The sequence below is a fragment of the Malania oleifera genome, chromosome 9 (genome assembly GCF_029873635.1).
Source record: "Malania oleifera isolate guangnan ecotype guangnan chromosome 9, ASM2987363v1, whole genome shotgun sequence".
Classification (NCBI taxonomy): Eukaryota; Viridiplantae; Streptophyta; class Magnoliopsida; order Santalales; family Ximeniaceae; genus Malania; species Malania oleifera.
In genome coordinates, this window is record NC_080425.1 from 40,885,737 (window position 1) to 40,957,825 (window position 72,089).

General features: G+C 35.5%; 1 protein-coding gene across 5 annotated transcripts; it reads left to right on the forward strand.

The window, feature by feature from the left end:
* Positions 1-20,918: 20,918 nt before the first annotated feature.
* On the forward strand, positions 20,919-54,504 carry LOC131164666 (probable magnesium transporter NIPA4). Of its 5 annotated transcripts, XM_058122023.1 has the most exons (10): positions 20,925-21,501; positions 22,453-22,509; positions 25,336-25,426; positions 25,502-25,662; positions 25,788-25,915; positions 26,005-26,142; positions 41,098-41,190; positions 52,811-52,916; positions 52,998-53,045; positions 53,128-53,584. In XM_058122023.1, exons 1-10 carry the CDS (start codon positions 21,336-21,338, stop codon positions 53,229-53,231), a joined length of 1,092 nt encoding a protein of 363 aa, XP_057978006.1. In that variant the 5' UTR covers positions 20,925-21,335; the 3' UTR covers positions 53,232-53,584. The 5 variants fall into 5 exon arrangements, with proteins under 5 accessions (XP_057978007.1, XP_057978010.1, XP_057978006.1 ...); XM_058122024.1 differs by lacking the exon at positions 52,998-53,045 and having other exon boundaries at positions 20,919-21,501; XM_058122025.1 differs by lacking the exon at positions 22,453-22,509 and having other exon boundaries at positions 20,932-21,501.
* The last annotated feature ends 17,585 nt before the right edge of the window (positions 54,505-72,089 follow it).

Below are 72,089 nucleotides of genomic sequence, written 5' to 3' on the forward strand. Positions count from 1 at the left end.
GTATCTAAGTTTGATTTAAGAGTACATTGAAGAAATCTTTAATTGTAATTTTATAAAAAATCAAAAAAATTAATTTTACTGTATTATATTTAAATTTAAGAAAAAACGAGAATAATATAGGGTATATATTTTTAGCCTTATTTATTATTTGCAAGCCAATTATTTACTTTCAAGCACTGTCCTACTATAATAATAATACTTTAATATTTGGAAGTGAAAATGCCCATATGTGGTGAAGCTTGGGAATCTTTCTTAATAAATGATTGCATAATAGCTTGGAATGTCTTCTTTATGAATGTGGTCAAGTCGAAGAAAAGAACAAGCCTGGTGTGGAATTTTAAAAGATGGCAATGGGCTTGGATTAAGGCTATATAAAATTGATTGAACCTGAATGCAAACTAATGCATATTTAAACAATTATTTACTTAAATCCAATATTTTTATAATCATCCGATTTGATTCAATTCCCTAGCCTATTGTTATGAATCTGAGAATTGACCATGAATCTTTCTCTAGTTTTATGGCTTCTCATTTAATCAACAATCAAATCTAATCCAAATCCAACAAATACGGTTTGTTCAACACAACTATTTAAAAAAAAAAGTATTATTATGGGCACACTTCAATTAGTTTAAATATATTATTTTGGAAACACGTTCACATATATTGATGATCCATAATTAATTTTTAAATTAGGTACATCAATAAATTAAAATTTCATATTCGTAATCTAACCAAATGTATAAATATAATAATATAATGATTTTCGAGGTTTATTTATTTTTGTTGTTATTATTTTATTTTCGCTTAAAATATTTACAAGAAGTAGCACCTTAAACCCTATTGAGTTTGGAGATTCTACACATACAAATAAATGTAAACAAATGGACTGTTATGAAATCTGACTTTGTCCAAAATTCCTTTGCATGTACAAGATGGATATGAATATGCATTTTTACATTGCATATTCAATTCTCATGAAAATATTCAAGTTTGATTTAGGAATATAAATTTTGACGAAATCTTTAATTTTAATTTTATATTAGTTTATAAGGAATTAAATACAATTTAAATGTTACTATATTATATTTAACTTCAAATAAAAATTCAAGTTCATCATTCAATTATTGTAGGTTTCTTCTTCCAAGATAGTTAAGGAAATTAACCAGCCTGACCAGGGTTGTTCGCTGTAGTATATATTAGAGTAGAGCTCCTTATACAAAAATGTACATAGGTGGCTCGAAGTAACTTAATAATAATAAATAAATAAATAAAGTCTTATGGGTTGGAATCATCGGCTGTAGCTCACTTACCCCCGAAGTAAGACCAGGGCATGAGACCACTTAGGCAACGTGGGGGGGGGGGGAGATTCGAAACTGTGACCTCATGGAGGCACGACCGGCCACCTACCACTAGGGCACCCACCTAAGTGGTGACCTAAGGATGAGATTAATTATAGTCAAAGTATTAATAAAGATGTAGAAACATGAACAGAACCTTGATTCCATGAATTTGCAATGCGCGTAGCTCACTCGATTTCAGCAGCACGCGTCGCTTTCTCTTGATTTTCGAGACACACATCGCTCTCCCTTGATTTTCGTAAAACGCGTCGCTTGTGGCACGCGTCGCTCTCTCTTGATTCTTGTTACACACATCGCTCTCTCTCGATTTTTACAAAATGCGTTGCATGCTTGATATCCGTGACACGCATCGCTCTCTCTTAATTCTCCTGGCACACATCACTCTCTCTCTCGATTTCCATGACACGCGGTCATTCACCTATAAAAGGGGCATGCCCTCCTCGAACTCTAAGTATGACAACCTTCTTCCATCTTGAAAAACTTCATTTTGGTTCGCAGATATTAGTTCTTCACAACTTTCGTCTTAGTAGTCTCATTGCTCACTTCATTTAACTAAAAGTGTTTTCAAATCACCCAACTCCCTAGTTTGTTGAAAGCAGCACTAGATCGTTAATTCAAAGGTGGAAACCCAGTGAGAAACAGCTGGGGATTCTAAAGGAGGCCCTCCGCAGCAGTAAAGGGGAACTCCCTTTTATGGAGCGGACTATCTTGCTTTCAGTACAACTCCGATTATATGGTCCGATCGAGCCGAAGAATGTACGCTTCTAGTTCGAAACCGTAGGCGTAGGCAAGGATTGGTTGAAGAGGCCACCACTTCAACTATTGTCCCACCAGTTATCCATCTTACCTCCTCTACCACTACCGCACCGAGCAGTGCTGCCACTACCCTATCAACAATATTCCATCTATGAAGCTTACAACTGTCATCACTTCAATAAGCCCTAACCCTTACAATGTCAACACCGCAGTCACCGCACTAAGGGCTTCTGATGATGCTGGTCTATCCCACCACTGTCAACAGCTCTAATACGTGTTAGGACTCGTGTATGGGCAACTGATGGCTCGTTATGAGCATCCCCACCAGAGGCAACAAGGGGAAGAGGGCAACTTTTCTTCCCTTGTCAAACAAACGCGCGTTCTCTCCCTTTTTTAGACCTAAGCCAACGACATTGCAAGAGTTCAACGCCTCTAAGAAAGAACCTAGGCAGATAGGAGTGACATCGCTAGCACTGCAATAGATGTTGACGTTGAGCTAAGGCACTAAGTTGGGCACACACATGAGGGAGAAGGGCCAAATTTATTTTATTTTATTTTATGTTTTTTTTAAAAAAATTTATTTGTAATTTATGAGATATGTATAAATAAGTATATATATATATATATATTAAAAAAATTTCCTTCAATCATTTTTCACATTTTATGAGTTCTTCCACTTCAACCCCTATTAGACCAACGATTCTCACTTCAGTCTCCCAGCTGCCAAATTGGTCCTATAATAAGACTTAATCAAATCTTTCAAACCAATAGCGCAAATACAATATTCATTTTAAATTAGCAAATTTCGAGAACAAAATTTTTATGAGGAGAGGAGAATGTAATGAGCCCAAAAATGTATATACGATCAAAGCATAATAATAATAATAATATAAAAATAAAAATGGTCATTAAGTTAATATTAATACGAAGATGTTTCTCTGTTAGAATCTTGATTTCATGATTGATGTCTAAGAAAGACCTTGTCTAAGCGAGTACTCAGAGACCATTGCGGTTTAGTCGCTTCCTAGAGGCTGGCCAGGTTAAAATAAAATTTCATAAGATAAAAAGAATAGACACAAAGGATGTAATGATTTCAAAAAAAGTTAATTAATTAAGTAAATTAATTAAAACCTAATTAAATGGGTGTATCGGCAAGCACTCTCATTTTTTTTTGTTTCCCCCAAATATATCCCCATCCTTATCCCATACCTCTCCTCCCAAGCTCATCTCATGTCCATTCATTTATTTTTAAAAAATTATAATTTCACTATTCTCCCCACACTTAAATAAATTTCATTTTCTTCCCTAAAATTTTCCTATAAATAGAAAGTTTTCAACATTCTTTTTTCACAAAAAAAAAAAAAATCCAAAGGAAGAGAAGGATTAGTGAGTGAAATAATTAGTGGTGGACGGAGAATTTTTGTTATACTTAAAATTCTCACTCACCGATTCTTTTCGATCTCATTTTCAGAGATATTCGTTGTGACCGTCTCACAAGGTTAAGTAAGAGTAAGTAGATTTTGATTATGTTAATTATTTTTCATAAAATTTTCTTGAATTTATTTTTATGCATATTTAATTATACCAGTTTTATCTTTAATATACTTGCATTTATTTTTGAGTTAAGAAATGTTCTAAACCCCTCAAGTATTTTACAGTATTAATTTATATTCAAGAAAATATTTTAAACACGAAAATCGTGTGACATGAGTTTATTTTTACATTGCATATGTCACAAAAATACAAGTAAAGATGATATGAGTTTATTTTTACATTGTGTATTTCACAAAAATATGAGTAAAAATAAAATATTTATAATCTTATTTTAATTGCATAAATTATATAATAAGATGTTTTCAAAACCCCTTATGGCTCAGGGGATATAGAAAATTACAAATGTTCGGTATCGTAACCTAAAGTTTAAACGAATCAGAATGCACCCACACTGTTTAAAGAGTGGTTATATATGGTAGTGAATTTCTCTTGAGTGCACACCTGATTCCGGACCAGTACTTTAATAGGGAAAATCTCACTTAATGATGATGTACGCTGACTTAGTTTGACCAGTCAGCCAGTTAAATCCAGTCTTCGAACCACACAACTTTGTCATAAAGGTAAACATGACTTACGGATAACATGCCTAAAGGTAGTTTTTACAGTATATGTATATACATATTTAATTATGTGTACAGAGCTATTGATGATTTGAAGGAAAAATATATGTTTATGTGAATAGAGTCATTTTTGTGCCTAAATGATAATCTGAAGGAAACGTATAAGAAAAAGTATATATATATATATATATATATATATATATATATATATAATATTAAGTATTATAGTTACATTTTTAAAATGAACAAGTTCAATTTAACAATTGCGGTGTATAGTTATAAAATTTCACTACTATAGTTGATGTTAAAAGTTTTATGCAATTTTTTTAAAATTTTCATTTATTTTAAATGCAGTCTTGAAGTTTCAATATTAAATGTTATTTTACGAAATTATATTATTGTGAAAACTCATTTTGACCACACACTAATAATAATCTTATTTACTTACTGAGCATCGTCTCACCCCAATCATTATTTTACATTTCAGATAATTATGAAGAGTGTACCAGAAATCTGTCGTAACAAGTGTATGAGCAGGAATAAAAATAGTAGAGTAAAATAAAAATTTAGCATAATATAATTTTAGAATATGTTTGCGTATTTTAGAATTTTAAGAATGTTAATTTTAATAGTCGAAATATATATATTGATATGAACCAACAAACTCCAATTGCACAGGATGATCTGCACATGCTAAGCGGACCCATCACAAGAGTTAGAGCCAAGAAGGTCAAGGAGGCTACGTAAGGACTAATTAAGAAGTTTCTTGAGCAAGAGTCAATTAGGGTCATGGACACTAAAGAAAAAAACTTTCTTGAGGACCCTAAGATGGTAAATTGTCTAAAGACATGTGAAGGTGGAACCTTAGGCCAATATGGGTTGTTTGGGGAATTTTTATTATTTTAATTAAAGTATAAGCTAAATAGTGGAACAATTGTGTCAATTAAGCATGACATGTGACTTGCACATGTTTCATTAAATGACATGGCACATGGCATGTGACTTGCATATGTTTCATTAAATGACATGACATGCTTAAAGTTATGTGGGGCTTTTTTATTGGTCAGATTAATGTCATAACCTATTTTTATTTGCCAAACTGATGTCATGGGTTTGTTTTATTTCTATAAGTAGCCAACTCTCTATTGTACTGAAAAAGGGATATTTTTGGCTGAAAACAATTTCAAGTGAGGTTTATTTCTCTTCAAGTACTTCATTAAACTTTCATCGAACTTATCAAAGGTGTTACCTTTATAGCGTTCATCCATTAATTTGACATTCTTGGTTTGTGGTTCACGTCAAGCAATAGGTCAAGGATCCACTACCATGTCGAATCTTATTTTGGGTTTTGGGTTTTGATAAATCTGATTTGAGGTCTCCAGACGTTCATTCTTGGGGTTCCGCATGATTTGGTATTAGAGTCTTGGTTCAAATCAGGTTCTATCTATCTTATTTTTCTTGTTTTCTTTCGAAAATTCTTTTATCTTATAATCATTTATCCTTATTTCATATTCTTCTATCATCCAATTTACCTATTTTGTTTTCTTGTTTTCGAAATTTTCCATCTCTTCTTTAATATCATCCATCATCAAGATTGAATCTTTTGTGGTTAGAAATTGCAAGAAACACAGCAAGGCCAATTAGAGCACCAAAAAAAAAAAAAAAAGCCATTTTGTCCATTCAAAAAAGAAAGAAAGAAAGAGAAAACGTAGTATTTTGCATTAAAAAAAAAAAAAAAAAGATGCAAAAGCTTGCAGGTTTGTGCAATTTGTGACCGCACTTAACTTGGATTTTCCTTTGGCTTTATCTTAGTCCATTCTAAAATCTATTTGATTTATTATTCGGATTTGTATTTAAATATATTCTTGGTCGAGTTGGTTATTTTGTTCCATTGAATTTCTTTTGATTTCGTTTGCGTTATTGTTTTCTTAACTTCTTTTTGTCTTTCCTTCATTATTTTGTGTCCTGATTTAGTTGTTCTATTGTTATTTTCATTGATATCTTGTTTCTAATTCATTGATTCAATTTTTGTGTTTGGTTGAACTATTGGTTTGTTTGGGATTAGTTCATTAAAGAACTAAAAGAGAAATCCTGAGTGGTAAGAGGCATGAGTGCTCGTATCATAGGGAAAAGGCAAAAAAAAAAAGTGTCAAAACACGAGCGTTGAGTGTCATTGTTTGTAGGTAAACACGTAAGGGAGTGAGTGAGGAATTTTTTTCTCTCTAATATCCTTTTTGCAGATTTGAAATCATGAGTAGAAAGGCGATTGGCGCTGAAACTTCCAACAAGGGTAGTGAGAATGAGAACCTTCCACAAGACTCATTCTTCACCTTGCAAGCCATTCAACAGCAGTTTGAAAGACTCAATATGGTTTTTAGGGAGTTTAGAGATAAATTGGATAGACAAGACGCTGCAATTGATAGACTGAGAAAAGGGCAATCCAATGAAAGGCGGTGAAGGCCACATACTCCTCTGATTGCTAAATTTGAACACGATATAGGTAGCAATGATGCAAGTGATGGCGAACATAATGGTATGGGTAGATTTGCTTATCGAGGTCCTAGGCAAGAGCAGCAACTCGGTGGAAGCCAAGGGGTGGAGATAACATCGATAGAAACATCGGAAGCATCAAAATGAAGATTCACCTTTTTCAAGGGAAAAATAACCTGGATGTATACCTCGAATGGGAGAGGAAGGTTGAGCTCATTTTTTAGTGTCATAACTACTCTGAAGAAAAGAATGTGAAATTGGCAGTTGTGGAGTTCACTAACTATGCACTGGTATGGTGGGATCAAATTCTTCTTAAAAGGCATAGAAACATGGAAAGGCCTATTGAGACGTGGGCTGAAATGAAGGCGGCAATGAGGAGGCGATTTGTACCAAACCACTACTACCGAGACTTACACCAACATCTTCAAAGCCTTACCCAAGGTACCAAAAGTGTGGAAGACTACCAAAAGGAGATGGAGATGACTATGATTCAGGCAAATATTGAGGAAGATAGAGAAGCTACAATTGCATGATTCTTACGTGGGTTTAACCAGGAAACTATTAACATAGTGGAGCTGTAGCACTATGTGGAGTTAGAGGAGATGGTGCATATGGCAATGAAAGTAAAGAGGCTATTCAAACACAAGGGTGGAAACAAGCATGCTACAAAAACTTCGGCTTCCCATTCCACATGAAAACCGAATTGGGGGAAATCAAACTAAGAATGGTGTAACACCCCGACCCGCCATATGGGCTTGGGGTGCTACTTTAGTGACATCTGTGTATTTGATACCGTATTCATTACATAAATGTAGCAGAAGAAAACAAAATAGTCTTCATAATCCATTACCAGAGTTCTATCTTACTAATATACATCAGAGTCTCTTGATGCTCATAATACAAACCGTGGTACAATACCAAAACTAATTCAGTCTATACACCCATATTACATACTTAGGGGCTTCAAACCCAACTTAAATACAGTAGAGTTCTTACTAACATTCACAAAAACTAACTAGCTATCACCCCACCTCGGAGTTCACTAAACTCGACCTCGAGATAGTCTTGAAAAGATAATTTGTATATTGGGGTGAGACACTTCTTAGTAAGGCAGATTAAGTTAACATCAGCATGTGGTCAACATGCATTTAGTGTTTATAGAAAACATCTACCCTTCATTTAACCGAAAATAGCTATTTTACATTGTACTCACTTTACTCAATTGAAAATACTCGTCTCGTTTCCATAATATGAACAGTTTAGTAAATAAATAACATCATTTACATAAATCTACAAACATGCATAAAATACATTCCCTGCGACTAAACACCATTTACTTCCCCCATAGTACGGGTTGTGCGGCTCGAAGGCTGGACTTAGTCCTAGGGGATCAACCAAGACTAAGTCAAATCATATGTCTGCTAATACACCTGCAGGCATCTGCAACCCAATTGCAGGTCTGATTACCTTACCACTTTCTGATCTGGACTTCCAAGGAAGGTACCACCTCTCCGTAGGCTAATCGGCTAAAATCACCCTTCACTTCTATCTATAGTGTGAATGCACATGGTCAATTATTGAATCTCTAGCAACGGTACCGTGCTCATAATACAACTGGTCCTCAGGGTTCCTAAAGCATATAATGCAATTGAAGTAATGAAAATTGTAGTTCAAACTTATTTCGTATAAAACCTGTTATATTATAAAACCCGGCGCTCGACCATTATATACAACTTGGCTCACAGCATCTAAACAAAATCCCGGCCCCTAACTGTCATATAAAACTCGGCTCACAGCCGCTAAACATATCTTAGCCCTCAGCCGTCATATAAAACTCGGCTCACAGTCGCTAAATAAATCCAAGCTCCCGGCCGTCATGTAAAACTCGACCTATAACCATCATATCAAATCCCTGTATTTTTCACAAACAGTTCCAGTATTTCGTAAATATTCACAAACTTGGTTATACCATAACTCCCAAAATAACATTCACCCACCACGCTATTTCAGTATTTAAACGTAGTCCATAAATAATCAACAAATACCTTATAATATATTTAATTGTTAAACAACCATTCACTGTCCATATTATTCAAAATACCATATCATATATCCTAGGTTTGAAAAGTCCATTTTGAACGGTTGGTTTTCGAAATAATAATTGAAAATATAAATATACATATATACGAAGCAATCTGATCGGTTCAACTTTAATAAAATTCTGACTTAACTTAATCCCCTTACCTATTTAGTGAGAGAGTTTCTACAATGCTCTTAAAGCCCACCCTACGGTGATACAAAGCCCAAAATACTGAAAACACATTTCCCCAATTTAATCAACTCAAATTGCAGATTAGCAACCATTAAACATCCCTAGGCCTATGCACCCCATTTAACTAGTTATATGCTAGGCAGATAGCCCATTTCTACCCTTACCTCAACTTTGGGGTGATGCTTGGAAAGACCTAGTTCAAAAATCTACTCCGCTAGACTTGTAGAGAAACACCCATAGATCATCGTGGTAACTTCTGATCGTCGATTCGGGTGATGAACGACAAAGAATCGTAGAGAGAAGGGGTGGGGGCAAATTCCTAGAAAGAGAGAGAGATATATTTTTTTGATTTCTTAATCAAGAAGTAATTCCAAAGCTATTTATAGGTCATTGACCCGGTCGCATTAGTCGATGAAATGGAGCCTTTGTTGACAAGTTTCAAAAGGATGTTCGTCGATGAAAGGAAGGTTTCGTTGACAAACCTGAAGCCTAAAATTTCCTATCATTTGGGATCTCTTCATCGATGACGCCTGAACTTCGTCAACGAACCACAGAAGGGTATTAGTCGATGAAAATAGGGGATTCGTCGATGAACCCCACTGCTTTGTCCTTTTTAAATTTCCCTTTCTTCCTTTCTTATTCATTTCTTTTATTTTCTGGGTTCGGGTTTCTACAATCTCCCCTCCTTATAAAAATTTCGTCCTCGAAATTTACTAATTGTTACCATTCACATCCTTAACTCACAATCCATCTCTACCGAAGAGTCGGTAGCCACCCACATAGTGGCCCTATCCCAAGTTTATTAAATACCCTCACTTATGGTGGAGGAATACCGTGGTTACACACAATGTCTCGGAAGATTACAATATCATACAAAACTCTTTTAGAGACTATCCATATACAAAATCATAAACAACTAACAAACTAAACAAACCTATCTTACCTAACCTACAAATAAAACTAACACTTACCTATGTTGCCTACTAATCTGTTGGGGGTTAGACCTTTCTGAAAAGTTATGGGTATTTCTGACATATTTTTGTTTCTAACTCCCAAGAAGCCTCCTCTACTACATGTTTCTACCACAGCACTTTCACCAACGGTATGTCTTTAGTACGCAGTTCTTGTATTTTCCGATCTAAAATCTGAATTGGTACCTCCTCGTATACCAGAGCATCCCCGATCTCTAAAGGCTCATAACTTATCACGTGTGAAAGATCTAGCATGTACTTTCTCAACACTGATACGTGGAAAACATTATGAACTCTAGACAACACTGGGGTAACACTACTTGATAGGCAACTGGACCTATCCTTTCTAGGGTCTCGAATGGTCCAATGTACCTAGGACTCAACTTACCTTTCTTCCCAAACCTCATCACCCCTTTCATCGAAGCAATCCTCACAAATATCATATCATCGATCTCGAACTCTAGCTCCCATCGGCAAGTATCCACATAACTCTTTTGCCGACTCTATATTGCTTTAATCCTCCCCTTGATAAGCTCGATCTTTGCAAAGGTCTGCTGAACTAATTTCGGCCCCAAAATCTGCCGCTCACCTACCTCATCCCAGTACAATAGATATTGGCACCGACGACCATACAAAGCCTCATATCGTGCCATCTCGATCTGGCCTGATAACTGTTATTATATGCAAAATCAACGAGCGGTAGATACCAGATCCAACTATCCCCAAGATCCAGCACACATGCCCGCAGCATATCCTCTAGGATCTGAATGGTCCTCTCAGACTGCCCATCCTTCTGCAGGTGAAATCCAATACTGAAAGTGAGTTGAGATCCCAAGGCGTCCTGCAAACTCTTTCAGAATCGAGAAGTGAACTGTGGATCTCGATAAAAAATAATAGAAACTGAGATGCCATGGAGTCGTACAATTTCATGTACATAAAGCTCTGCCAGCCTATTCATAGAGTAACTGACTTTGATCTGGACGAAGTGTGTAGTCTTCATCAGTCAATCAAAATAATAACCCAGATAGCATTCTGTCCATGCACCGCCAAAGGCAACCCTGATACAAAGTCCATCGAGATATATTATCACTTCCACTTAGGGATGTCAAGTGGCTGAAGTGGTCCCGCTGGCCTTTGGTGCTCTACTTTACCTGCTGACATGTCATGCACTATTCCACGAATCGGGCAATCTCTCTCTTCATGTTACTCCACCATAATGATTCTCGCAAATCTTTATACATCTTCGTACTTCCAGGATGAACAATATAGAGAGAGTGATGAGTCTCCTCCAGAATTGTCTTTTTAATCCCCGCGTCGTTAGGCACACACAATCTGGCTTGAAATCTGAGAACTCCATCCTCTGAAACATTGAAGTCTGGTTGATGCTAACTCCAAACTTTCTCTACAATTTCCATTAACTTTACTTCTTTCCTCTGAGTGCCTTTAATTTTCTCCTGTAAAGTTGGCTGAATAATCAGATTGGCCATGATCGCCTATGGATCCCCATCCACTATCTCTACATCCAACCTCTCAAGGTCCATCCTGATCTGATGTTGTACAACAACTGCTAAAACTAATGCACCCACCGACTTACAACTCAAAGCATCAGCTACCACATTAGCCTTTCCTAGGTGGTAACTAATGGTACAGTCATAGGCCTTAATCAACTGAAGCCATCTCCTCTGCCTTATATTCAATTCCTTTTAGGTGAAAAAGTATTTAAGACTCTTATGATCAGTAAAGATTTCGCACTTTTCATTGTATAGGTAGTGCCTTCATATCTTTAACACACAAACTACTGCTGCCAGTTCCATGTCGTGCATCGGATAATTCTTCTCATACTCCTTGAGTTGGTGAAAAGCGTACACAATAACCTTTCCCTGCTGCATCAAGACACACCCAAGTCCTTTCTGAGATGTGTCACTGTAAATCACAAAACTACCAACCCCTGATGGAATGGTCAATACTAGGGTTGTGACTAGTCGTTGCTTCAATTCCTGAAAAATCTGCTCACACTCCCCAATCCACTCAAACCTATTGTTCTTTCTCGTAAGCCGTGTCAAAAGACTTGGCAACCTGGAGAAACTTTTGATGAACTGATGATAGTACCCTACCAAACCCAAGAAACTTCTAATCTCATGCATATTTTTCGGTCTCACCCAATCAACTATTGCCTCTACTTTGCTCGGGTCCACTTAAATTCTTTCCCTGGACACTACATGTCCCGGAAAATGCCACTTGTTCCAGCTAGAACTCGCATTTCTTGAATTTAGCAAATAATCTCTTCTCTCTGAGTATCTGAAGTACCAGCCTTAAATGAGCTTCATGCTCCGCAGGACTCTTCGAATAAACTAGGATTTCATCGATGAACACCACCACGAATTGATCTAAGTACTTATGGAACACCCTGTTTATCAGGTCCATAAATGTTGTAGGCGCATTCGTTAAACTGAACAGCATAACCAGAAATTCATAATGGTCATATCAAGTTTGAAAAGTTGTCTTCGATACATCCTCTGATTTCACCTTCAATTGATGATACCAGGATCGCAGATCGACCTTAGAGAAAACCTATGTGCCCTTTAGTTGGTCAAACAGATCATCAATTTGGGATAACGAGTACTTATTCTTCATTGTTACTTTATTAATTTCCTGGTAGTCGATGCACATCTTTATCGACCCATCCTTTTTCTTTACGAACAACACCAGTGTTCTCCAGGGTGATACGCTCGATTTGATAAAACCCTTATCCAGAAGTTCCTGTAGCTGCTCCTTTAGCTCTTTTAGTTCAGCTGGAGCCATTCGATATGGAGCCTTAGAAATTGGCGCCGTCCTTGGAGTTAACTCAATGGCGAATTCCACCTCACGATCCAGAGGCAATCTTGGTAAGTCCTCAGGGAACACATATGAGAACTCCCTTATTACTAAGATATCCTCCAGCTTCAGTCCTTCCTTTGGTGCTTTTTCACACATGCCAGATACCCTTGACAACCCTTTAGAAGTAACCTTCTGGCCTGCATCGCTGAAAGGATCTATGGTGCAGAGCGCACACACGACCCGACAAATTGAAACTCCTGTTTTCCAGGAGGTCTGAACACACTGCCTTCTTGTGGTAGTCAATATTCGCATAGCTGGATGCTAGCCAATCCATCCCCAGAATAATGTCGTTTCCATGCATATAAAAAACATTTAAGCTAGCAAGCAACCTTATTCCTTGAATTTCCATTAGGTGATCCCTAATCACCTTGCTACACACCACTGCTGATGTAACGACCTCAAATTCTTAATATCAAATGTAACATAATGAATGGAAAAGTCAACCCGAACCCGTGGGTAACGGGGACACCTGTAAATCACATCGGAAACCTAAGCAGCAATAAGTATAAAATCTCAAACATCCAACCATAAGACATAATACCGGAGTTTACTGTATCATCAAAATACTGTTCCTATATACAACCTCCAAAAATTCAAAATAACACTAGGATCATACAACAAAAATTTCCTGATCCTAGTTGAACGCTTATGCGATGATCTAAAAATATATATACGATTAAAGTACAATAATAATAAAATAATAAAAATGGTCATTAAGTTAATATCAATACATAAGTGTTTTTTTTTATAGGATCCTTGATTCCATGTTTGATGCCTAAGAAAGACCTTGTCTAAGCGAGTGCTCAGAGACCATTGCGGCTCAGTCGCTCCCTGGAGGTCGGCTGGTCAAAATGGAATTTCATAAGATAAACAGGATAGACATTGTTTGTACACGTAAATAAGTATATATACATAAAATAGTATTTTGACAGACATAATTTGTAGAAATACATAATAAGATGATAATAATATAGGTATCATATGTGGGGCCCACAAGACTATGTGGGTTCCACATGAGTCCTGGAGCCACAAGACACTATTTATATACGTAAACAAGTACATAAATAATGTTTTGACTGATATAATTTGTAAAAATATATGATAAAATAATAATAATATAGGTATCCTATGCGGGACCCATAAGACTGTGTGAGGCCCACATGAGTCCCGAAGCCGTATGGAGGTTTACACGAGTCTCAAAGTTATGTAGGATGCATAAAATCGTATGAGAGTTATTCGAGTTACGTAGGATCCATTTGGGTCTCGAAATTGTGTTGGGCCCACAAGACCATGTGGGGTCCACATGAGTTTTCAAAATTTAAATTTAATTCTTATTCAAAAAATAAAATAAACAAATACTAAAAATAGTTTAAAAGTAATAACAATGATAATAATGATTAAGAAAAATAATAAAATAATTAATTAACTAATTAATTAATTAGTTAGGTAAGTAATTAATTAAAAAATTTATGGTAGCAAGCACTCCCACATGGCCTCCATCCCCATCCCATACTCAACCCACACCTTACCCATCCCTTGCCCATTCTTTAATTTTAAAAAAATTATAATTTCACCAATCTCCCCACACTTTTACAAATTCCATTTATTTCCCAAAATTTTCCTATAAATAAGGAGCTCTCAACCTTCATTTTTCACAACAATTTTCTAAGGAAGAGAAGGATTAGTGAGTGAAAGAAATTATGGTGGAGAGAGAATTTTTGAGTAAGTTCTCAATCACCCGCTCTTTTCGATCTCATTTCTTAGAAATAGTTACAGTGTTCATAAGGAATAAGGTAAGTAAATTTTGTTATGTTAGTTTTTTTTATTTAAAATTCATACCCGAGTTTATTTTATAAGTAAATTTCAATTATGTTAATTAAAAATTTCCATGAGTTTTTTTTTACGCATATTTAATTATACAAGTTCTATTTTTAATATACTTGCATTTATTTTTGGGTTAAGAAATATACTAATCCCCTCGGGTAAATTTTCAGCATTTCTTTCTATTCAAAAATGAAATTATATATATTTTTAACACAAAAATTGTGTGGCATGAGTTTATTTCTACGTTGCATTTTTTTTATAAAAATATGAGTAAAGATGAGATTTTCACGATATTATTTTAAATTGCCTAAATTATAATAAGATGATTTTAAAATCCCTTATGGCAACAAAAGTTCAAAGTTACAGATGCTTGGTACCATAGCTTAAAGTTTAAACGGATCAGAGTGCACCCACACACTGTTTACAGAGTGGTTATTTATGTTAGTGGATTTCTCCTGAGTGCACACCTGGTTCCGGACCAGGACTTAATAAGGAAAATTTCACTTAAAGTTTACGTACGTTGATTTAGTTTGGTCGGCCAGCCAGCTAAGTCCAGTTTTCGGACCGCACAACCCAATCATGGGGGTAAACATGACTTACGGCAAACAGGCATAAGGGTGGTTTTTACAATATATGTTTATACATAGTTAATTACGTGTACAAAGTTACTGATAATTTGAAGGAAAAGTGTAAGTTTACATGAAAATGATCATTCTAGTGCTTAAATGACAATCTAAAGAAAACGTATAAGGAAAAGTATATGTATGTTTATCATTAAATATTTATACAGTTTTAAAGTTAAAAGTTTAATTTAACAGTTATAGTATATGATTATAAAATTTTACTGTTGTAATTAATGGTAAAAGTTTTATGTAGTAAATTTTAAATTTATATTTATTCTAAAAGCAGTTTTGAAGTTATAGTATTAAATATTGTTTTACGAAATTTTTTAAAAACTCATTTTGGCCACACACTAATAATAATCTTATTTACTTACTGAGCGTCGTCTCACTCCAATCATATTTTTATTTCAGATGATTTTGAAGAGCATGTCGGAAATCAGACTTAGTAAGCATGCGGATGGGGATAGAAAAATAAAGATTGATTAGAAATATTAGTATGATGTCAGATATTTATGTTTGTGTAATTTTTCTTTTTTGAAATAAATGATTGTAATATGGATAATTATCACTCTGGTGTAATAAAAATTGAGTTTATTTGCTTCCGTTGTAAATCACTAGTAAAAAGTTAATATCTCAGACCCCTCGGGGTTGGGGTGTTACAGCTTACCCTTCTAGTAAGGAAGCTCCAATCACTCAACGACAGCCCTGACCCGCCGGTCTCTCTAGATTTCCTGAAAAATTAATTAATGTTGGGGGTGAGACACATCTCAGTAAGGGAAAATAAACTAACTATAGCTGTGCGGCAACATGAATATTTAATGTAATTATATATATACAATACATTTCTTATATCTGTAGACATTTATCATAACATACTAAATAATCATATGCTTTCATAATTGCTGATAAATCATATCGCACGTAAACATCTGTTATACTGATAACACTGAAAATATACCCATGATGAATAGTTAGCTAATGTCATGTATTACTCCCCATGACGGGTTGTGCAACCCGAAGGCGGGACCCAACAATGGCTGGCCGACCACTGCCGAGTCAAGTATGTCTGTAAGTACGATAGGCCTGCCACACCCTAGTCCGGACTGTCAGGTGGACATCCACACTTTCTTGAAAGCCACATCGATTATCCATCTCCCATCCCATGGTGGGGTGGTTAGCACTAATCTGAACGTAGATATCTGATCTACATATAGCTACGGTACCGAGCTCCTGAACTGAACTAAATTAACATCCGGGTTCTAATAACATATAGTACATGATAATATAGCATCTTTCATAATTACGGCCTCGTGCCAAACATTTTATAATTACGGTCTCGTGCGAAACATTTCATAATTACGGCCTCGTGCTAGACATTTCATAATTATGGCCTCGCGCTGAACATTTCATAATTACGGCCTCGTGCCGAACATTTCATACATATATACGACCTCTCGCTGAAATCATACATAAATACATCATTCTGAAAATAATCATTTTATCACGCATTTATCAGAATCATGTTGTACTGTATACTTTCATAACTTCTCAAATCGTACTGCATTTACATCATTATCATATCATAATATTTTTCCATGTAAAATAATATTCATGCCACACATTTGCAGTATAAAACTATACATTGTACTATGAAAATCATGGTTTCTGACATCTCATACATATATACATGTTTCAACATAAATACAGTAGTTTTCCCAAACATGAATTAATTCCATAATTATCAAATATCATGCATATTTTCAGGAAATCAATTTGCTTATAAATAATAATAATTTGCATGAAAAGTAACTGCTTTAGTTTATTTCCTTACCTGACTACTGAGAAAGCCCCTAAAATATCCTGGTCTAACCCTCGTAGAACTTCTTGATCAATACTTTGAAACTGAAAATTCTCAGTATTAAACCTCAGTATTTTCGGGCGTATATCATTTTTTATAACTACCACAAGACCAAATTTGACTTAAAAAGTCTTACCTCAACTTAGTGATGATTTTCAACTTACTTTCACCAATGATTTGCTCCGGCAGATTTGGAACGAACTTCCCCAGGAGCGTCGTGGTGACTTTAGATTGTTGATCCGGTATAAATTTGGCCCAAAATCGATGAGAGAGAGAGAGAAGGCCGAAGGGGGGGAGAGAGAGGAGAGAGTTAGCTTAAGGGCGAGGGAAAATCTGGATTTTTCTATATTTATAGAACTGGATTCGTTGACGAGCCACGTCATTCGTCGATGAATCCTTCAATAATTTCGTCAACAAAATTTAGTCCTCATCGACAAAATTTAGTTGGCTCAAAACTCTCTCCGTATTTCTTCATTGACAAAGTTCAGTCTTCGTCTATGAATTCTCTTAAACCCTTGTCGATGAATCCCCTGTGTTAGTCGACGAGTCCTCTAGAAATTTCTCTTCCTCTTTATTATTTTAAATACCATTTTTATTCGGGTTGTCACAGCTGACCCTGTCGGTATGATCACAGCTAACTTGGCATCTAACGACTGTGTTTCTACCCCGCACAGTTTAATGAATCTCTGAGAAACAAATGAGTGCGTCACACTTGAGTCATAGTGGTGCCCAGGTTTTAAACGAGTTTGAGCCCCAAGCAACTTATTTTTCAAAAATATGTGCGTTATAAAATTTAAAATCTACCGCGTGGTAGTAGCCTAAGGGCTTTCAGTCAATTGCCTGTTAATAAATTACACAGTTAATTTTCACAGGCAGTAGGGTGATAGTCGCCTGTCATCTTGTGGTTAGGTGCCTGTCACTAAATAACTCAATTTTAAAAAATAAGCAAAAGGGTGACAGAAGCCTGATGAAACTTGGACAGACTTCTTAGTTTACCTCGTTAGGCACCTTTCAAGGTCCAGGAAGTAGTCTGATGACCTTCTATTCGTGTATTTTAAAAACCCTTAAAGTGGCAGCCTACTGATAGATTTAGTCAGGCTCCTGTTAAGACAAAATTTTGGTTTTTAAAATATTTTTGTACTAACTCCCTTTGCTCTTCATTTCTTGGAATGTCAATTTGTTTTCTTTAAAAAAATATGTTCCAAGTGTTAAAAATAGGGTCTCTAAGTCTCTCTTTGCCTAATGAGGTTAAAAATGATTTCATACTCGAAATATACTTGAAGTACTTACAATACATGTCCTAATTGAGTCTCTTTGTTTCTTTGAATTCTTTGAGCATATTCATGAAGTTGTTGCTTTGAGTTCTCGACCTTCATGTTTCTTTGAGCTTTCAATATTTATCACTTGAGTTGATATAAGCTTTCAAAGTGTTCCTTGTGATCTTTATGAAGTATGCTGGTAGTTAATCTAGTTTTTCTGAAACATCACAACTTTGAAGCAATTAAGTAACCTTACTTTGTTATTATCAAAATCAAGGGTAAGCCTTGTTTAGGCCAACAAGTCCAATATTGGCTCAATCATCCAATGGGAAAAACACATATCATGTCCCAAACAAAATAGGTAAATGAAACTATTACTATTAGGTCATTTATTAAATTTTAGTTCGAGCTCAAACCCGAGCCCGATCCCAAGCTTGCGAATGAGTCAAGCTTGAGTTCGAGCCTGAGCCAATATTTTCAATCTCAAGCTGAGCTCGAGCTCAACTTTCTGATCAACCAAACCAAGCTCAAGCTAAGCTCTCATTCTGTTGAGCTGAGCCCGAGCATGCTGAATTTGCAACCCTACATATGCTTGCATGCATGCGTGCCTACATATAATACGACACTTTATACAGTATAATATATATTACATAAAAATTTGACAAAATAATATTTTTATTGTGATATCATCAAATACAAATATATAATATGTTTTAATATAATATTAAGCCATTATTATTTAGTTTTTATTATGTATAACAATAATACAACATATAGAAATTAATAGAGTAGTTTTAAATGTTATTATGTTAAAATATTATGATACACATGTTGTACGATTATTGATTTATCATAGTTTTATTTATAATCTTAAAAAAAATTAAAAAATATTATCAACAATTATAAATATATAATAATAAAGTTTAATGATGATATAATATACAAAATAGTTTAATACTATTGTATAATAAATATACTTTGATACATTTTTTCTAGAATATAATATTATAAAATATGTTACATAAAATAAAAAAAATAACTTAATATAATACTATATATAATAAAATATAATATAGCATATATTACATAAATATAAAAATAATGTTAATACTATGATACCATTAAATATAAATATATAGTAATTAGTTTAATAGCAGGTGTCTATTTTCATCAGTTTCTTTATAATCTTTTGCTTTGTTTCTAACTTTTATCGCAAAGAGGGATAGTAATCAAGAAATGAATTTGTCTTTCCAACAAGAGGCCCTACAATTAGTCCACTACATTTAAGGTTTTGTGAAAGTTTAGATTGTCTTCCATTTAGAAATGTAGGATTTCCTACAAAATGAAACATAATTGTCATGCATAAGGTAGTTTTATTCCTTCAATATTTAAACTTGCAATTTATGTTCCTAGTGACGTGCTCTGAGAAGTAATTAACTATAAATCTCTCAACAAAATCTTAAGATGGATCATATCTCCAATACCAAATAAATAAAACCTATTGAAGTGAGTTTGTAATGCACAAGTTTTCTTTAAGTTTGATATGTAATCATGGTTTTAACAAATCCAAATTGTTGAAAAGGACAAATACAAAATTGCTTTTATAGTTTCATTCGGTTAGCATGGATGGAACGTGATATCCTTTGGATTAACAAATGCACCAAGTGAATTTCAAAACATCATGAATGACATCTTTTATTTGTAAAATTTGTAAATTTTCAAATTATTTGTTTCATTTCATTTTTCTTTTGCGTATTATTTGGTTTGAAAATGCATATAAAAATTAATGCGTACAATAAAAATAAAAGTTAAAGTGATATTAAGAACATAAACATATTAATATATTAAGAAAAAATACAAAAAAAATCAAAAAATAAAAGGACAAGTTGGCGCACATGGTTTGGGGAAGGAACAGATCATGAAACACTACTTTTTATTTCTGCAAGAGACTATTTTCACCCTTGTGACATACACACACACACATTGTGTGTATGTTGTGATATCTGTAACTTTTTCTCAACCTCTCAAATGAAAAGAAGAGATTGGATTCATAGATATAAAATTAATTTAAACTTTAAATGAAAAATTGTTTTTTTTTTTTTTTTTATAAAAAAACTTGAGTATATCAAAGCGAGATAACAAAATTTAAGAATTTTTCAAAAATTTCAAATACTTGAGGTGGGTATTATGTCTATGTTCACAAATTTTATTAATTCAAATTTTAAATAACGTTCATCCTATAACAACATAATTGAAAAACCCGGTAAATTAGGCTTGTTTCAATTCTTACGCATATATAAATATTAAGATACAATTTTGATTTTGAATATATACTGATTGAAAAATTTAACATTCCATTTTCAATTTTTGTGAATTTTTATTTTAAATATGTATTTTTTAAATCATCTTAAAATTTAAAATGACCGCTAATATTTTCATTTTAAAATTAAACGGCGGATGTGGACGCTTGTACTGGCATCCACATTACCATAATTGAAGATCTAAATCCAGATAGATGTTGGCGACTCACGCTTCATCGTGCGGTTAACAACGAGGCAAAAATAGAAACAAAAAATATGTAAGAGAGATGGATAGACTGCAGCATTCATCTACCCGAGTCGGAGGGTAGTCCCTGTTTCGGTGCTCTACTCTCTCTCTCTCTCTCTCTCTCTCTCTCTCTCTCTCTCTCTATCCAAGAAGCTTCAGTCCCAGCTGTGCCACCATCTCTTCTTCACTCCCTCGCGTCGTCTTCAGGCGCCGACAGATCTTCTTCCCTTTCTCATTTTGTCTCGTCATTTTCTCATCCAACTCTCAAATCTCCTTCTCTTCTGTAATTCTCTTTCTGACGCTCTCCGGAAGCTCGAAGAAGTTTGCGAAGTCGAATTGGTCGAGATTATGCAGAGTTGTGGGAACTAGGGTTTGCTGTTGTCATGGCGTCCGAGGTTTCGCAGAGCTGGATGGACTCCTACAAGGGTATGTCCTCGGACAACATTAAGGGTTTGATTCTCGCGTTGTCCTCGAGCTTCTTTATCGGCGCTAGTTTTATAGTCAAGAAGAAGGGCTTGAAGAAGGCCGGTGCATCTGGAATTAGGGCAGGTATAGTGGGATTCAGCCCGAATTGCGAGATGTTTAATTATTTTTAATCGGTTGAAATTGTTGGAGATTTTGGATTTTAGCCGACTTTTTACTTTCGAGTTGGCCTGGTGCGGGCCGCATATGTATGTGGAGCGAATTTTCTCGTTACGCACGCCAGATATGCCGGGAATAGCTTTAAATTGTTGTTTTTCTTTGTTATTTGTACCTGTTGGCGTTGAGCGCCTCTCAACCCCACCCCCCCCCCCCCCCCACTCACTCCCATCCCCCTTTTTTTTTTTTTTTTTAATGTGATGTTGATTGCCGGTGTGATTTATATTATGGAAGTGGACGAGAATACTGCTAGCATTGTATTGAAGTTTGAAGCGGCTGTAGTTCAGTTTGGGAATTTTTTTTTAACGCTTAGTAGCGTTTTTAATTATCATTAGATAATTCCCGTGCAATTGTGTTGGCATTGATTCCTTCTGAACATATGTCAGACGATTTGATTACACATATGTCTATTTTTATTTGTATCTGATAATCAAGCAATAAGTAATAACCCTCCACATGTAGAGCTAAGGTTGTGTTTATCATGCCCTCTTCAGACCCTGGATGCAGTTAGGGTTAGGTGATGCCTTTGATATGGTGGGCTTCTTGACTAGGGAAGTTAAAACAAGTTAGAAGTGCAACCTTAATCCACTATTAGAACAAATTACTCATGAAAAATGGAAAAGCAATATATTTGTCACTCTCTTCCTCACACATTTATAAAAGATAATAGATATATTGTGAAAAGAAAGATGTCACTGCCATGAGGTGTTCAAATGTGTCTGCTGTAGTATTAAGAATATTTTATTGCATGCGATATATTCTTTTCCTTGTTTAACATCTGGGACAGTTCACTTCAATAGCTCTGTTGCCACCATGAATAACAAAGACGTTGAAAACTATTATGTTGATTATTTTCTGCAGGGGTTGGAGGCTATTCTTACTTATATGAGCCACTTTGGTGGGTGGGCATGATAACAAGTAAGCGTGATGTGCTTTTCTATTGAATGAATTATTTAGTAAATCCATTTAAGGATTTTGTTGTGGGATTTTTATTCATCTCTTCAATTAATTATACATTACACAAACTGCTATGAATAAATGTGTGAATAAAATTTCTTCCTTTAATTCATCAATCCGTTTGAGCAGACGGTGATGAAAATTTTCCCTTTTGAACTTTTGTACGGACAATGACTTAGAGCTGCAACATTTTTCAGAAAAAAATGTAGTGTAATAGATTATTCATGATTTATATCATTTTAATGACCTTTTGTCTATTAGGATGTGAGACATTGTTGAATGATTGAATTTATTTGGCTGTTGGAGCTTCTATATTTTATTATTTTTTTCATTGATGATTTTTTTCATATATAATGTGAACAAATTGATATGTGGTATATAATTAGAACAGTCAGGTGCTGCCGAACAAGTTGAAATTTATTGTGCTGTTGGAGATTCAAAATTTTTTTTTTCATTGCTGAATTTTTCATATATTATGTAAAATATATTGATGTGTGATATATAATTAGAATGGGCATGTGACAAAACAATGTCAAAGATCTGTAGCCATTAGAGAATTTAGGAGAGGAGAAGGGAAGAAGTAGAAGGAAGAGGGAAAAGAGGAGATACAAAGGGGAATCACAGGTTCTCTTAAATTCAAATTTATCAACAAAACTACTCCTACATGGTTTTCACACACTATATTTATAAGAAAATCAATAACACATGAAATTACACACATACTCTTAAAACTACATGAATTACAAACACACTCTTAAAATGCACAAATATTACAAACAAGCCCCCAAATATACATAATGCTGTACTAGTTAAACTAAGCACATAATAGACTATTAAATAAACTCAGCAATCCTTGGCTCTATTCATTTGAATGAGTATCCAACAAGGGTCTGCCCATGGGTCTGCTTCTTGTCCTACATCAAATCTCCCCCTGCTAGAAAAAATCCTGCTTTGAATTTTGGGACGTTGGAGGATCAGAAATGAAGCAAACTTGGATGCTTCGAAAGCCGGTGCTGAATTGATACAAGAAACCAAGTTCCATTGACAGCACCATGGACATGAATTGAGAATTGGCATCAATGAACACATCAACAATGACAAATCAATGGGAATATTGGAAAGACTGTCTCCAAACGCGCATTTCCTTGCTTGTAGTGTGTTCAAGTTGAGTAACTTTGATAGATTCTTTGTCTTGGTTGGTTGGTAGAGCAGGCTTCAAAATGATTTTGTTACCATTATAATGGAAGAGGCATGTGTTCTCATGTCCTTGGGACTCGATGGAACTATTATAATCAACATTCTGACCTCCAATGGCACTGTCACTGGATGTTGATCTCCATCGATTTTTAACCACCAATCTGGTCTACTTCACCAGGTTTCTTCATCTGCCACTACAAAGCCTCAAAGCTGATCACCATATTCTGAAACATCTCATCTTCTCAAAGATGAGCTGGTTTCCCACTGCCCTGATCCAACTTTTTCTGCAATTCTCTGACCTTAAAACAGCCAGCTGATGTATGATGCAAATAGAGCAGGAGTTCCAGTTTCCCTTTGTGGTGGCTGCTCAACATAAATAGTTTTTTTTCATGCTGACCACTGTGGCTCCACACCACTTTTGCCAATTGCTATCTTTCCACATCTTTTCCCTCGATCATTTTCTGTTTCTGCTGCGTTTCAATACTCTATCAACCATCATTCTTGGTTTCTCTTCCCAAATGAGCCAAATATCTTCTTCCAATGCATTAGAAGTCTTTAAAGTTTTCTTATTCCCTGTGCTTTGACCAAGTAGCAAGACGCTCACAGATCCACCCTGGATCTTTGCATTCAACAAAGATTTATGAAAGAAATCCTTTGCCTCATTTAGTGAGTCTAAAAGAGCGTCTACTCTATCCATCGGGGTCATGTAGTTGATCATTGTGCTTCCTCACTGTTCCTTCATCCACATCAATCCTCTATCTCAGCGGGCTCATTAATCATCCTCCAGAGTTTTGTGCCATATCAGCTAGTGCACTCGTCATGCCAGCTTGCTTTTGGCCCTGCCTCTCTCCTACCCAGAAAAGTACACTCTGCCCTTTAGTTCATTTTGTGCATTTAAAAATTTTGATTGCAATCAATTGTTTTGGAATAATATCCATGAATTATTTTAAGAACTTGTTTCTTACACATTCCATTTGGTATGGATTTAAACATTCCAATATTTTATTATAATATCTAGTTCTTGCAAAATTTACAATAATTTTTTGTTTCCTATAGTAATCAGGAGGGACAATGGGGCATTACATGTAATCTGTCTAGAACTTCTGTTGCAAGGCTTGTGGGTTCTCTGTTTTTGAATAACTCTGTCTGATATTTCTACTGGTGCACTATATAGCACAGGCTAAATTGTTGCAGCGAAGTACAATTTGCTTAATTGGTTTCTTAAATTCCTTTCTCCTGCAGTGAAAGAGGGTAAAGAATCAAAAGATTATACACTTGTTTTTAGCATTAAGCTTTCGTGATATTGGTCTTTAAAATTGGAGCTGGCGAGGGAAATTATTTGTGGGCTGTTGCAAAAGTTTGAAACAATTTTGCTTCCTACTTTTAGATAATTTATTTTATGATTTTTATTCTGGTATTTCCCCTTCAGATATATTCTATAACCTATTCTTATCAGCAAGTATTTTTAGGCATTAGCCAATTATGTGGCTTTGTGTGTTTTCTCAGATATATGATTTTATTTATTTATTTATTTATTTTTTAATATACTGAAAGTGCAATTTCTAAAATGAGTGATTGCTATTGCACCAGTGGTCGTGGGGGAAATTGCTAACTTTGCAGCCTATGCATTTGCTCCAGCTATTCTAGTCACTCCCCTTGGTGCACTGAGCATTATTATCAGGCATGATGGAAAGTAACCTTAATTTTATGATTTATTGATCTGGTTTTTGGTGCTGACAGAAGTATTCTGTTGCAGTGCTGCACTTGCTCATATTATTCTACGGGAGAGACTACATGTTTTCGGTATTCTTGGTTGCGTTCTCTGCGTTGTGGGTTCTACAACAATTGTCCTGCATGCTCCGCAGGAACGTGGTATAGAATCTGTAAAAGAAGTTTGGGATCTTGCAACTGAGCCGGGTAATTTCGTTAATCTAAAATAATTTGTCTATTTTGCCAGGTATTATTCTGCACATGTTTATCTGAAATTTTATATAATTTTTGAGCTGTTATAAATTGTTTATGAACATATTTGTTTCTTGCAGCTTTCCTCTTGTATGCTGCTTTGGTGATAACAGCAGTGTTTGTACTCATAATCCACTTTATCCCACAATATGGCCACACACATATAATGGTTTATATTGGAGTTTGTTCTCTTGTGGGTTCTTTGTCGGTATGCGTTTTGATATTTTTGGTTTGTCTCTTCATTGTGTGTGTTTTCGTTTCCTCAAATATTTTTATTCTTACTGTATGCTTTGATAGGTTATGAGTGTTAAGGCACTCGGAATTGCCTTGAAGCTGACGTTATCAGGCACGAATCAATTGATTTATCCGCAAACATGGGCATTCGCTATAGTTGTAACTACTTGTGTGATTACTCAAATGAACTATTTAAACAAGGTAGAATGTCTCTTCTTCTTCTTCTTCGTCTTCTTCTTCTTCTTCTCATTTTCAATTTTTTTTTTCCTTATCAATTTTTTTTTTTTTAAATTTTTTCTCCATCTATGACCTGCATTAACATAGCATAAAAATGATTTCAAATTTTTCTTGACCGTATATGTGAAATTAGTGCCTATGGATATATTCTTCTGTCTGTAACTTCTTTCATAGCTGTCACACAAATTTTTTGATACAAAATGATAGATTTCCTTAAATAGAAAGAATGTACAAAAACAAAAGATAACAATGAAAAACCTACAATCAAAATAACGATGCCTGCCAATGTTGGGATCTGAAAAGCACAACCCTTTAAAGCAACCAGCTGCAAAAGACCAGAGTGGGGCCATATAATGAGTCCTATCCCAGAGCAAAGGATGTGTCATCTTCTTAAGATGCACATTCTGTTCCAACAAAACATCTTCCCAGAAATGTATTCGAGAACCATTACTGAAAATAAATCTGGTATAAAGGATAAAGGGAAAAAATCTCCAAAATACTCTTCTGAGGACTCTCAATGAATGTCTTGTTCCCTAATTTGCATCCATCCCCTTTGCATGCCAAATTTATTTTTAATAACTTCGTGCCAGAGGGACTTCTCTAAGGGAAACTGCCAAAGCCATTTACCTGTTGAAGCAGTGTTTTTAGACACCAACTTATCAGAACCCAAATCCCTGTCCATCTTAGACCTACAAACAATCTCCCAACTGACCAAAAGATCCCTCTTCCCCCCGACCCTGGAGGTCTGAACCAAAAGAAATCTCTTATAACTTTATTGATTTTACCAGCTACCCTACAGGAATTCCACAAATAGACAAATATTAAAGAGGGATACTAGAAAGACAGGCCTGGATAAGGGTGATACTACCATCCATATTAAATAAACCCATTGAGACAGTTAAGACACCTCAACAATTGGATCCCAAAAACTTACACACCTCTAGCACCCTAAGGAATGCTCTAAATAAGTCAAGGCGCAAGGCGCACTGAGGCACAAAGGGTATTTGGAGCCTAGGTGCGAGGCAAAAGTGCACCCCTCACTGAGGTGAGGCATGCATTTATTAAAATTGTCTGTAAGGTACCCTACATAATGGATTCTTAAAATATCAAAATACTCAATACTACGACATAAAAATGAATGCTATAACACAAATTTTCAATAGTTTGCAATGTTCATGTCTTAAGTTCCAAAAAATAGAAGCAGAAATAAGCACTAGGGAAATAAAAGGAAGCATCAAAAGCAGCAGCACTGCAGCTCTGAGATGCCAGAAATTCCAGGTTGCAGAAGCAGAAATGTTGAGAAAAAGAGACGCTTTTGGCAAAAAAACAGCTCAGTTTCCTCCTTGGATGAATATATTTTGATTCCATCAATGATATATGGTCCCCCTCTTGTGTTGATCCTCCTGTTCGTACCCTAATCCCTCTTGAAAAATCTTCTGCCCCTCATCAAAATCCATTAGTTACTGATCTAGAGAAACATTTGAAGGCTTATGAATGGCAAAAAGCAAGCACAGACATCACTACCACCATCCATTCGCCTCCTCTACCCATCACTATTTCAAATTTTGGTTTTGGAGATTATCCCAATGTGACTCGGAATTGTCCATTGCTTGTTGGAAAGGTATTGAACATGTGCTTTGCAATCCTTAGTTGCGTATCCTTTCGCTCATTATGTTTCAGTTCTTCACCTTCCTAGTTCTATGCATTCTCTTGCCTTGTCTATTTCCTCAGTTTCTATCCCTTCTTTGCATGTTAAAGTAGTTGCTAACCTTGGGTGGAAGCATGTAGTGGATGTTGAAATGGATGCCTTGACCACTTGAGGGACATTCTTCCTCCTGATAAAGAGTTGGTTAGGTGTCGTTGGGCCTACACCATCAAATATCTTCTTGACGGCTCTATTGAATGACTTAAGGTTTGGTTGGATGCCAAGAGGTATACCCAAAGAAGGTTATGCCAATTATTTTAAGACCTCTCCTATTACTCGATTAAATGTTGTTCGTATATTGATCTCATTGGTAGTAAATTTTGAGTGACCCTTGTATTAGTTGATTGAAGAATGCCTTCTTGTATAGAGATTTGCAGGAGTAGGTATACATGGAGCAACCTCTTGGGTATGTTGCTTGGGGGGAGGATGGTAAATTTTGCAGGTTGCATAAGTCCATTTATGGTCTTAAATAGTCTCCTTGGGCCTAGTTTGACAAATTTATTGTTGTAGTCTCTGCATTTGTATGCAGTGCTACTATGATCATTCATTTTTTGTTTGCAAAAGGAAGACAGTTGTGGTACTTCTTTAGTTTATGTTGATAATGTCATCACAACTGGCAACGAACATGGTGGGATTGCAGCTGTTAAGTAGTGGCTTCAAGTAAAATTTCAAATGAAGGACTTGGGTGTTTTGTGTTATGTTCTTGGTTTCTTGGGAGCTAAATCAGTTGATACCCCTGTGTATCCCAATGTGAAGTTGTCTAGGGATGTTGGACTAGACTTTGAAGACAAACCGACGTAAAGGTCGTTGGTTGGCAAGTTGATATGCTTGATTGTAACTAGACCTGGCATCTCTTTTGCAGTGGGGGTGGTCAATCAGTTTATGGAAAATCCCAAATAACCACATTAGTATGCTATTTGTAGGGATTTTTTGTGGTATTTTGAAGGCTTTCCTGACAAAGGTTTGATGTAAAAATGTAATAGAAATTGTGAGATTGTGTGATACTCTGATGCAAATTGGGCTGAATCTATCAAAGGTAAACTACTGGATATTATACACTTGTGGGAGGTAATATGTTACTTGGCGTAGCAAGAAACAAACTATTGTAGCAAGATCTAGTGTTGAAGCGTAATATCGATCTATGACCCATACTATGAGTGAGCATATGTGGTTGAAGTCTCTTATGTCAAAGATGGGATTCTTGGTAACAAAGCCAATATGCATTTTGTGTTAATCAAGCTGCCATTTGTATTGCTAGCAATCCAGTGTTTCATGAGAGGACAAAGCACATAGAAGTTGATTGTCATTTTGTGAGGGATGCTTTGTTGAAGAAGGTTATGAGGACTCCTTTAGTGAAATCTATCGATTAGTTAAGCAATGTTTTACCGAAGTCTTTATTTAAGCCCATTTTGTCTAATGTTTGTTACAAGCTAGGTTTGGGTAATATTTATACACCTTCACTTTGAGGGGGAGCATTAGAAGAGAATATGTTATTTTGATAATTTGGTTGTGTGAATGGGGGTATTTTTGTCTCTAAGAATTTATTATTATTAATAATATGTACGAAGGCAGACGTGGGGCTGTATGTAGACTCCAGGAAACTGCAGCTTAGTTTTTTCCTCCTCTTTTCTCTTCCTCTTCTTCTTCTCTCCATCTCTAACTTTACAACAGTTATGTTTTGAGCTGGTTTCTAGGCCAGCAACAAACCTCTGTCTTGGTTTGTAAGTAAAGGAAGGGGGAGAAAATGCCAATGCTCCAACTCAAGGAGAATGGCTTTGGCAGGTTCCTTGCTTTAACAAGAATTAATGTAGGTGGCTCCAAAGGATGGTGTAGAATCTCATTGAATTCTTCCTAGGCTGTATGAAGAGTCAATAAAATTGGTTTAGTTGAGACCTCTAGTTGCTGTGCCCCCCTTTGCAGCAAAGAAGGGACTCTTCATATGTTGAATCAACTAGAAGTGTGGCAGACAGCTAAATCCCTTTCGTTTCTATTTTGAAAATAGTTGGCATCTTCTCCCAAGCCTAGGGTGTTTGACCATTTAAAAAATTTGCTTGAGGGCCTTCTTAGGTCCAAAAGCTTGTTCTTCATTTTTCAGCCCAAAATCTAGCCCTTTTAATTCGTTCATTTAAAGTACTGACATAGAGATCGCTCACTTCCCCTTTTACCGTAGGCCTGAAACTCAAATGTTTTCCCAAGTAGCCTGGTTGAAGCTGAGGTGGTTCAGGATTGTTTAGTAAATCCCATTTGTAGAAGCACTAGCCTTGGTTCCAATGATTGACATGTCATTCTTGGACTTCAACACATGGAAACGATATCACGAAATTTTGAGGAATACACATTGATGGCATAGTAGTTAGAGGCGCGAGGCGAGCCGAGGCGCAAAGGGTCTTTGAAGCCGAGGTGCGAGGCGCGAGGCGAAGGCGCGCGCCTCATGAAGGTGAGGCGCACAATTATTAAAATGGGGTAAAATGTCTATTTGGGGTAATTGATATATGAACATATGAATATCTAGTAATATTAGAATTTAAAATGCCAAAAAACTCAATTACAAAATTGAAAATTTAGCCCAAAAGCATCAACAATTCAACATAGTTCAACATCAAAAGAAAAGAGTACAAATCAAAAAATAGTAGCTATATTTCAATAAAATAAATAAATATTATGTATTAGTTATAATTTATAAACTCACATTAATTAAACTAAATATTACAAATTAAAAAATAATAGCTAAATTTCAGTAAAAAGAATAAATATTATGTATTAGTTATAACTTATAAACTTGCATTAATTAAACTAAATATTTAATTAGTAATTACATATAAAGAAGAAGAAGAGAAAGAGTAGCCAAATTTCAATAAAAAGAATAAATATTATGTATTAGTTATAATTTATAAACTTACATTAATTAAACTAAATATTACAAATTTAAAAACAGTAGGTAAATTTCAGTAAAAAAAATAAATATTATGTATTAGTTATAATTTATAAGCTTAAATTAATTAAAGAAAGTATTTAATTTATAAGCTTACATATAAAGAAAAGAAAAAGAGAAGCAGCAGGCAGCAGGCAGCACACAGGCAGCAGGAAGAAGAAGAAGAAGAAGAAAAAGAGAAGCAGAAGGCAGCAGGCAGCTGTCAGCAGCACGTAGCACGCAACAAGCAGGGAGCAGGAAGAAGAAGAAGAAGAAGAACTCGCGAGGGCTCCTGCTGGTTGGAAACGAAGTCGCGAAGGGTCGTGCTTCTTCAAAATGTCAAAGACGAACTCACGATCCTGGTTCGAAGCTCGAAGACGAAGTAGCGAAGGCTCCCGGCTGGTTCGAAGGCTCGCGGACGAGCTCACGTTGCTGGTTCGAAGAATCGCGAAGGCTCCTGCTGGTTCGAATGTGCATGAAGTTCCCTTTAAAAAATACAAGTGTTGCACCACTAATGCTTCACATCATTGTGAAAATGGCCCTTCTCCACGAAGCCTTCTCTCCTTCTTTCTATTGAAGCTTCAAAAGAAAGAGAAAGCATGCTGCCCAAAATAGGATAAATGTGTTGCATGCCAAAGACACCAAAAAGCTTTTTCCAAATCACCTATTAATAGCAGCAGTGCAAGAACAGATGAGATATGGTAAGAGCTGTCGAACACCCCTCCCAGCCACATCGATGTTTGACAATGATCTACATTCGACGACTATATTAGCTCGTTTGAAGGCTTGAAGCCTTTTTTTTATTAAGCAGTCAAACACTTGAACTTGAAGCTTCTTCTCTCTCGGTTGCAATAGAAAGGAAATTTGAGTACTTTGCTTTCGTGTGAATGGGTTTCTCTGTCTCTCATGAAATGACTCTCATCGCTTGAAATTGAACATAGCTGTGCTAATAGCAAATGTAAAGGTGCTTGGTGCTGATTGAAGGTAAATACTTTGATTTGAGCTTGGAGAAGGAGGGGTACGACCCCTTATTTGTATGTGTTCGAGAACAACATCTCTCGAAATCGTTTAATTAAACTCTTAAAGGAGGTAGCTTTTTGGATTGCCAATGACTTATCCACGTTCATTTGGTTGGATAGGGGATCCAGAAACGCAATGTCGATTAGGTGGACAAGGGTGGGTAAGCTTTTGGAGCTAGGGTTGAGGGAGAAAGGGAAGAACTTTTTGGTTTTTTATTCCTGGAGGTGTAAAAGGTATGGATGGCAAATATTTTTGGATATGTTCTGTGAGTTTGCAAAGGAGTTTTGTCTTGATCTTGAAGAAGCTGGTGCATCAAGCTTTTCACATCATAGGTCGTGGAGTAAAGTGGTACTAGAAGGTAAACCAGGCAAAGGTGATGTAAGTTGTTTGAATAAGATCATTTAAGTTTTCGGTGTGGGGGAGATGTATGATTAAGGATTCTGGACTGATGTTTCTAGATAATGCCACATCATATTCGTCGGAGAACATAAAAAAAGTGAAAATGCATAGGGCTTTGGTGATCGCTATGAGCGCCGTAGAGGCAGCTAGGGTTGCTGTCGGAAAGGTGAGGGCACGAAGGCTGAGCTGGTTTGGTTGGTCCTTATCTTGGGCTTGGTTTAGGTATGTGAGAGAGGAAGTTCATATTTCTTGCTAAAATTGGGCCATTTAATAGAACAGGCCCAAGGTTTAAATAATAATTCTTTGTTCCTTTTTGTGGGCCCCAAAGAGGGTTCTTCCCAACAGAGTTTTTTCAATTGGGTCTTGCTTTCGAAAAGGCCCATTGTGAGGGTGCAGGTGACCAGGCTCATCTCATGCCCGATCCCATTAGTGATCAGGTCCATTCTTTGGCCAAAATTCACAGATATCAGAAAAGGAAGTTGGGAGCAGTCAGATTATTGTTAACGAAGTCAAAGGCCTCACTGTATACATGAAAAAGTTACAGCAGATAAACATTCAATGGTTTTTCAGGATGGCTTTAGCTTGGTTTCAAAAACTGTTTGAGAAGAAATTGATGATATTTATAAAATGTCAGTGGGTTGTTGATTTTGGTTTTGCAGAAGGGTTAGAGGTTGGTATATCTGGGAGTAATGGAAAAAAAGGAAGCTAGCTTGTGTACAAAATTTGATACTTTTGGTTTTAAATATGAAAAATCTAAAGGCCCAAAGGTGTCTGCTCATTGAAAGGCTGCTCTTATGGGTGCAGAAATGAGGAGAGTATATGGTGCGAAGAGAGAGTATTTTGGTGAGAAGGTCAAAGATTTCAAAAAGGAGATTCTGTAGGCGATTTGAGTATGTTGTGGAAGATGCACTTGCTAAGATGAAGGATATAGGAATTAATGGCACTAGCAAGGGAAATGAGGTAAAAAAATGGGGAAATTTTTCAGATAACAATAGTGATGACATTAGTGAGTTTGAATGTGATGGGGTTTGTTGTTTGATGAGAATTAGGAATAATATGATTGTTTTTCTGAATGCTGTGATGATCTTTGGGGACCTTTCATATGTTCATCCAACACTATTGGAAGGATTGGCGGGGGTCTCTGTTTTTTATTACAAGGTGTTGATTTCTATGAAGGATTTAGAAGCCCAAGATATATTGGATAAATTGGATTTGAAAATGAGTGATGCTGGAGGAATGGAAGTGCGTTTTATTGGGGGTAAATTCAAAGCGAAGAAGGGTCAAAGGTAGTTTGCAAATCTGAAGTGTTTAGTGAATTATGGGATTCCTTGGTTAACTGTTATTTTTCTGATTTTGTCTTTTTGTTTTTGTGCTTATTTATTTATTTTTCCCCTGGTGGACTTCTTGCCCGTTCAGTTAAAAAAGAACAAATGAGATATTGTCTCATCACTCAAACATATACCAATGCTTTATTGGATTTTTCTTCTAAAGGAGATCATTATACAAGCCTTGGTTTTGGAAAGAATCTTAGAATTTCAAATTAAGAAATGTAGCTGAAAATGAACAACATTGGAAACATGCCACAATGAGTAGAGAACAATTTAGTGCCTTTGGACAATTTATAATTCACTATATCTCTTGTATTTGCTTTTTTGCATGTTATTCCCTCCTCTCTTCCTCTGGATCTGATTAAAGGAAGGTATGGAGGAGAACTTCCTCAAGTCGGTGTGGATCGAAAGCAACACTTTCAATCTGCACCTAGAAAAGGTTGGGAAGGAGGTTTTGTTCATTTGCAAGAGATCTTGACTAACTAGACAATGGATTACGATCCCTCTTTCAGCCGCAAGATAGGTTTGTTATTTGTCTTTCGTCTTCTAAAATTTGGAATGCTTCTCTTGTCACAAAACATTTGGTAGAATGCATTTTTTGGTGGCAAGTAGTTGAATGACAAAGGTCGGTTGGATTTGGGAGTGCAATTCGAATGACAAAAGAAGCTCTATATTCATTCTAGGGGCCTCGAAAGAGGAAAGCAAATGTAGTTTTGTTGTAGCTTTGGGGTTTGCGAGAGTTATGTAGAAGGTTCCTAACCCCAATAGGGGGGTAGGAATGAGCTTGTAGAACCAAATGATCAACAAAGTTGGAATGATGCCTTAATAGGAGATACATTGCCAAAGGTGCAGCAGGGTGGGTGGTTTTATGACACCTCTGAAGGCATGATGCGGCCTTCGGTGGATGTGATGATGATGGTTTCAGAGGGCATCGTTTCAGCTTGGGATTGTGAGGTGGAAGAGGGCAAAAATCTGGGCAGTCTAGAATAATGAAGTGGACTTGGAGTTGGCAGGAGGTATGTAGAAGGTTCCTAACCCCAAGAGAGAGGTAGGAATGAGCTTGTAGAATCAAATGATCAATGAAGTTGGAATGATGCTTTGATAGGAGATACGTTGCCAAAGGTGCTGTAGGGTGGGTGGTTTTGTGGCACCTCTAGAGGCATGATGCAACCTTCGGTGGATGTGATGTTGACAGCTGGTACGGATGGCATCGTTTCAGCTTGGGTTTGTGCGGTGTAAAAGGGCTAAAGGGGCACTCTAGAATAATAAAGTGGGCTTGGAGTTGGGTGGGCTGGGTATTATACACATTTCTTTGAACTTGGGTCTTCTGATGGATGTTTTTGGGCTTGATTCAACTAAATTTGTAGGGCAGCTTGTTTCAACTAATTTATACTCTCCAAAGCTAGCCCAACACAAACCTCAGGCTTTGCAAGTTTCTCCCATTAGAAATCAAGCCCAATGCCAACTGAATAACTTCATTGGCAGTCCATGGGTTTAGGTAAATCTCCTTGCAAACAGGCTCAAAGCATGGGAAAGACTTGTGTGATATAGGCGTTGAAACAGGTGGACAAGCGAGCTTGGTCTTGGTCAAAGCAAGGAGGTGGAGAAGTAGTGTCATGGTGCTTCCTCCTTGATGAGGATGGTCAGTGTGAATGAGCGCACGAGATATTTTCTAGTGGGCTGAGAGTGGGGTGGGGGGGGATGGGTTATCTAGAAGATAGATGAGCTTACTAAAAGGGTTTCTAGGGAGGATGGTTGTTAAGAGGTACATAGGGAGGATTATTGTACATACGACTGCTCAAGTTGGGAATCACGGTGGTGCAAGTCCCAGTAACAACGAGCCTCAGGTTGTTTGAGGCAGCAATATCACAGGGTTACACTTGTTTTGGGGGGGGGGGGGGTTAAAGTGGGGGGGAAAAGGGATGACTCAATTGTGAGGCTGTGGCAGATGCGATGCTAGTTAAGTTCTTGAAAAGACAAAGTTGATGGTAATTTTTACATTGAGGATTCAAATGGGTTGAAAATCGATTAAAAAAGATGTTTAGTGAGGAAATTCCTACGGAGGAAAAGGAAATGGGGTGATGAATCAGACAAGGAAGGTGATGTGGGTAGTGATTTTGATCTTGATAAAGACAACTTTTGATGGAAAAAGAAGAAATTTCATTAAAAGATCATGAATGTACAAAGAGGAGAATAAGATATCCTCCTAGAAACGTGACAAAGGCTACTTTAGCTGAGGTTCGTGAACTACTTGGTTATGGATCAGATTATTTTGATTTTATTGGCATTCCTTCTTTGTAATCTTCATCTTGAATGGATGATTTAATGGGAATTAGTGGTTTGGGAAATGTTGAAATAGAAAAAGCATAAGACAAAATTGAGCAGAATGAGACTGGTGTCTCGCCTGCCCATGTCTCTCATTTTAAACATTTACTGGATAAAAAAGGTATATGGTTAGCAGATTTAGGGGGAAAGGAAGTCCACTTGTATGGTGGTAAAATTAAGGCTAGGATGGGACAACCAAAATTGGCTAATTTGCAGTCCTCCATCAATTACGGTGGGAAAGAATTGAAAAGAGGTTTTCTTAGGTAGTGTTTTGTTTAGGTTTAGGTAGTGCTTTGGGTGGTGGGTAGTTGTGGTTTGGTTTGTGGGCAGCTGTGGTCAGCTGTGGTTTGAGTTGTCTATAGTCTTTCTCTTTCTTTTCTTTGAGGTTTTCTTCTCCTCTCTTGTTTGTTTCTCTTTCTGTCTTAATATATCTTCTTAAAGAACAATTTTCCAGATAAATTCTCTGAAGAGTTAAAAATCATCCATCATTCACAACCAAAAAAAAAAAAAAAAGAAAAAAGAATCAAGAGCATTTAGCAAGAGAGCCTGATCATCTGTCTCCCTCTTATTTGGATTACGGAAGAAAATGGAAGTTTGATGGAAACACATCCCCTTGGTGAAAGAACAAATGAAAAATTGGAGCATCATTGAGAGTAGAAAGCTGATGAAGGCAGGAGGAGCTTCCCCAACCCAACAATATTCCTAAAACCGAAATTATCTGGTATCAACATTATTCCTCAATTATAGGAAAAACAAATGCGAGATTTGCAAAATGAATTTTCAAAAAACTAGCATAGTTTCCATTGACCCTAGCTCATAACACCACGCATTATGTTGAAGCATATACTTGATATGGATTACTCCATGCCACTAGCAGTTGGATTCTAAAGGGATCAACCATAAACCACTTCCTGCTAAGGAAATATTTTTTCCCTTAAATTCCGCATACCTGGAAGATCCTCCCTCTCAGATCTAAGCAGAATCCCCCATCTAACAAGATGATTCCTGACTAATACCTAGATCCAATCACTAACAATTCATCATAATCTTTCTAACTAATGGGCAGCATGCACTAGTATCTTAAAGAGGGATAAATAATGCAAAGGAATTGAAGAGGCAACGTTTAGTTAGAGCAACTCAATCCCCAAGAGTGAAACAGGAGTCCTGCCACTACTGTAACCTCCTAGAGATCTTCTCAACCACTGGGTCTCAAAATGAAATGGAAGTCAGATTATTGCCTGTGGGAGTGGCCAAAATACATATCCTGCCACCAAAGCAAATTGAAAAATAACATTAGTCTTCACATATACCCTCAATCCCACTCTTAAACCAGTTAATCCTAGGGCTAGAGATGAGCTAAAAAATTTGCCAAAATTGTTAAAATGTTAAGAGATTCTTTTAATGTCCTCAAATAGGGGGGGGAAAAAAAATGGTTTCTGCAAACTGTAAGTGAGAAATAGGCACCTCCTCAGATCCTACTCTTGTTCCATGAACAGTATTCTCCACTTTTCTATTCATCATCCTATTCAATACATGTCCTACCACAGTGAAAGGAAAAGGCTCTGAATGATCTCCATCTCTCACATCCTTCTTAAATGCAAACCAGGGCAGAGGTTCCATCAATTATGCATGAAACAGTGTATCCATTGAAGAGAACCCTACCAAAAACGCATAGTTTACACTATTGTGAGTAAACAAATGACAAGAAATAATGTAAAATTCCTTTTTTTTTTTTGGTGATCTTGATGACTAAAATTAAAATAATATGATATTGGAGAGTATATCATGTCCTATACTAGAGAAGAGCAATGTTTTTCTCTTTCGCGCGAAGACTTCTCCACCTCTCATCTTGTTATCACGCTTTTTCATGGTGCTGTTAGTTCTTGATGGTGGGGGTTCATTCAGTCCGGATTGAAGGGAAACTCTTTGATATGAGATTGGATAAGTGGGAAAGGTTGTAGCTTTGTTTGTTCTTGAGAAGAATCGGCAACTCAATCGGCGGTAAGACTTTCATCAGCTGCAGAAACGTGGTTCTTGCAGGGAGTTTCGTCTCTTTTTGGAAGGTTAAGCAAGGAATTTTTGAAGCTTTCTGGTGGTTACGTTAACTATTGGATGGTGATTGATGTGATGAGGGCAGGTAAGTTCTTGGAATTAGGGTATGGATGGAGAGGCAAAAGGTATTCTCTGTCCCTGAAAGGGCCGAATGTGATGGCTGGCGTTGATTTGGGTAATAATTTAGTGCTTTGGTGAGCTCTTTTCTTCCTGGCATTGATGGTGTAGGTAGCAAAAAGATCACTGAGAATCGTTCTTGGAGTTGGGCAGTTTCAGGAAGCACTAATGATGCTGGTGTTCATTTTCGGCTTCTAAGGCTGTGTTGGAGGCAGTGTGATCGTTTCTGGCGGGTAGATGTAAGAGGAACTCCTTCGGCCTGCTTGACACGATCAATCAACGTTGCTGAGGGCAAGGATTTTGGTTGAGAAGATTTGTCTAGAGGCGGCTATGATTCCTTGCATGGATGAAGGGATGATGAAGGTTGGGTGGGTTGGGCCTGGGTCTTTGACAATTACTTTAGACCCAGGCCAGTTGTTTGACAGCAATAAAGGCCTATTAAAACCTCTGATGGACCTTGGTAATGAGAAAGAAAACACACTTGGGCCTACTGAATGGGCAGGCTCAAAAGTCTATCCAGGTCCCCAATCAGAATGAAGCCCTGAGTCTTTCTTTTTAGAACCTGTAAGGTGAGACTTCTTCTATGTTCAGAGCAGAAGCAAGCTGCAACTGTCTCAGCACTTTGCTAGACTTGAAATCAGATCCACGGTGGTCAAGGGGAGAGGAATAGCTATTAACAAAACCGAAAAGAGGAGTTGGAATTAGAAAGGTTGGTTTCCAAAAAATTAACTAAAATTCTGGAGGGTGATTTTTCTCCTGTTCAGGAGGAGAATGTTACTGGGTAGGGTTTCAGGAATGAAATTGTGGGAGCTTCTTCTAAGAATCTTGATTCTTGTGAGGTTGAAATTCAGGACTTTATTGTTGTTTCGAAGGGAAATTCAGTTGATAAGAAAGAAAATTCAAATAATTTGAGGAGTCAAAAGATTTTCGTTTTCCATAAGGAAGTGCAAATGGGTTTTGAAATGAGGAAACATCTTGAGAAATGCAAGATTCACTTGGTGAGAAAACAAAAAAAAAATAAAAAAATCTTAAGAAAGACTCGAGGTGTTTCAAGTACTGTGGTGGAGCCAATTGGTGAGAAAGCTAGAAAGCTAGTACTTGCAAGGATAGTAAGAGATGGGTTGATGTTTCGGATGATGATGGTGTACGCAGTAGTGATTTTGTATGTCACGGGGGCTTATTTTTGGATCATATTTGGGATCAGTGTGGATATTCTTCCTAGTCTTTTTTTGATCACCTGAGGGACTTATCTTATGTGCTGCTGCCTCCTCTAGAAGGTTTAGATGGAATTAGTACTTTTTGAGGATGATGTTTCTAATGAAGGGCAAAAGGTAAAAGATGGAATTCTGCCCACTCCAGTTCAAGAAATTTCTGGTAAGGACCTTCAAGCTCGGAATTTGTTGGATTACCTGGGCCCTAATTTGTCTGAACACGGAGGAAATGAAGTGAGGCTTGATGGTGGTAAATCTAAGGTGAAGAAGGATCAGATTATGATGGGAAGGGCTTAAAGAGGACCTTTCTTGGTTGATTTTAGTTTATCATTATTTATTGTATATTTAACTTTTTTTTTTTGTGTTTGTTTTTGTTTTTTTTCCATTTTCCTTTTGATGATTTTGGTATCCTTTGTCTGATTGTATATTCTCCCTCTTAGTATGTCTTCTCTTTTTATCAAAAAATTTTACAACGTTATAAGCTGCAACCCGAGCAACCACTAGTCCACTTCTTCCACCCATACCCAAACCCAAACCCCTTCCTATCCAAAACCCTGCCAGGAAAACAACTCATAATCATGGGCTTTTTTAAAGTCTATTTTCAGATGAATCCCTTTTCTACCCTTTCTTGTCGCTAGCCATGGGAGCTGCATGCAGAATCTGCCCCTCCGATAGAAGCACTTTTGAGTCTCTGGGATTGTGTCAGCTTACACCTCACAGAACCAATTAACAAGAACTTTAGGCAAAATTTTGTGCACATAGTCACTAATAGGCCTAAGGTCCCTAGTCATCAAGGCTGACCCTTCTTCGTCAATGGGGTTATAAATGTAGATCTAATTTTCTGCCAATGACCCCATCAAAGAAAAAACTCACTAAAATCTTTCATAAGATCACATCTTACCAGATCCTAATAACTTTGGGGAAAAAAAATCAAGGTAACACAATCAGGCCTTGCACTTTAAAAGGCAAGGTACCCAAGTTGCCAAAGAAGTCTCACCCACTCACATCTCCCCAAAATCAATTTTATTAGTTATTACTTTTGTTGACCTTGAATGGGTAAGAGGAAAAAGACAAATAGAGAACTAGAGAAACGCACTTCCAAGGGTTTGCATGAGAAGCTGGTTGCTGCTAACATTACAATGAATACCATAATTTTTCATAATGTTGTGCTGTAGGGAGCCGACTTCTAAGGGAAAACCTCATAACCATTTTCACACCAAGCCATGTTCTTTACCGCAAATTTCCAAGTCATAAGCCCCCTTCTGATTTTGGGATCTTTTGGAACCACTTAGATAAAAGTACTTATCTAAAGGTTGTTTGAGATTACTTATTACAAGTACTTTTCTATTTCAGGAAAATATATATTTTTTTCAAAAAAGTACTTATTTTCTTTTAAAAAAAAAGTAGGTAGGAAAAGTACTTTAAATAAGTACTCATTTAAGCGTAAATGAAAGATTACTTATTGACTCAAGTACTTAATTTAAGTACTTGTCATAATTACTTATTTTTTAAGACATTCCCTCTTAATCACATACCGACTAACAAGATCCTTACTGCTGAATCATCAGCATTCTAATTCTAGAATTTGTTCAGCTGATCCCTAGACTCTCTAACTCGGGTTGAATTGGGATATTGGATCCTAGTCTTTTTTGTGATTGAGGTTCAAAAACATGGTCTTTGTTGGTTCTGCACTTCCATAAGTTTTGCAAGCTAATTTGATGTTACTGAATGGTAGTTTTTTATGATCTACATATTTTGATCAACCATTATAATTTTTTTTGCACAATGTTTCTTCTTTGCCAGGTTTTTGCTTTCTAATTAAATCTCTCAGTCAATGTATCTCAATTGCAGGCTCTTGATACATTTAACACGGCTGTTGTATCTCCCATATACTATGTTATGTTCACATCACTGACCATTTTGGCCAGTGTCATCATGTTTAAGGTAATTCCTCTTCTGATTTATAGGATATGGATCTGTTGCTTGATTAAATTTCATTTCTTAATTTCTTTGATGCTTCTTAGAGTAGTTACTAATATAGAAACAATTTGTCTAGTTCTGTGTTAAGTGTTAGAGGAGCTTGGCTTGAAATTGTAATGGCTATATTTTGTCATTTTGGCTTTTAGGATGTGTTTGAGTGTATGCTTTGTGTATTTTTGGACTGTTGATCCTTTTTACATATAGGCTTATCATTTAGTGCGTAGTTGTAGGATGTTCACTGTAAATGAGGTTAGGAGAGTGTGGATTGAGTTTTGTGGGGGCGTGTACAGGGAGCTTTATTATCTATTAAAGGGGTGTGCAGCTATGTCTTGGGTGAATTTGGTTGTATTTTCCAAAGAAGATTTTTAAGTGATAGATATCCAGCCTTTGGTTTGAAGACTCTTTGATGGTTTGGAAGCTTTTGGGAAGCAAACACTGGCAGCTGATGATTATTCTTCTGCTATGTTTTTGTGTACCCCTGGTACTGCTGCCATTTCTCTTTACAGGCAGGTGTAAATTGTGATAGACTTTGATGCATTTCTCACTTTTTGCATTGTTAGAAAACCACTTCACCTAAAAGCTTAAGCTATTAGGTTGTGGGCCAACAATGTATATCAAGCTTTAGTACTACCCTACACGTGCAGCCCAACAGCATGTGTAGATCACACACAAAATAGATAACACCCATTACAGGGAATATGATAATTTTTTTAAACACCAACAAAAAATGTGGGCAATGAGACTAGAACCCAGGTCCTCCTGGTAACCAGCTTTGATACCATGTTAGACGATCACTTCACCTAAAAGCTTAAGCTATTAAGTTGTGGGCCAACAATGTATATCAAGCTTTAACTTGCATATCATTTTGCAGACTAACCTTGTAATCTTGGGGGTATAGTAGGCTTTAGTTACTTTGCTTGTTTTTACATTTTTACTATTATTGTGATGGAACTGATAGATGTTTTATCAGCACTAGATTCATTTACTCCTCTTAATTTAAGGGCTGGTTTCTTTGGATTTTCATTTATTTGCCATGGCTGCAAAGGGGTGGTTGATGAAATGTGCTGGAGAGGTCTGTTTTAGCTGCAATAACAGATTGCATAACTTGCACTGGTAGTTAAAAAAATATGGTGATGTGGGGAAATGGTTTGGAAATAAACATGCTGACAGGTTATACTGAATAATTTGATTGTTATAGCTATGTGATAAATGATAATCAAAGGTAGGAAGATTTTATATTGCAGGCCTTATAGTCAAATTGGTCATATAGTTTGACTTTGTGTCAATTAATTATGCAGGATTGAGGCTATAGCACTTTCTTGACTGGTCAAAAATCATGGAGAATAATTTTGACCAGTCTTTTAAAAGGTGAAGGCATAAGGCAAGGCGTTTTACCCCTGGTAAGGCGACGTGTAAGCCTTTGGGAATTTAATTTTTATTAAAAATATACATGAATTAATTATAAATATTAAAATTTATATAAATTTTATTATATAGTTTTAAACCCTAAATAACTTGAAGTGGGCTAAAGTCAGAACTTCAAGTTCAAATTCTAGATCAAGTGTGCTTTTCTTGGTTAAAAAGTGCCATATGTCCCTGACATATATGTATGTATATGTGTATACACAACAAGAACAATAAAAAGCCTTAAGTCTCACTTGGTGTGGTCGACTACATGAATCTTTTTTTGCCAATTCTCTCGATCAAGAGCATTTTCCTCATTAGATTAAAGGCTATTAAATCCTTCCTCATTATCTCATTCCAAGTTAATTTAGGCCTATCCTTGCCCCTTTTCATGCTAGAAACAATAATTCACTCTTGTTAATAGGTGTTCAACTAAGCCTTTGTTTCAAATGTCCAAACCATCTAAGTGGCTCCTCCTTTATTTTGTCTTCAACCGGTGTTATGCCTAAATTATTGCGTATATGCTCGTTTCTTTATCTTTTAATGTTATACCACTCATCCACCTTAACATTCTGAACCATAAAGAATGCTTGGTCTTATAGCCGTCTTATAAAACTTCCTTTTTAATTTTAATGGTATTCTATGATCACACAACACACCTGACACACTCTTCCATTTTACACAACATGTTTTAATTTTATGTACTACATCTTTTCAATTTCCCCTTCCGCTTGCATAATAGGTCCAAGATATCGAAATCTATTAGTACTAATAATTTCTTAATTATCAAGTTTAATTTTCTCTCCACCGCCACTGCTTACATTGCTAAAATTACATTTCATATATTTTGTCTTATTTCTACTTATCCTAAACCCTTTAACTCTAATGTGGCTCTACAAAGTTCAAGTTTAGATTCCACTCCGCTCCTTCTATCATCAATCAACACGATATCATATACAAACAACATACCCCATGGGATCTCATTTTGGATATTCCTTGTAAGTTCATCAATCACTAAAGTAAAAATATAAGGATTCAAAGTAGAACCTTGATGTACACCTATTGTGATTGAAAAATTTCTAGATCCCCCTCGCACAGTCCTAATGCTAGTTACTACTCTATCATACATATCCTTAATAACCTCCAGTATATCTATTGCATACCCCTTTCTTTTCTAAGACCAACCAAAGAACTTCTCTAGGCACTTTATCATATGCTTTCTCTAGGTCAATAAAAACCATATGCAAGTCCCTCTTCTTTTCCCTAAACTTTCCATTAAACTTCTTAAAAGATAAATAACTTCTATTGTTGATCTCCCAGGCATAAAACCAAATTAATTTTCTGAAATTCACATTTATAGTCTTATTCTACGTTCAATTATTCTTTTCCATATTTTCATCGTATGACTCATAATCTTAGTTCCATGATAGTTATTACAATTTTGAATTTCGCTTTTGTTTTTGCATAAAGGTACTAACATATTTTTCTTCCATTCTTTTGGCATTTCTTGGTTCTTATAATATCGTTGAATAGATTAGTTAACCAAGTATTTCCTTTATATCCTAAACATTTCCAAACTTCAATTGGTATTTTATTTGGTCCTATAGATTTCTCACTTTTCATCTTTTTTTAATGCCATCTTAACTTCAAGGGCTCTAATTTTTGAATAAATCTCCTATTTTTAGTTTATTCCTCATTTGTCACTTCCAATTTCATTCTTTCATTTTTGGTTTTCATTAAACAACTTATTAAAATATCTTCGCCACCTTTCTTTTATGTCTTCTTCTCTAACTAAGACATTAGCTTTCTCGTCATTTATACATTTTACATCACCTATATCTTTGCATTTTCTCTCTCTTAACTCTAGCAAGTTTATAAATGTCTTTTTCTCTTTCTTTTGTATCTAGTCTAGTATATAAAGTATCATAAGCTCTCTGTTTAGTGTCACTAATAGTCTTTTTTGCATTTTTTCTCACCTATTTATATTTTTCAAAATTTTCTATATTTCTACAATTTTTCCATATTTTATACCAATTTATTTTTGTCTTAATGGTTTTTTGGACTTCTTGATCCCACCAACTTTCTTTACTATCCGAGTATCTTCCTTTGGACTCACCTAAAACCTCTTTTGCTGTCCTTACGATTGAATTAGCCATTTTATTCGAAATAGTATTTGCATCTACCTTACCCCCTACTGTCCAATCACACTCTTTGATCATTTCATCTTTGAATTTTACTATATTACCTCCCTTTAAGCTCCACCATCTAGTCCTACTGTGTTGATTTATGTTATTTTTTCTTTTCCATTTTTTAATATGTATATCTAATACTAAGACTCTATGTTGTGTAGCCTAACCTTCACCTATGATAACTTTACAATCCTTACAAGATAGACAATCCCAATTCCTAGTTAAGAAGAAAACTATTTGGCTTTTATTTTATCCACTCTTGAAAGTTATTAAGTGTTTTTCTTTTCTTTTTTTATAAAGCAACTATTCAATATAACTAAATCGTAGGACATAGAAAAATCTAAGATTTTATCACTGGCCTCATTTTTATCTCCAAATCCATGGCCTCCATGTATTCTATCATTAGCTTATATTGCCCTTTCTAATGTGCCCATTCAAATCAACTCCTATGAATGTCTTTTCAAACGTTGGTATCCCTTATAAAATATCATCCATATCTTCTCAAAATTGTCTTTTAAGATTTTTTGCAAAGCCTATCTGGGGAGCATACGCACTAATGGCTTCACCATCTCCAATAAGCTATCTTGATTTTAATGATCCTATCCCCTATTCTTTTAACATCTATTACATTATCTTTTATGTCTTTGTCTACAATAATTCCACCCTGTTTTTATATTTCTCTTTGCCAGTGTACTAAAGTTTAAATCCTGATTTTTCAATTTCTCTAGCCCTCTCCTACCCATTTCGCCTCTTTAAGCAAATTAAGTTAATTTTACTTCTAAACATTATTTTCACTATTTTCATACTTTTGCCTATAAGAATACCTATATTCCAAGTTGCTAATCTAATCTTAGTTTCTTGTGTGAACTTATTAGTCTTCCCCCTCGACTCTCGTCTCTCAACATCTCGACTCTACTCTTCTCTCTCTCTCTCTCTCAACTCGTTTGGTTCTTAAATCCTGTGATCTCTTTTTGCCGAACAAGCTCCAAATGCAATGGGAGAGAGGTCATGCTGTGGGAGATAGGCCCTCAAACAGTCATTGCTGCTCACGGAATGATATAAAGGTCATGAAGATGAGAGAAGACACGGAAGATTTGGAGAAGGGTCTGAAGTACTTCAAGTGTTGATGATTTATTAGGTCGTTGACATGGAGAGAGCACCCAAGAAGATAAAGTTGCTAGAAAATAGGAAGATTTGGAGTCGATTGATCATCCGAAATGTTTTTGAAGGTCGTAAGAGAGGATCGTTTGTTAATGGGGGCTTTGTGATTTGAAGAATCTCAATGAACGGACAAGCAAGAGACTTAATATTTACATTCTGTACACAATCTATAATGTGTATATATCTCTGGTAAAGGCATAGAAGGCACTGGAAGGCATGTGGGGATGATGAAAGGGACAACCTGATATTGGTGGAAGTAGTACTAGGGGGATAGAAAAGAGAAGAGGAAAAAGGAAGATCAGCCTCCGGAAAGTGAAGCTAAAATGAAATCATATGTTATGGACACAAACTTGGACCTTGAATAACTTGGACCAAGGTAGTAAAAAAGATGTGAGAATGCTAATTGACATCATAAGTAATGCAAATATAACCAGCGACTGTGCCAGGGGAAAGTGGGGGACTTGGATTTCAAATGGTGCAAAAAAAGAGGTCTAGTTTATTCTATTTACTGGTATTAGTTATGCTTGCATAATGATCATTGCCTGCTGGCTTCTGAAAATTTTTAATTATATATTTTTTTTCTTTTTTATATTTTCATGTGTTGAAACTCTGGATCCATAGATTCCCTTTCTTAATATAGCTTCTTTTATTATCAAAAAAAGAGAAAAAAAAAAAAAAACTCTGGATTCAGTATCTTGTGATCCAAAAACAAATTTGAGATGGAAATTGAGGATGTAGGAGGTTGGAGGTTTATGAAATATTATTTTGAAGAGATCAAAGGTTAGAAACCTAAGGCAATTAGTAATGGGTAGAGTATCCACAAGATTTCAACAGATAAACACTTTTGAATCAAGTTAGTCATATGTTTTTGATCAGCAAAAAGAGTGAATTCATTGAAAAGCACCCCTTAACAAAGCACAAGAGAGAACAAGTGGCCTATCAAGTATATGACTTGTTTTCCAAAAAAATCTAATTAGAGCACGTGTATCCAAAATACACCAATTCATATAAACCAACTAATTAAAGTACTAAGCCATCTGTCTTTGAAAACTGAAAGAAATATACATTTTCCTTCAATGGCTCTTCTATTCTCTCCCTCCGTACGACTCAAAAATGGTGCAAGGGATCAAAGATGAAGTGTTTTTCCTTCCTGAACATGCATGGGTACCTACTACTTCACCAAGCCTGGTGCTCACTCTCCAGTCTATTAGCCCGAGGTCTGCAAATCAAGAAAAGCCAAACTCCACAGGTTTTTTTGTCCAAGGGCAGTATAGTTACTAATAAAGTCAGCCACTGCTTTACACAAATAACATTGGTTGACCAAGGATTTCCCCTTCTCTGTAAATTATCAGTAGTTAAAGCCCCATGTAAAGCAGATTCCCAAGTGGGAAAAAAATCAACTTTGGTTGGGGCCACTGATTTCCAAATTTAACCTGTTGTCAGCAGTTCTGACTGTACAGCTCCTTGTAGAAACTAGGAATTACTTGTATTGAGCATTGCTACTCATAAATGAAGTCGATCACAAACTTACCCAAATTTGGTCTGAATACCCTGTTCATCAGCTCCTTAGAAGTTGTGAGGGCATTCGGCCATTAGTCAACCCAAGCGGGAAACCAAGCACTTGTAGTGGCCATAATGGGTTCTGAAAGAAATCTTCAAGATGTCTGATTCCTGGATGCCATGCAGCCATTAGTCAACCCAAGCAGGAAACCAAGCACTTAGAGTGGCCATAATGGGTTCTGAAAGCAATCTTCAAGATGTCTGACTCCTGGATGCCAACTGATGATAACCCCGCTGAAGATCAAATTTGAAGAACCAAGCTAATCATGCTACTCATCAATTGTGCATAGTGGATATTTGGTTTTTTTTTTTTGGGTGAGGCAGTGGATCTTTGTTCTTGATTGTCCCTTGATTCAGTTTTTGTGTAGCATATGCACAATCTGACAGGCCCATCATGATTTTTAGCAAACCCAGATGCTCCCACGTTAAAGTACTTGATCCGATAGCCTTCCACTTAGATTTATCTTTATTATCATGGAATATCTCTTGCTCTATACAGTACCTAAAGATGAAATAACAAAAATTATGAGCTCCCCATCCTAAGCATTAGGAACACTCCACATCATCACACCACCCTGTTATAAAAGATCATCAAGTTAGCCAATGTATTAATGGTTTGAGTTTGTTGATTCAAGATCAAGTTAGCCTCCATTACCTGCATAAAGTGAAAGGTCCATGTTGACTTGATTTGAATGCTGAGAGCATGTGCTTAAATTTCCATGAAATTTGTTAAAATTTTCGTCTAAATTTCCACTTTCCACCATATTCTGAATTAGAAAGGTGGATGATTTCTATCTTATAATATTTCCTTTGAAATTTTCATGGATCTAAATTTTATTTTGAATCTCAAAATTTGAACAAATGTGTCAAAATATGGGTATTTGACAAATTTTTGTTGAAATTGAAATTTGAGTTTCAAAACCCCTGAGCTCAAAATAACACCGTTGTTAAACTTTGACGTAAATTTTAACAATGAGCCAATTCTCACTCACATATTTGGCAAAATCAAGGAATTACATTAAATAAATATTTTGGCCTAGATATATATATATACATATATAAAAAGTGTTTGAGCTTCTAACAGGGCTTTGATAAGTTGCATTTGCATATGAACTAATGTTTAGTTGATTTGTGAATTTCATTTAAGATAAATTGGAATGTTTGATATTATTTTACAGTTGTTGCCAGATTATATGACATATACTTATGCATTTATATACAATATTTCAACTCTAATTATTTCTTTACAATGCCAATTCACAGTTTCTAGAGTCCCATAAAAACTTTTCCATGTTTTGCTAATTTCATTATTTTTTACATGTCAAATAAAAATTGACTTTGAAATCAAAATTTCTGTATTTTTGAGGCTTCTATTTTTTTGTCAAAATTGAAACTAAAATTATGGCTGAGTGCCAATTAAACTGCAGTGCGCAAAAGGACATAAATGGCACATAAGGGGTCCAATTTTAGCAAATAAACTTGCCAAAGCTACCCTAGATCATATACGCAAGTGTGATGAGTAACAAGGGGAACTGTCAATTGTGCAAAATGAGGCAAGTCGACCTTACTGTGAATAGTTATGCTTCCGCAATGGCCATCTCTAATTGGCCTATGAAATTTTTGAAAGGGAATTTGGTAGGCTCACTAAGGCTTGGGTCCTTAACTACCAAAGATAAAATTTACAACCTAACTATCCCCAAGTTCAGTAGAATAATGAGTAAGCCGAGTGTCAATCCTCAGGTACTCAAGTGCAGTTGTTCACCACTTCTAACCTAATTTACTACACTTTGTGTAAAAGGGAAAAAGGTGAGATTTTGAAAGTGTTTTTCTATCAACTATGAAAGCATGTAAAACTATATTAACACTACTCCTAGAAAGCAGGTCTCAGATTATGAATCAAGCTTAGGCTATCGTGTGCGCTAGCTATGTCCGGTCAGCAATCTGTACTAGGCTAAACGGTTAAGTGAACCATTCAAGTGGCATAGGGTAGCGAAGGTGCACCAGTCGTCCGGATTACGATCGGGAACCAGGGTATACCCTATCTAGCGATCACGAGAACACGTACATGAACTGTAGCTTATTATGTATAAGTGATTGAATCCCTAGCTATGCATCCATTACCCTAGGGTCTCATCACAATCAAAGACGTAAAAGTGCTTGAAAATTAAAGACAAGATATTTAAAGTGCAAGTATTTAAATGAAAGCAGACTAAAGAAAGCATGTATTAAAAATGGCTTCAATTGCTGCTCAACAGCTTGCCACTAGCGATTGAGATTACAACCAAGAACCAACTATCTACGCGGCAGGACAAGGAACTTGAAGGTTGTTACAGGCCTTCGAAGAATCCAAGCACAAAACCAATACAAGGAATTGAAATCAAAGCAGTAAATCTACTCTAAGTGGCACCCAAAGACTCTCTAAGTTTGTCACTAACCAAAGAGAGGCCAAAGGGGAACCCTAAGCACATAGACGAAGCTAGGTTTTATACCCAAAATGGTTTACAAAGGTTTGAATTCAAAATAGAAAACTTTGGCAGAAAATCTCGCAAAACAGTTTGTTGGGCTCGCGTCTGTCAACCAGGTTGCACCCATGTCTTCCCCTAGTAGCGCCCTGGTCGAGGCTCACTGGAATTCTGGGATTCAAACTTCAGGCATTCTCGACCCGGTTGCGCCTATGGGTCTTCCTGGTCGCGCCGATGGTTGAGACTTGTAGGATCTCAGCTTTAGTAAATCTCATGTTCTCGACCTGGTTGCCCCTCAGGGTCTCCTGGTCGAGCTGATGGTCAAACCTTGCAGCATCTCACTTTCAGTTTGAACCTTGGAGTCTTTCTTCTGTGACCTGGTCGCCCCTTGTGTTAGCTGGTCGCACCACATGGTCGAACCAAGTCTTGTTTGCTTTGATGAATTGAGGCTTTGGGGGTTTGGTTGAGCATTTGATTGAGCCTTTTGCTTCCCAATTACTCCCTTGGTTTCTCATATTACTTAATTTTTCAATTTTAACCTGATTTTCCTGAAACATGAACAAACCTTGCATAGCTCTGAACTATGGTTAGAAAGGATAAATACATGATAAATGAGAGCAAAACAAAGGTAAATGGGGGTTTAAAATAGTGCATTTTAGGAACACATCAGAATTCTTAACCCCTTTTTTGTTTTGGCATTTTTCATGTTTACTAATATTAGAAACCCTAGGTCTAGTGTTTTGTGATGTAGAAGCAAATCTATCTTGAACTCAAGTATGGAAGAAGTTGAAGGTTTATGAACATTTACCTTGGAGAGGTATAATTCACATTGCCTTCCGATTTTCCCCTTTAAACTTATCCTTAATTCAGGTTAGAAATATTGTTTCTAACCCAATTCTGCACTCTTTATCAAAGGTGAGATAATGCTTAATTTTTGTGTTGAATGCCTATGCCCTATTGATTCTGAAATTTTTAAATAAGCTATAATTCCCATGCAAGCTTTATTTTTAAGGATCTTGATTTTTTTTTTTTGTTTTTTGTTTTTAAATGGTGAATACTATTTCTGAGGATCAAAGTGTTTTTTGGGGCTAGACAGATTGTGGATGTGATTTTATTGCTGAATGAGGGCGTGGAGGATGCTCTTAGGAGGACAAAGAAGTGGAGTGTTTAAATTGGAGAAAATGGGATTCGTGCCGCAGTGGAGGAACGGATTTGAAAGTCTTTCAACACCTGCATCTTTCAATCTCATCAACGGGACACTGATGCAGATCTTTCACTGATGTAGAGGACTAAGGCAAGGGTAACCTCTTTTCCGTTCCTTTTCATTTCCATAATAGAGGTCCTCAGCAAAGTGCTAACTGGAGCAGTTGATGATGGATTTGATTAATTGATTCCTTGTTGGAAAGGCAGAAAATAATAGGAGGGTTATTTCTCATTTGCTCTTCACATATTGCACAATTAACTTTTATGATGTGGAGTTGAATGAAATTCTTAATTTGTGGTGGATCTTGCTTTGCTTTGAAGCAGTGTCAGGGTTGAAGGTGAATTTAGGGAAAAGTTAGTTAACTCCTATAAGGGAAGGGTAAAAGGGGAGAGACATCTTGGGGTGTAAGTATGCCTCTTGAATTATTAGGGGCTATATGCAAAGAGAATGGATTTGGATTCTGTGGTGGAAAGAATTGAGAGGAAATTATCAAGGTGGAAAAGGAGCCATCTGTTGAAAGGAAGAAGAATCACTCTCATTAAAAGCACTTTGTTCAACTTGCCTGTGTATTTCTTGTCTCTGTTCCCTATTCTGAACTCGATGGCCAGTAAGTTAGGAGGGATTCTGTGGATATTTCTGTGGGGCAGCAGTGGAGGAATGTTCTTGGTAAGGTGGGAGGGTTGTGAAATGACTGTTATGTGGATTGGAGTCATAGGTCGACCAGCTTTAGTGGGACCTTCTTGGCGAAATAGCTTTTGTAGTGGAAAAGGGACATTTGTGGATGATGGTAGTTGAGGCTAAATATGAGATAAATCATAATAGATGGCTAACGAAGGAGGGGAGTGACTGTATGGGGGTGGAGCTGGAAAAACATTAGGGCAGTCTGGGTGCTTTTTTAGCCATGTTTCTCTTGAGAATAGGGAATGGAGAGTCATGGGGCTTCTCCATTGCAAGTGCAGGAAATCTGAACTGGGAAAAAAGGTGGGGTGTTGAGTGAAATGAAAATAATTTAGAAAGTGGCAACTTTGAGGTATAATCTTTTTTGAGGATATTGTGAAGAAGAAAAGAGATTGTTTCCTTGGAAAGCCGTAGTGATATTGAAGACAGGCTCCCACAAAGGTAGCTGTCTTTGCTTGGTAAGCTGCTTTTAATGAGATCTTAACCCTTGAAAACCTGAAGAAGAGGAGAATTGTGCTGGTGAACAGATGAATGAAGCAGAGATGGTGCACCACCTTGTGGTTGGGTGTAGCTTGACTAGGATTATGAAGGTGGGATTATGAAGGTGTGAGTAGTTCCCTTAATACTGTAAAGGATAACTGGTTAAGACCCATTTTTTGGGTAGTATTTTTTGAACTGTTGGGTCTGGCATTGATTTTGTTTTAGTGTGTGTAATTTCCACGTCTTTTGGTTGCACCACCTTGGTGCTTCCAATGATATTTTCTCATTGCTTATAAAAAACAATAATACTAATATCCAAGAAATATTGAAATCCAAGAAGGTAACTTCTGCTTTTGTTTGTGATTTCTCCTTTTTCACTTTAAGATTGATTTAATTATGTGGGTTAAGCTTATTTTATGCAGTTACTTTTATTTTGTTATAATCAGGATTGGGATAGGCAGAATCCAACCCAAATTGTAACAGAAATGTGTGGGTTTGTGACAATCCTTTCTGGAACTTTCCTTCTTCACAAAACAAAGGACATGGCAGATGGTACATTTTCTTTACTTATTTTCACGCACGCATGCTGATAAATATGATCAGGCAAAACATTTATTGATTGATCTTTTACAGCGAGGACTGTTTCCATCACGTGTCAATATATTTTGGGGAAAAACAATGGTATTATTGGGTGATTATAGTACCCTATCCATCTATTCGTTTGTTGTCTTTCAGATTGATGGTATTGTCTAATCATGTACAGGTTCATCAACTTCTCTGTCCATGCGACTTTCTAAGCACACAGAAGATGTTGGCTTTGGTCCTGAAGGCATCCCTCTTAGGAGGCAGGAATCCTTGAGATCATGATGATTATTCTTTTGTTCACATCTGCATTTTGCGCAAAATCAGATCTTATTTTGGGAAGGGACCTCATCGATGTCAATTTGTATCTTCTCGAGCAATTGACCAACCCCATCCATTTTTGATACGGCTGGAGGATTTTCTTTTCCCCCACAAGTTTTCTTCTCCCCAATTTCTGGGGATTACAGTTTGACTTGAAGCTCTGCCTTGTATACCCTTTTGTCCACTCCTTACGGTGATATTGCCCAATGTAATTATGTGAAGGTTGGTTAAGTGTATTTCAGTTTCATTCTTGGATTAATTTTTGCCCTGGAGCACATCTACATTTCAACAAAATGTGCTGAGGGAAGTTCAAGAAAGTGAGCACATGAATTTCTTTCTTAGATGTGGAGGTCCGTGAATTCTTTGATGTTGTGTTTGGGAGTATGGATTTCAAGTCCTACACTTGGATTTGGATGAAATTCAATTGTGTTTTTATATTGCATTTATTTGAAATTCACACTTCATATTCAAGGTTGAAATTCATCCTTCCAAACACAACCAAAGCTAGGATTTTATGCAAGATCAGTCTTTCTTGTGAGCGGTTCGACTAATTCAGGTAGACCATAAGAGTGCTTATTATTGAATTGGGTGAGAGATTATGACGGTTCGGAGTCATGTAAAAATAACTCTTGAAAATTGGATCTTGGTGACCAACTAGGCTTACACCATGTCTGTTAACAATAAAGGAGCCCAGAGAGCAAAGTTCTCTTTTGGTCAGAAGGGGAGGAAAGTGCAAATAAAAACATGTCTCTTAAAATTAATCTCTCAGCGGAGGAAAAATCAGGCAAACATTTATGATTTGTGGCTCACCAATTTAACTAAACTCAAAAATGCTGGATGGTTGTACTCAAATTCTCTTCTGTTTATGTTTTGAAACCTTTCTGTGTCATTTTTCTTTATTACCAAACCCTGTCAGTCTTTCATGGCTTGAGGGAAACTTGTGGAATTGTACGTGTAGGTATTTTGTTCAAATGCATCAACCGGCGATATGCAGTGGCAGGTAGAGGAAAGTGAATAATAACAAAGTGGCCTGGAAGATCTCTCAAGAGACCTCAAGCAATAAACCATGAATCCTCTATTTTATTTATTTATTTTTTTCATTTCAATACGGCAACTTTTCTATTTTGTTTGGAGTGACCAACAAATTTTAAATTTGAATGTGTGCGAATTTAGACTAAATATAATTGTGCATTATATTTAATTAACATTTATATTATTACAAATTCAATACCTAAAATTCATACTACCAAGCATGATCTTATTTTCATAATAAGGTTTGTTGCTCTTGGAAAAAACTTCCGTGATGATTGATGAGCAATAGTAGTAAAGTTTATATGAAGAGAATTGTAAGTTATCTAATCATTGAGATGCCCGATGTGATAATTAATAATTCAAATTGATTTATAATGAGCGTCTTTGATATAACTTACAAAAATGGCATGCATAATGTATAAGATAAACAACTAATTTTCTTAATTGTTTTTTTAAAATTATGCTAAACAACTAATTTTCTTAATTGTTTTTTTAAAATTATGCATTTGAATTAAATATCACGTGCAACTATTATTACAACCCATATGAAAATAGTTGACAGGCAAAAAATTGGGTAGCTCTTCAATGGTCGTGGCTCTTCAAAGTTAGGGCGAGTAGGATTTAATGGCTAAAAAATAAAAATTTCAACCCTTATTTTTTTTTGAATTTTATAGGCAGCGTTTGAGAGTCTAGATTTTAGACCTTTTGACTTAGATTTGCATGCATTTAGAAGAAATTTAATACAATTTAATATCATGTTTTGTCTAAATCTACCAAATTCAAATTCAAGACTCAAAATTTATGCTCCCAAACTCAAAGTGATATGGATAAAATAAAAAAATAAAAAAAATGGAAGATTAAAAGGTAGTGGGGAAACTAAGGTTTTACCTTGAAGACTATTTATTAAAAGTAACCGCGCCGGGTGGGCGGGGGTAGATGTGAGGAGAATTGAAACAATTATAGGATAAAATCCCTTGATTAATGATATTGCTATTGTAAAACATGTATATTTATGTGAATGATTATCTAGGTAATAGGTTACAACCTTTGGTATGCTCACATAATGATTCATTATGTGGTTAACCTTTGGGATGCCAATGTGTTTGCCTATATAAGGACATGCTTTACAGTAAAATGAGATAGTAAGATGATTAACAACATCTAGTTCTTGAAGAACTAGATTGTTGAATTTCTATAACTCTAATTTTTTTTTTCGTATTCATTTTTTATTTACAGCACGTTATCAGTACGATCAAGTTTCTCATGATATAACAAGTTTCGTTGATATTATTCTAAGGTAAGAATCTTGTTTCCTTTTAATATTTGTTATCTATTACTTTAGTTTTTTGTCAAACTATATTTATATGTTAACTATATCTCTTATCTTGAGTATGTGTTCTTAAATATTTTTATTTTGGGATATATGTGAGAATAACATTTCCATTTAATATTTACCTAACTTTGAATTTATATTTGTTTTCAAAGTGACTTTATGATGTCAAACCTCACAAACCTGCCAAGTGGGGCTCGGGGTGTGATGAGACCATTCGCCGTCTCTGATACAATTCTCACAGTGAAAATAATAAAACAACCACAAATAAGATACCAGAGTACTATATACTATACATTCAAAAAGTGTATCTATTTTTACATACTCTTCTTATTACATAATCAACATTTAAAAACATAATTATACATGTATCAGTTCTTGCAACCACTCACAAGTTACCAAAATTCTAAACCCTGCCCCGGAGCTTCCTAAGCTCGATCACTTGAAGGACCTGAAAAGTCAATAATCTGCCGGGGGTGAGACACCTCTCAGTAAGGAGGAAATAAATTATAACAGTGTGTGGCAGATGAGTTCTAGTGTATAAAAACTATAACTATTTAATAATCAAGATTAACTGAAAGGATATACACACAGAGTTCGTAATCACACATACACAACCAATATTTATAGCGAAAGTTCCAAAGGATTGGAAAGTTTACACGCCCACACATGTAACACCCCTTTGCTCTGATATCGTTTGTAATCGTACCCTTTAATCTAGGTGTGGCTACAATTGATACTGATTAGGGCACTCACCTGACTCGGTAAGCCCTCGGATGGAGAGTTTTACTTTGCCATAATATGCATTTAAGTTCACATACTAGTATTCACACACATTCACATCAATCATCCCACAAAGTTTGCAAACATATACACCACAGTTCATCCATATAGGATACAATATAAGCTACACATCCACACAGGACACCACACATATACTTCACAAATCCAATATTAATCATACCATAGAGATCCATGTATACACCACATACATCACAACACATCCCCATTGGATACAGTACATTTCATAAATTTTAGTACGTGGCCCACATAGGGCAATTGCATACCTCTCAGTACGTGGCCCACATAAGGCTACTATGTACAACCCAGTACGTGGCCCACATAGAGCTACTGCGTACTATCCAGTACGTGACCCACATAGGGCTACTGCGTACTACCCAGTACGTGGCCCATATAGGGCTATTGGGTACTACCCAGTACGTGGCCTATATAGGGCTACTGCGTACTATCCAGTACGTGGCCCACATAGGGCTACTGCGTACTACCCAATACGTGGCCCACAGGCTACTACGTACTATCCAGTACGAGCGCAGAGTGTTTGTTGAGGAGTAGTCTTCTTGGGCTCATCGACGTAGACACGTGTCTTGTCGACGAGAACTTACCGAGAAGGCTAATTTCAGAGCCTGAAATTCATCGACAAGGGTTGTGCTCATCGACAAACTCCCTTCTTGGCCTCATCGACGAGGTGATGTGGCTCGTCGACAAAGCCACGTGGCCAGCCACCTATACATAGCCGAAAATTCATTTTTCAGCAAGAAAATTCCTCCCATTTCACTTTCTCTCTCTAGAAAACAAACCCTCCACCTTCTCTTTAGATTTTCGGCTCTGATTCTCCCCTGTTCGACGATCATAAGCTACCACGATGATCCTAGGGAGATTCTTTACAACCTAACCGGAACAAAATGTTAATTTGAGAAGTTTGGGCACCATCCCAATTTTAGGGTAAGTAGATTATTTTGGTATTTTCAGTATTACCACGTGTACCTGAGCCCAGATTTTGTGTTGTATGAGAATATACTGGTATTTTGTGGAGTAAAATTAGAGTGTTATGATTTCAGGGTTAGAGTATTTTGGGACCCTGCAGGCATGGGTTGAGGACCCCAGTGGTTATTTCTCCAGGAACCCAGGTAAATTATAGTTTAGGAAATTACGAATAGGTAGATTCAGGAAATGTGAGTATAATGATTTTCTGGAAAATATAGTGTTTTACTAGGGAATTTGTATATATGTAATTACATGATTTTGAGGTTGATACGTCGTAGGCGTGAGGCTTGAATTGGAGGCAAGCCTCCCAGTCAGATAGGTGAGGGAAATATGCTATGTTAGGTATTTTAGAATGTTTATCAGTAAATTACATGTTTTTTCAAATTATTATCCAGTATGCAAATTATTTGTATATTAGAAGTTACTATTTTCAAAATATGAAATATTTATTTATTTAGTTGTGCGGCATGAGATATTATCAGAACAGTACAGAAATCCTACAGTCTTCAGATTACTATGATTTACAGTATTTATGTAGAAATATGTTTTATCAAATTTTAAATAATTATGAATTACAGTGTATATACAGTCAAATATATTTTACAGATAGATATTATACAAACATATATATTTTATAGCATATACAGATTACCATGATTCCTAGAATTTTAAAGTCATAACACTATGATATTACAGTTTATACAGTTCAGATATTACAGATTAGTTATTACAGCTATTACAATTCAGATATTAAAGTATTTACAGGACAATTTTCGGTGTTATGATTATTTTGGAATCATGATGAAACAGTAAGATGCATTTATAGAAATAGTATTATACAATATCAGACCCTAATGAATCAGTTCAGATATCAGCAAAGCACGGTACTGTTGCTATTATAGATCAGAGTGCAACCTTATATCTTAGATAGAGTGTGGAGGATTCCGTCAACCGTGTCTAAAGAGATTGTAGGCTCCCCAAGAGACTGGGTTGAGGTGGCCAATTTGACGAGGTAGATACCAGTGCCGTGCCTTGGAGAGATTGCAGATGGCCGGACTAAGGATTGGTAGAGTTACAGTTGACTTATCCTAATGGGCCAACTACAGTTAAGTCCTGCCTACGGGCCGCACAACCCTATCATAAGGGGTTAAATCATGACGTATAGTTTTCTAGGATAAATATCACAGTTATGGATATGTATACAGATTTACAGAATATCAGCAGATATATTATGATACTAGAAGTATGAAAAGTAGAAAACTTAAATATTACGGTTGTATCTTAAACTATAATAGATGCAAGTTGTACTGTATAATGTTTTACCATCTTTTACAGTTGCAGTTATTTATCAGTATAGTATTTATGGAGCTTAGTTGCCACGCACTAGTAATAGCATATTTTCACTTATTGAGCGTTGTCTCATCCCAATGATTTAACATTTTTTAGGTAATCTAGTTAGACGAGCAGATCAAGCTTGTCGATAGAGGGATTATTGCACTGCCCTGGTTATGGGGTAAGTGTTATTAGGGAGATGGGTTTTTGGGTATTGTTCCTGGATTTTTGGGAGAAGTTACTGGGAGATGTGTTTTTGTGTATGTATATTTGGGAAAATATTGAATTCTAGTATTGTAAATATGGATGTACAGTTTTATGTTTATCGCTGCGTAGGTGTGTTAAATAAACATGGTTTCCGTAGTGTTCATTTGGGGCCTGAGATGTTATAGTAGATAATCCAAGGGTATCAGAGTAATTAAGTCTCAATATTTAGTAAAGTTAAAAAAAATGGTATAGATTTTTGGGTCGTTACAATTTGCATCCTAATTTGAGTGTGAAGGTCAAAGAATGTATGAAAATTGAGCCTTTACGACCCCAGGTACCTTGTTTCATGTGCATTTACCTATGTGTGAATGTAAAAATGACTGAATTGTGCCAAAGTTCAACGAAATGATACTCTTATGATGGTTTCTAAGGCTCATGATAGTTTGAATTTGATATGAAGTCCGATTGACATGTGATGTCATTATGCCATAATGTGAAACCATGCTTGAACCCTTATGTGACTATTGAAAGGTTGGATGTTTGAAAATCTGAAATCCCTAAAATCCTTTAATGAATTCAATGATGGATCTCAAGGTGGTGTCTTGTGTATTTAAGGATCTCGAGGTGATGGTAATCTCCATCTAGTGCGAGGTTGACCCATTATCTAATGAAGGGTAAATATACATCAAAACACATTCATATGATAAAATTCATCCTACGATGGGGTTCAAGGTGGTGTCTTGTGCATACATTCAAATATTTTAAGGTGAGGATCATCGTTGTTTTGAGTGGGTTTATCCAACATATTAAAGGTTGGTTAATTTCAAAATGAAAGAATTAAAGTGTCAATGGGATGAATTTGAAGATAACCATAGATTAATTAGGTACCATTCATAGAATATGTGTGTAGGGGTACTAGTACCTTTACGTTCACATAACCGCACTTCCTGAGGTAACTACAATGTGTTAGGTTAGCTAGTTGACCAATTAATTAGTAGTAAGTCATTGGGTATTCTAAATTCACCTAGGATATATTAGGGTTGCAGTGACTCCATTGACATATCCTTAATCCACATCTCATCACCAAAATACCAATTTCAAGATTTGAGTTTGCTATTCATGTTGAGGCTATTCAAAGATTCACATTAATAGAGATTTGCCTTCAGAACATATTAATGTGAAGTCAAGGTGTTATCCCAAGAAGGAGGGTGAATTGGGTTTATAAAAATTTCTTTTAAAGTTATTACAAATTTACAGCTTTTTGTATACTTAAGCAAATCACACAAGAATATTATGGTTTAAAATACTCAATCTAACCACAATCACAAACACAAAAACCAATCACAAACCAAATAAAAAACAATCACCCAATCACACAATACTTAACCAATCTTTGTAAGAGCTGTAGCACTTTGTTTTTCAGCATTTGCAAGAATTCAGTTTAAAGCCTTGTATGAATGAATTTTTATGAGCTCGTTTTAAACAAGATTTTTGCAAGTGGTTAATTAACATACTCCCTTAAAGGTTTCTACAAAATATTAACCAACGTACTTTCTTAGATTAAACGGTCTTCTCAATCTCAATTTTTAAGCAAACTTGCACTTTGAAACACAATTTGTATATGATGAATTTAAATAGAAAATGGTAGAGAGTGAGACCCAGATTTTTACGAGGTTTGACTTATCCCCAGCCTACGTTTTCGCCTTAGGCAAGAACACCTAAAGATTCCACTTAGTCGTTCCTTTTCGGGCGGAGCAAACCGATTACAACCCTCCTTTAGGGTGGAGCCCACTCTCCAAGCGATACCCCACGCTTGGTTACAACAATCCAATCACTTGAACCATCAAAGAAACAAGAAACAAGAAACAAGAAAATGTTTCTTTTGTACAAAGAATGCTCTAAGATAGAGCTAGTTAGTACAATTGAAATCACTATATACTTCAATAACAAATATCAAAAGAAATAGAATTGAAGCTCAAGAAAAATTTCACCGGAATACTTCTTTAGATGGAAATCAGCAACTCAGATTGTAAAGCTCAGAGAAGAATGATCAGCAGCTCAGAATTTCAGTAGTTCTCATATTGCAAGAGTGAGCAAGAGAAAGCTTTGAGAGAATAAGATAGCTTTTAGCATGAGAGCAGATTGTCAATTGCTTGGTGTAAGTTTGATTTGTGAAAACATGTTTTTATATGCTAAAAAAGGTTAATTTGTGTTGCCCAACTTTACTTGGAGTATTTCTCAAGTTTTTACAAAATTTGGGGTATAAGAAACTTAATTTTGAATTTTAAAACTTTTAAAAAATATAGCCGTTAATAGTGTTTAGGCGCCTAAAGTCTCGGGGTCAGTCGCCCGAGGTTCTTTAAAAACTGTGATTTTTCAACTAAAAACAGGGGCAGGCACCTGAGGTGACAAGGGTCAGTTGCCTAAGCCTACACTACCTCTTTAGGAATTCATCAGGAAAATCTTTAGGCGCCTGAACTTATTCTGCAGTCGCCTGATGAAAATCTTCAAATGCCTAAGTTTACACTTCAGTCGTCTGAACAGACAAAATTTATGTTTTTCAGTTCAGTTTCTAAAAACACTTTGCTCTCTTGCTTTGTTACTTTATAAAAATATTTTCCAAGGTTTTAAAACATGCTCTCTAAGTCCAAGACAACTCCTAAAGAGCTTCAAAACATTTCCACATGCTATTTGGAATGAAGTACTTACATAGGTTACCTAAAGTCTTAAAAACTCTAAGCTTGTAGTCTTCATATGAATATTTTCTTTGAATCTTCTTAAACTTTTGAGCTTGAGTCAACTTTAGGTTTCCATATGCTTTTGATCATTTTGGTTCACTTGAGCTTCCTTTGGATCACTTTGAAAATGAGTGTGACTTTATGTCCTTGGTGATCTTGAACTTGCATTTCCTTTGATATTTTGAAATTTGTCAATTAAGCATTCTTGAAACATCATCACTTAACAACACACGTCAAATCAACCTTCATTTCTTATCATCAAAACGAGATACAAAAGTCATGTTGGGCCAACAATCTCTCCCTTTTTGATGATGACAAATAAGGAGTAAAGATGAGAGAACCTTTGAAAAGGCTCCCCCTTACAATAAGCATGTCTTTTTAATAAATATGAAAAATGTTGAATTCAAGTATGAGTAAGTTCAAAAATAAGGTACAATCAAAAGTCACAATCAAAAGTATATTACATATATGCTTATAGTCTTGTTCTTCTAATGTTCATTTTCATGCTTTTACTCTTATTCCCCCTTACTATATACCAAGATTTATATATTGTACATATTTGCTGTATGCTTATCTTTCATGATTGCATTGCATTCTCATGTTTGCGCAAATTTCTCCCCCTTTGACATCATTCAAAAAGTACTTAGGGGCAAAGAAAAAAAGAGTTGTAGCTTATTAAGAGCATAGTCATGTTACACAAAAACATAAGGAGTGGCTCTTATGATCATCTTTCCTATGTCGACTACTTTGTTTTATGGTGTTTACTAAATGGCAAGAAGATTGATCTCTCCAGCCTTATCTTAAAATGGATGTGGGCCAAGCTAGTAGCCACACTTGTCACTCTTCCTTATGGAGGTGTGTTGAACCTTATTTTTCTCGACTTGATATTAACACACCTTCTGAATTGTTTATCAAACGTACTTGCTATGAACTCTTTACCTCCACTACCCTCAAACAAATGGACTATGAAAGGTATGACTAGGGTTGGTTCTTGAAAGGAGGAAGACCTCAAAGGGCACCAGCAGCCGTATCTCCTCCTCCTCCTCCAGCTTAAGACCAAGGACCTCTTGCTGATACGCCTTCTTGGTTCATTCCCTTTCATCATGAATTCTCCACCTTTAGCAGAGACATGAGATCCAAACTTCAAACTCTTCAGGAGAATGTTTTCTCACTTGATCAGCGCCTAGCTCGTATTAAGAAATATCAGGCTAGCACATCTTGTGGTGTTCATCCTATGGACACTAGTTTTGCTACTCAAAGTGATGATAAAGAATCAGAGGAAAGTAGTGAGGAAGGCGATGAAGAGGAAGGTGATGAAGAGGAAGCTGAAGAGGAAGATGATGATGAAGCTAATAACTGATTTAGTTTGTCATTTTGTTATGTATTAAGCACTCTCTATGTATTAAACTTACCAAGAATTGAAAAATCTGTTTGAAAGCTGAAAGCACACTTGCTCTTTCAAAGCTCTCTCTTGCTCATTCATTGCAAAATTTGATTTGCAGTGAATACTGAAGTGCTGATCCATCCTACTCTGATTTCTACTGCTGATCCTCATCTAGAGTAGGATATTGGTGAAATCTTACTTGAGCTTCAATCTTATTTCTTTTGATATTTGAATATTGAAATACATAGTATTTTAAATTGTACTAATCTGCTATTTGTGAGAGTGCTATTGTACGCAAAGATTATTTCTTGTATTCTTGCAATGTATTGACGATTCCAGGTTGTTGGATCGTTGGATCTAGCGTGGGATATCGCTTGGAGAGGCGTTGCTCTAGCCTATTGAAGGAGTGACAAAGCATGGGGTATCGCTTGGAGAGGCATTGCTTTAGCCTATTGAAGGAGTGTCTAAACGTGGGGGTATCGCTTGTAACAGTTTGTTCTGCCTGGAAACAAATGGTATAGTGGAATTCTTTGGTGGTATTGCCTAAGGTGAGGACGTAGGTTGTGGATAAGCCAACCTCGTAAAAAATGTGACGTCTCTCTCTTTCCTTATGCTCTTTAAATTCCAACATATATTAACTGTGTGGTTGAATTTAATTTTTGATTATAAACACTGCATGGATTAGATATTAAATAAACTAAAGATTAATTTGATTTTGGGATTTGCGAAAACCAAAAGAAAGTATGTTGGTTGATCAATACAAATTTCGGAAACCGTAAGGGACATTGATTGGTTAACACCCATAACTCATTAATGAAAGTTTATTTAAGGTCTAATTTTTTGGAAAGAGTGTTGAATTTCATATTTTGCATCATATTGATAAATCAATTCCATTAACCATAGGGCTTACATATATTCAGAGGGCTACATACATCAAATACCTTGAGTTCTTGGAAAAGCTGAGAATTGCCAAAAAGCTATCTTGATTTGGTATCTTTGGTTGTTTACTTTAAAGTTGTTGATTGGTTTTGGTTGATTGAGTTTTGATTACTTGTGTTGTGTTTTGGTTTGTGGATTGATTAAAGAACTAAGCTTTGCTGTGTGTTTGATAAATTAACAAGTGGTTTAAGAATTTCATAAAAGAATTAAAAGAAAATTTTAATAACCCAATTCACCCCCCTTTTTGGATTACACCTTAACTTTCAATTGGTATCAGAGTGGGGTTGTAACAAATCCTAACTAGAAGCTACACAAAGATCTATATGGCATACCTAGGAGTAGCTTTCTTTGGAGAGGGTTAATTATCAGCTAGGCCTCCCATCTTTTTTGGTATAAACTATACTTTTTGGAAACAAAGAATGAGGATATATATTCAAACCGTAGATGGTGAAGAGGTTCCTAAAGAATAAAAAGACTTGACTGACAATGATTACAAAATAATGCAAGTAAACTTTAGTGTCATGAATGCACTATATTGTGCTTTAGATGTTAATGAGTTTAATAGGGTCATGGCATGTAAGCTAGCCAAAGAAATTGGGGACAAGCTAGAAGTAACCTATGAAGGAACTATAGATGTTAGAGATAGTAGAATTGACATGCTCACAAGCGAGTATGAGGCTTTCAAGATGAATCTGGATGAAACCATCACTAATATGTATACTAGGTTCACTCACATCATAAACTCCTTTAATGTCTTAGGAAAGAATTACTCAACTTATGAAATGATTCAAAAAAATCCTTAGAGGTCTTCCACCCTTTTGGGAACCTAAAGTTATAGCTATTACGGAAGGAAGAAACCTTAAGAATACTTCTCTAGATGAACTTATAGGATCCCTTCTCACGCAAGAGATGACCATGAATGAAAGAAGTGGAAAATCTAAAGCCAAGGAATCCATTGCTTTTAAAGCATCAAAAGAAAACTCTAGTGATGACGATGAAGAAGAGATGGATGAAAATGAAATAGCCTTCATATCCCAGAAACTTGCAAAAATCCTAAGAAGGAAGAATAAATTTACAAAAAAAATTTGGAACTCAAAATCAGATGAAGAAGAAGAAAAAGAAATCAATAAAAGAAAACATAGGTTGAACCTCCAACATGCTGTAATTGTAAGAAAGTTGGACGTATAAAACCGAATTGTCCATAACTTAAGAAAGATTCCAAAAAGAAAAGGAAAAAGGCAATGAAAGCCACTACTTGGGATAATATGAATACAAATAGCTCAGATAATAAATCAAGTGACCAAGAGGTTGCTTGCTTTATGGCGTGGGACGATAAGGAAAGCTCCTCATCCAAATCAATGAATGATTCTTGCAATGATTCATTTGACGAATCCAGTGATGAAAATATACCATCTTATGAAGAACTTCAAAAGGAACTATTCAAGGTGCATAAGATCTTAGTTAATGTGACTAAAAGATACACATCATTAAAAAAAAAAATGAAGGTGTAATGAAAGAGTTGGAATCTCTAAAACTTACTAAAAGAGAAAAAGGCTTAAAAATCAAGAAATTAGAAAGCAAGAATGAAAATATAATAAAAGAACTAGAAGTTCTAAAGTTCAAAACTTCCATGGATAATGAAAAATACTTATATATTTTGAAATTAAAAAGTAAAATCAGTAAGATGTCGCAGGATCAAGTAAAGGTGCAAGAAAAGAATAAAAATACACAAGACTTAGAAATCAGGGATCTTAAAAGAAAAATTAAGGATCAAGCTGAAATAATTTATAATTTCACTAGAGGAAAAGAGAACTTCGATAGAATGATTGGTGCACAAAGAATTTCTTTAAATAAAGAAGGCATAGGGTTCAATGGAGTTGAAAATACAAGGAAAAAGAATCTTTATATAGGGTACTTTACGAAAGCCTCCAAAGACTATGCTAGCACCTCCTATAATACTTATACTTACACTGCATGTTTTCTATGTTAGAAGAAAGGACACATTAAGTTCGAATGTCTATTAAAGAGGAAAGATGTTAAAATTAGACAAGTTTGGAGAATAAAATAATCAACTTCTTCTAAACCATCCTGACCCAAGAAAGTATGGGTACCTAAATAAAAGGCCTAGTTCACAAACTAAGGACTCCAATGATATTAGGATTAGTCATTCCCTTTTAGAAATTAGGAAAACTACTTTATCCAATTCAATACAAGGACATTGAACTAGTTGAAATGGAAAATCTCAAAGAAGAGTTTAAGAGCTTATTGACGACTATAGCATTGAAACAAATAAAAACAAAAATGACATTGTTGGCAAAAATTGTAGGATGATTCGTACAAGGCTTAACTTAGAAAGTATTAAGATTTGGAAAGCAATATGAATTTTGGGAATTCATATGAAATAAAAAAAAGAAAATCTGAAACAAATTGAGCTTATTGCATGAGTATTTTGATTAAGAAAAGATATTTAAGCAAAATGAGAAATATTTGAGAGTGAGAGATACTTAAGCAACATGAGAACAGTTTGAGCAAAATTGTAGCACAATGTACAAATGATAATAATATGCTCCATGCTTATTGATATGCTGATATGCTACATACTTACATGCTATGTGCTGATATTCTGATATGTATATGTAGTGAGATGCTAATATGATCTAAATATTGAGCTATGACTGCTAAAATCCATACATGTATGATATCTTGATATTGCCAAAGACATGATAATGACTTGATTTATATTGATGATTTTATGGTTCACTATACATTGCAAATTTGAGCATGAAATTATTGAGCATGATTATGAAGCATGAATCTTTATATGATATTGATATTGGTATTATTCTTGATATTGGGGTCCATGAGTACTTACATGAAATAATCTATATTTGAGCATGCCATGATAAATTTAAAAGCACAATTGATATCTTCATGAATACATAGTTTACAATTCACGAATGAAAGTTTGAATTTATTGAATATAAAATACATTTCATTCAGGGGGAGTTAGACTTGTTAAATCATGATATCATTAGTTATGTTTATTACTGGAAATCATTGAAAATTATGATATACAATTTTTTATATTTTTTCATGCTACTTTGAGACTTATTGTCTATCTTTTTATGCATGTTGAATGTAAAGTTTTTGTTTTGAGCCTTCACTAGATCTATACTTTTACTTATGGTTGTTCTATATATTTGATATCTTACTCTTTTTGATTGATTTCAAAAGAGGGAGAAGATTTGGGCAAAAATTGAGCATGATACTGCATACCTAAGCATGTATATTGGCTCAACTATGAAAGTATTTGATCTTAAATGATGTGATCTTGATATATGATATTGATATTGATCTTGAATGATGTGATCTTGATATATGAACATGATACTGCAATTAATATTGATAGTGATCTTGATGTTGCAAATATTGTTAAGTTGATGCTTATTGTAAGGGGAGTCTTTTTAAGGCTTACTCAAATTTTTGCTCCTTCCTTGTTATCATAAAAAATGGAGAGATTGTTGGCCTTACAAGGTTTAAAATCTTGTTTTGATGATAACAAACAAGAAGAACTTAACATATTTGGTTAAGTGATGATATTTCAGGACTCAATTATGCAAGGATGAGACCAAGAGAGAACTTTTAGAGAGCAAGATGGCTTTCATCTTATGAACAAAATTTTCAATTTCTTGGTGTAATTTGATTTGCAAAACCATGTATTTATAGGCTTAGAAAAGTAATTTCGTGTTGCCCAAGATTACTTGAAGTTTTTTCCAAGTTTTTAGAGGGGTACAAGAAACCATTATTTGGATTATAAAATATTTTAAAAAAATTAGCCATTAACAGTGTTTAGTAAACTGAAGTGTCGGGTTCAGTCTTCTAAAGTACCTTAAAACATTGAAAATTTTAGTCTGGATACAAGGTCAGACGACTAAACTAAGAGTTCAGTCTTCTGAGGGTTTACTGCCTATTCAGTATTCCTTCAAGAAGTTCTTTAGCAGACTGAACAAACTCTTCAGTTTTCTAAAGAAATTATTTAGTAGACTGAACGAAATCTTTAGTCTTTTGAAGTGACTCTTCAGTATTCTGGCAGTGTACCTTAGTCGTATAGACAAACCATTTTCTGGTTTTGCATTTTAGTTTTCAAAAGTTCTTTTTGCTCTCTTGCTTTTATTACTTATAAAATATTTTCCGGGCTTTGAAATAAGTTCTCTAAGTTCATAATTACCCCTAAAAAGCTTTCAACATATTTTCATAAGATATTTAAACATGAAGTACTTACATCAAGACTTCTTAAGACTTTGACACTCTAAGCACTTAAGTCTTTATGCTTGTCTTTCTTTGACTCCATCTTGTCTTCAAGTTTCAATATACTTTAAGTTTTTAGAAAGTTCTCTTTAACATTCATGCTCTCATGATCTTTAAGTTTTATTAGATCATCTTTGAATCCATGTCTTAATATTCTTTAAACTTCGTTTGATCATCTTTCTTTGGAGTATAAGCTTTCAATGATTTTTGTGAGCATTTGACCTTGTATCCACATACTTGAGCCCTGAAATATTATCACTTAACCAAATATGTTAAGCTCCTCTTGTTTGTTATCATCAAAATAATATTTTAAGTCTTATAAGAACAATCTCCCCCTTTTTAATGATGACAAACAAGGAGCAAAAAATTGAGTAAGCCTTAAAAAGACTCCCCCTTACAATAAGCATCAACTTAACAGTATTTGCAATATCAAGATCAATATCAATATTAATTTCAATATCATGTTCATATATCAATATCACATCATTCAAGATCAAGATCAATATCATATATCAAGATCACATCATTCAAAATCAAATACTTTCATAGTTGAGCCAATATATCAACTTAAGTATGCAGTATCATGCTCAATTTTTTTCCAAAATTTCTCCCCCTTTTGACATCAATAAAAAAAGTAAGATATCAAGAAAAACGTATAAATAATAAGGCAATGAGCAACCAAAAGCAAAAGTATAGATCTAGTGAAGGCTAAAAACAGAAACTTTATATTTATCATGCATAATAGGATTAACAAAAAGTCTCAAAGTAGCATGAAAAGAAATACAAAAGATTGTGTATCATAATTTTCAATGATTTCCATAAATCATGATATCATTATTTAATAAGTCTAATTCCCCCTAAATGAATTGTATCTTATATTTAATAAATTCAGACTTTCATTCGTGAATTGTAAACTATGTATTCATGAAGATATCAATTGTGTTTTTAAATTTATCATGTCATGCTCAAATATCAATTATTTCATGTAAGTAATCATGGATACCAATATCAAGAATAATACCAATATCATATTAATATCATCAATATCATAACATGTTTATCCATTAGTTATGCAAAAGATATAGTGTGATCCATCATTAGCATATAAACTGATATGGTCAAGAATTAATTTCATACTCATATATCAATATCATATCAAGATTCATGCTTCATAAGCATGCTCAATAATTTCATGCTCAAATTTGTAATGAATAGTGAGCCATAAAATCATAAATCAAGTCATTATCATGTCTTTGGCAATATCAAGATATCATACATGTATGGATTTTAGCATAGTCATAGCTCAATATTTAGTTCATATTATTATATCATTAGTATCTCACACATTTGTATATCTGAATATAAGCATTTATCATGTAAGTATGTCGCATAACAGCATATATAAGCATGGAGCATATTATTATCATTTGTGCGTTGTGCTACAATTTTGTTCAAATTGTTCTCATGTTGCTTAAGTATCTCTTATTCTCAAATATCTTTTCTTAATCACAATACTCATGCAGTAAGCTCAATTTTGTTTCAGATTTTATTTCCTTTGATTTCGTATGAATTCCTAAAATTCATATTGCTTTCCAAATCTTAATATTTTCTAAGTTAAGCCTTGTACGAATCATCGTATGATTTTGGCCAACAATGTCATTTTTGCTTTTATTTGTTTCAATGTTATAGTCGTCAATAAGTTCTTAAACTCTTTTTTGAGATTTTCCATTTCAACTAGTTCAATATCCTTGTATTGAATTGGATTAAGTAGCTTTCTTAATTTCTAAAAGGGAATGACTAATCCTAATATCTTTGGAGTCCTTAGTTTGTGAACTGGGCTTTTTATCTAGGTACCCATACTTTCTTGGATTCGGATGGTTTAGAAGAAGTTGATTCTTTTATGCTCCAAACTTGTCTAATTTTCCCATCTTTCCTCTTTAATGGACATTCGAACTTAATGTATCATTTCTTCTTACATAGAAAACATGTAGTGTGAGTATAAGCATTAGAGGAGGTGCTAGCATAGTCTTTGGAGGCTTTCGTAAAGTACCCCATATAGAGGTTTTTTTTTCCTTATATTTTCAACTCCATTGAACCCTATGCCTTCTTTATTCAAAGACATTCTTTGTGCACCAATCATTCTATTGAAGTTTTCCTTTCCACAAGTGAAATTGTAAATTATTTCAGCTTGATCCTTAATTTTTCTTTTAAGATCGTCGATTTCTAAGTCTTGTGTATTTTTATTCTTTTCTTGCACCTTTATTTGATCTTGCGACATCTTACTGATTTTACTTTCTAATTCAGAAATATATGTCTTTTTCATTATCCATGGATGTTTTGGACTTTAGAACTTCTAGTTCTTTTATTACCTTTTTTATTCTTGCTTTCTAATTTCTTGATTTTTAAGTCTTTTTCTCTTTCAGCAAGTTTTAGAGGTTCCAAACTCTTTCATTACACCTTCATTTTTGTTTTTCAATGATGTGTATCTTTTAGTCACATTAACTAAGATCTTGTGCACCTTGAATAGTTCATTTTTAAGTTCTTCATAAGATCGTATACTATCATCACTGGATTCGTCAAATGAATCATTGCAAGAATCAATCATTGATTTGGATGAGGTGCTTTCCTCATCATCCCATGCCATAAAGCAAGCGACCTCTTGGTCACTTGATTCATTATCTAAACTACTTGTACTCATTTTATCCTAAGTAATGGCTTTCATTGTATTTTTCTTTTTTCTTTTTAGAATCTTTAAGTTGTAGACAACCTGGTTTTTTATGTCCAACTTTCTTACAATTATAGCATGTTGGAGGTTCAGGCTTTGTTTTCTTTTTACTGATTTCTTTTTCTTCTTCTTCATCTGATTTTGAGTTCTGAATTTTTCTTGTAAATTTATTCTTCCTTCTAAGGATTCTTCGCAAGTTTCTTGGATATGAAGGTTATTTCATTCTTATCCATCTCCTCTTCATCTTCATCACTAGAGTTTTTGTTTGATGCTTTCAAAGCAATGGTTTCCTTGTTTTTATGTTTTCCACTTCTTTCGTTTATTGCCATCTCATAAGTGAGAAGTGATCCTATGAGTTCATCTAGGGAGCTGTTTTTAATATTTCTTCCTTCTGTTATAGCTATAGCTTTTGGTTCCCAAAAAGTGATCCTCATACTTGCTTATAAGCATGTCTATTCTACTTTCTCTAACATCTATAGTTCCTTCATAGGATACTTCTAGCTTGTCCCAAATTTCTTTGGCTGACTTACATGCCATGACCTTATTAAACTCATTAACATCTAAAACAAAATATAGTGCATTCATGGCACTAGAGTTTACTTGCATCACTTTGTAATCATTGTCGGTCAAGTCTTTTTCTTCTTTTGGAACTTTTTTGCCATCTACGATTTTAGTAGGAATGTAGTCACCATGTGTGACAACCTTTTATGCTTTCCAATCTAAGGTTTGAATATATATCCTCATTCTTTGTTTCCAAAATGTATAGTTTATACCACAAAAAATGGGAGACCAAATTGAGGATTGATCCTCTCCAAAGGGAGCTACTCCTAGGTGTGCCATATAGATCTTTATGTAACTTCTAGTTAGGATTTGCTACAACCCCTCTTTGATACCAATTGAAAGTTGAGGCGTAGTCCCAAGAGGGGGGGTGAATTGGGTTGTTAAAATTTTCTTTTAATTCTTTTATGAAATTATTAAACCACTTGTTAATTTATCAAACACACAACGAAGCTTAGTTCTTTAATCAATCCACAAACTAAAA

Coding starts and splice junctions, on each gene's coding strand:
- LOC131164666 (XM_058122023.1), top strand. CDS start 21,336: ATGGCGTCCGAGGTTTCGCAGAGCTGGATGGACTCCTACAAGGGTATG. Junction 21,502..22,452: donor TGCATCTGGAATTAGGGCAG/GTATAGTGGGAT, acceptor TATTTTCTGCAG/GGGTTGGAGGCTATTCTTAC. Junction 22,510..25,335: donor GTGGGTGGGCATGATAACAA/GTAAGCGTGATG, acceptor CTATTGCACCAG/TGGTCGTGGGGGAAATTGCT.